The 72,089-nt window shown below is 41.5% G+C and overlaps 1 protein-coding gene across 1 annotated transcript; it reads left to right on the plus strand.

The window, feature by feature from the left end:
- Nucleotides 1–683: 683 nt before the first annotated feature.
- golt1a (golgi transport 1A) lies at nucleotides 684–22,888 on the plus strand. The gene is made up of 5 exons (XM_041961198.1): nucleotides 684–708; nucleotides 1,920–2,011; nucleotides 22,327–22,505; nucleotides 22,677–22,740; nucleotides 22,859–22,888. The coding sequence occupies exons 1-5, from the start codon at nucleotides 684–686 to the stop codon at nucleotides 22,886–22,888; spliced, it is 390 nt and encodes a 129-aa protein (XP_041817132.1).
- The last annotated feature ends 49,201 nt before the right edge of the window (nucleotides 22,889–72,089 follow it).

Raw genomic sequence — 72,089 nt, forward strand, 5'->3', positions numbered from 1 at the left:
GAGGATTTCTGGGGTGACCATGTTGAAAGTCTTCAAACAGGATCCTTGCATATGTCCCTGGGTGGTTAAGGTGCTACAGGAAATAGTTCAGTCCCATGTTGACTGCATCCTCCACTGACCTGTTTGCCCAGTAGGCAAATTGCAGGGGGTGCAGCAGGGGGCCTGTGATATCTTTCAGCTGGATCAACACCAGCCTCTTAAAACATTTAATGACCACAGACATCAGGGTAACAGGTCTGTACTCATTTAATCCTGAGGAATTTTTAGCACCAGAGTTATTATGAAGTATTTGAAGCATGGGAGTGTCAGCTCATCAGCACAAAATTTCAGAGAGGAGGGGGACATGCCATCTGAAGCTGATGTTATCTGTGTCTTGAAGAGGTGACACTCATCCTATTCACAGATCCACAGATCACAACTCAGTAAACCCAGCAGTCAGACAGTCGGACGTGTTTAAGGAGCCCAAACACAAGATAAGGGATACATTAACTATCTTTGTATAGCTGGTGACGTCACTTTGTACCTTAACCTGTGCCTGGAGCTCCTGCTCTGGTTAATGTCCACCTCACACACTGACAACATCCATGCACAAAGGTCACAGTTGAGAAAAGGAAAGGACTCATTTGACAGTCAGAGAAACAAAGCCAGGGAGTAACAGTGAAGGGAAGACGTTTGGGATTACCATGGTGGCTATCACAGAGTTCCAGAGTAAGTGTTGCTTAGTTGCTCTCTTCTTAAGAGTTCGGGTGAAATTGTAATACTTTGAGTGAGACATGCAGTACAAAACAGTGGCCTGATTCCAGAATGCAAAGATGTTGTTGTGGAAATATCATATCTCAAGTTTAAGGACTACAGGATAATTAGAGAGTAAAGTATTTGATACGTTTATCACTGAGGTGAAATCGCTTTGAGTTTAACGACTTAAGGCTATGGGCATCACAGAACTGATTTGTGGAATTATGTTGAATACATGAACAATGTTGTTTAAAACTTCTAAAAAATGGTCATAAGGGCTCTGATCTTTTCCGAATCAGTAAAAAGAAAATCACAGAAAAGTCTGAGTGTAGAGCTTTGTATAAAGAAACTTAAATGACCTTCAGCGCTAACTGCAATAACTCCTAGCTGTCATAAAATAAGGACTTCAAATATGTCTACCCACAATGCCTTCCTCAAGCACTGAATCAGCTCATAGCAGGTCTCCAAAGATGACATGTCAGAGCTGTATCACATCAGTCATCACTGCTTCATGCACACCCTGTCATGATTCAAATTAGCCACTATTCATTGTGTCCAAAATGCATCAATTAGTTAAAACATCAAGCAAGCTTTTTAAAATGTGTATATTTGTAGTTTATGTTGACATTAGGAAGAATCAGACAAACGTGTGGTCTCGTCATACAGTTTGATCTGCTTGTGACTCCTAACTTGGTTATGAGGCCTCAGATGTACTTATTGTAACAGGGCTTAGGCAGGTTAGGAAGGACAGACGAACTAACATGTTTTTGGTTTTTTCATGAAATTTGTTGTTGACAATAACAAGGAACACATGGAATTATGGAAAGTTTATCCTTTAAATCACAGTCTACATTCTACTGTGTATGTAACATCTTGTACTGGGTTGGGACAGCTCTACAGCTCTCCTTGAAATCTCTGACAAGACGGGTTGACTTTTGTTGATTCAGAAATTTTTAACCCATATGGTTGCAAAAACGTTTTTGAACATTTTTGCCCATCCAAGACTGATTTGATACTCTATTTAAAAATCTTTCCCCAAATGCAATACCTTCAAATTACTGCACTCTTGGTTTTAGTGTATAGGCAACTAATTTTTATCTTTTGTTTTGACCTAATGAGCTGACCACAGTCTTGCTGTTATTATCATAACACCCCCCCCCCCCCCCCCCATGTATGTTTTACAGAAATTGGCTTTGGTCTGATGGGATTCAGTTTATTTTTCCTGCTCTTTGGTGTGCTGTTGTACTTTGACTCTGTCTTGATGGCCTTTGGGAATGTGAGTAATCTTTCATGAAACCCATAAATCTGCTCAGTGTCAACATTACAACATCACTCGCTCACATCAACATTCAGAAACACTAGTTTATAACCTTTGGGGACAATTTCGTGGTCACTATGAATGACCCCTTTCACCTTTTTGCATATTAATTTAATCAATTCTTCATGTAAAGTATGTAATTATTATCTATATTATAAGTTTAGTTTTAATCTGCAAAGTAATGATTAACTTTAGCTGTCAAATGAATGTACTGCAAAAAAAAGTACAATACAGTATTTTCCTTTGAAATGTAGTGAAGTATAAATAACATAAAGATGATGTACTGTTTTCAACTACTCTACTACATACTCACTTATGTCCTCTTTGGGGGTGCACATCAAAACACCCTACTTTCGGGAACACCACTTTCTGAATGGTTTAGAGAGATGCCAGCAAGTGGGATGTATCACCGGGAAAAGCCGGATTATGAAAATCACCTCAGATTTTAGTTTAAAACTTTTGTCCAACTAGAATTTTTACCTTGAGATTGAGGACAAATAATTTAATGTCGATTTTGGGGACTTCAACTGTACACAGATTCACAAACTCATAAAAGTCACTTTTAGGTGCCTCAAATTCCTTTGGGGACAAAAGTCTATAAAAGTCTATAAAAGTAATTTTAGCATGTACTTTTGCTATGTTTGAGTTATGAGAATATTCAACCCTCAAATTCAGTCTCAAAACTGCTCCTGAGTAGCTCTTGACATCTATAGAAATGCACTAACTTATTGTTATTTAACTTATTCAATGTAAACCAAAACAACTGAAGGACGATTACTTAACTAATGGCCAATCCTTGCCATATTAACAAGTTTTATGTTGGCAGGACTATAAACAACAGTTGGGATTCAATAAATTCTTTCAGAAACACTTTGTTCTAAATAAGCTTTAGGCTGAATATGTTAGCCACATTGGCACCAGACTCAAATCTGCATGAAAATAAACATCACCCAACAAACTAAGATATGCTGTCAAAAAAACAACAGAGGAAAATCCTCTAAAATTACAGATTTTGTACAGGAGTGAAGAATTTGGCTAGGTGGTCAGTGCTGTCTACAAAGCTCAGAGAACCAATTTCTGTGGCTAGAAAACATACAAATTGCTCCATAATTTGCCATTTAGGTAATAGGAGGGGCCAGCCTCAAAGTGCCACTATTTTGTATACAACAGAAGAGTTCAAGATTTTGTCTGTTGGCTAAGTAACAAGCTGAGTCTATTTCTTCCAAAAGAGAAATATTAAATGAACAATGATCTGAAAAGCAACAAAAACCATTATTATTGTTTAGCACAAGCCTTTCTCTTCAAGGCAGTGATTCGTTTTCTGACGTAATTTTTTACACCAGTCCAGTTGCGGTCTGTCGGGCTCTGCATTGATACACCGCAGACAGTCGATCTTTTGTGGTACCTTGCAAGCGTGTATGAAGTCCATCATTTGTCTTTCCGCAGCACTTACCTCACTGTCATCCCACTTACGTTTAGAATTGTCTCTGTTAAGAAGTGTCTGTGAAATCTCGAGAAAGAAAAGAAAAAAGGTGTCAAGTTACCCTTCTGTCAGTACCAATGTTAAATGTGAAGGGACAATAGCGGTCAAGTGACGAATAATGGAAGACCATATGTAGCAGGTTTTACGACACTGGTTTTTAATTAAAAGGCGGCATAGTTTGTGATTTTAAATTACATGTAAATAAATTTGAACTTATCTGAATATAATGTGGAAAAGGTATTTTAACTACTTTTACTAATTATCCACAAAGGTGGCAAAAGTACTCACACTCTGTACTTAAGTAGAAGTACAGATACTAATGTAAAAAGTAGAAAAGGTAAAAGTTAAAAAAAAGTGATTAAACTCCTACACTCAGGGTAAAGTACACACTCTGAAATTTACTTAAGTACAAAAGTAAAAATGATTTCTTATTATGTTAATTATACACAGTACTTGTTTGATAACTTGGTAAAATGAAAAAACTAAAAATTAGTGCTGTCAATCGATTGAAAACGTATCTGATAAATCACAGTTTTAGGCTGACAACCCGTGCAGCTGCAACAGCAGCCGGAGGTGATGGAGCTGTTTCATCCCAGTGAAGGTAACGTGACACTACTGGAGATAGAAGTTACTGAATAGACTGAAGGCTGATGAAGACTGACTGGACCACAGCTTAATGTCTGTCTGATGCTGTCAGTCACTGTGGAGTTGTAATGTAATGTCAGGTGACAAGTCTGTATGTCTCTGGTACTGTCTTTTTTACGTTCCGTTGTCATGTCTGTAGAAGTTGAATAAAAATAACGATTATTTTTAACAATGTAAGGAGTGGAAAGTACAGATTTTTGTTTTCACATGTAGGGAGTAAAAGTAAAAAGTTGTCAAAAAATAAACAATCAAGTAAAGTACAGATACCTATCTACTGAAGTACAGTGAAGTATTTGTACTTTGTACGACAACCTGCTATAGGACTGCTACAGCAGCTGACTACACTGCAGATTCTCTCATCATTGTCAGGGAAGGTGGGAATTTAGAGGAACTATGTGTGGCAGCAGAGGGGGTCGGGGTGAATGATGGATCTAATCTAGTAACTATTACGCAAATTTTGATTAGGCCAATCACACCCAAACAGTTAGAGAGATTGATAGTCAAATTGACAATAGTAACCGACAACGCCACCCCAGGAATTTCACCTGGAGAATTATGCTAACCCTTTCCACAGTAGATATAGCACACAAGTTTGTGTTACTGATGAAGGCTTGAGACTGGGTCCAGTATAAATAATACGTTCTTTTATTTAACAATATATTATAAGTTCAACACAATTCATCAATAAAATTGTTACGCACACACACACATTCACGCACTCCCAACCCAACAAAATAAACACAAAGGCAAATAACTAAATTGGGCTTAACTCATAGTTAAGCTAAAAAAACCACACAAATTAACAAAACCCCACAAAATACACAAAAAACAAACAAAAGGACAAATAATTAAATTGGGTTAAATCAGGGTTGAATTAATGGAGCACACAAATTAACAGAACCAAACCCATGCAAACAAAAGAAAACGTGCAAAGCAACCAAAGAAAGATGACAATAAAGAAGAAGTAAAGCAAACAAACATGCAAAGCAATCCAAACGCAAGGCAAAGGACTAAGATAATAACTGACTAAACCCCAATATACATGCGACACAATTAAAAGAGAAACTATTATTAATAAAAATCAGTCAAGGTGTGCACAGCCCAGGGTAAGGACAGCAACCACCCTAATGAGTGCCAGCAACAGCAACGCTGGAGGTGCAGGGTTGGATGAATGGAAACAAATAATTGTTCAGCCGGTACACAAAACAGCAACACAGCAGGTAACACAGATCGGCAAAACAGCAGGTGACACAGACCAGCGAAACAGCAGCCGGCTGACGCGGCGTGCAGAGGGGCGGAGTTAGAGCCGGTAGAGCGGATTGCACACACGTGTACCCTGCCATTGAAAGACACCTTTTAAGAAACTAAACTATTAACTATGCTGGTAACTTTCGCATGACGACGTCTACATACGTCAGGAGGACGACCATCACGAGGTGAGGAAGAGGAGAGCCCCGCACCGCAGCGGCGCGGCCACAAATGCGGCAGAGGACCGCGGACCACCCACCTCCACGCTACAGCACATGAGACGAGGCGCAGAGGGAAAGACACTCAATGGGCCGCGATTGTCTCCGACCATGGAGAGGGGACACCTAAGTGCAGGAACTGCATGAGGGACAAGAAACTAACTTTGATGATGTCCGCAAAACTTTAACGCACACAGAACCACGCAGCAATGTACATACCCGAGGACCGGCGAGCCGAGCGATCCGGCATGCGGCGACCAGGTGAAGCAACTGGTGGAGAGCTCCCAGGGCACAACCACCCACCTTTATAGACCGCGCCCCAAGCAGAGACAAGCTGAGACCGCAGCACCAATTAAGGCAGCACACAGCTACAGCCCTACAGCTACATTCGGGTTGAACCCAGATGCAGACACAAGGGGCGTAGATATTAACAAATGTATTTAACACAAAGAAAACCAGAGTAAACCAAAACTCAGGGAACTGTGAATAAAGACACACTAGGGTAAATGGATTCACACAGAGAACGAAGACAACACTGGGAAACAATGAATAAACACAAAACACGCAAAGTCAACGGAGCAGGGGAAAAGACTAAGACAACATAAGAAACTCATGAACACAAAACGTGGCAGGACTGTAGACAAAGACAGGACTAGAAACTCACACAAGACGTGGCAGGACTATAGACAAAGACAAGACTAAGAACAACTATCAATGTATAAAATAAAGAACAGAAAACGCTCCCGAAGGAGGAAGAAACAAACGGCCTTAAGAACTTAAAAAAAAACACCAAAAACAAAAATCACTCCTGAAAACTGGGAGGAAAATAACACTACTAAGAAATAAAAACAAAACCAAAGAACAATCTAACAAAGAACTGAAAATCGGTTATAACTAGCGGTAACCGAAACAACAAAACTACACTATAGAAATTACAATAAAAGGAAAACTCACAGGAAACACTCCACAGACATGAACACAGACAAACCAAGGGGTAACACAGACATGAACAGAGAGACGGACATGAACAAAGATAACGCAACAAAGAACACGCACTATAGGGCTTTGGCTATGACGATGGCTATGGCAAGGGAAACACAGACAGCAAGGTGACGAAGACAACGACCTGACAAAGACTGGGGGGGGGGGGGCACGGACTTATATACACAGGGCAGGAACACTAATGACCCACAGATGAAACACATTGGACAATCACAAGGGCGGGAAAACACAGGAAGTAAGGTAAAGAAAGAAACATAACATAAACCTTCAAAATAAAACAGGATGTGACACAAACCAGACAAAGACTACACACAAGGGGAAACTTAACAAAAAGCCGGCGTGCACAGCACGGTTGACAATCATAACCAACTTTGGGGTTTTACTGGATACATTAATGTCACTTAATCACTTAATCACGGTCGTCTTCAGCTGTGGTCTCTGTGGCTGAGGTGACATTGGCAGGCTCATCCTCATCACTTGATACATCTGGTTCTTGTGAACAGTCAACTTTTTCTGAAGTGGCAATGTAAGAAAAGTACAAAAAAAGAAACCTTAGGAGTAGTAGCCTTAAGACAAAAACTAATTATGGACTTCCCGCATTACTTAAGTTACACATTTACACAAAGTAATTTTATATATATTAATACTGTACATAACATGATTATACACATTGCCTATGAGGAAAAATATGTCAACAATACTTGACAGACTACATTTGCATTCCTCCAATGTGAAACAAATTGTTACGATTCTTCATCATTATACTTAAATAACCAAATACAGTATTAAGAGTATGTTACAGGTAAAGAGCAGTGATGATGCATTTATCATGAGACAATAGCCATGGCGTACATCTAACCTTAATTGTACTAATATACACACATCCATACCTTCAGGGTCAATCTCAATGTCGTCAAGGGCTTGGCCTTTATACTGTGAGAGGGTCCCCTTCTCCACTGCCAAAAGCACTTTGCTCATTTTGGCAAGCTGTAGTGTTCCCTGTGGCAGGCGGTAATACTGCCTGTCCACACGAATGTCATGACCCAAAAAGTCTGCAAGTTGGTCTGATTCATTTTCTTGAAGGTTGAGTACCTGAGATATTGTAGCTATGTGCTTTCGCAGCCTTGTTGATGTGAAGGCCTCTGGATTTTTAGCACCACTCTCCCTTGCAAACTTTAGGATGCACTCTCCCCCTCTGTAAGCAAGGCACCTGGTCTAGCGAACATGTAAATGTTCTCTTTGAGGACTCCACACACGAGTTTCAGCTAGGAGCTCCATGGCTGAGAGCATTGATGGCTTTAGCAGCACAGGGACATTTGACATCTTCAGGGAAAGGAAAAATTGGTGGTGCATTCCACTTCAGCTCTTTCATAGTGGTTGTTGCGCCTCTGGTCATCAGTGCCTTCCATCTAAAATTTTTAATGGTCTTGAATTGACGAGCATATTCCACCAGGCTGTAGTCCCTGTCAACTGTGGACAGATTATCAGTCTCTACCAGCTCACAAAGTACGCCCAGACTTTTAGGGCTAAGGATGGTGTGCGGAATGTGTTGTTCTCTGTGTTGTACCCAGCCAACTCTTTCACTGCAGATATCACACTGTTGAAGTTGGAAAGACAGATGAGTTCCTCAGCTTTCCATATAATAGGGTTTTCTTCTGAGCAACTACTAATAGTCGCCCAAGTTCTCGAAGTCTTTGTTTTATCAAGTCATGTCTGTTCTTTCTTGACCCATTTAGATCAAAGAGTTGAAACTGCAACAGAAGTTTGTCATTTTGGATCGTCCGAGTGACCTCATCATAGCTCATGCAGGAAATCACACTCTTCAAGCCCTCACTAATCTCTTGAACAACAGCCGTTTTAGAGGGCACATTTGGATCAAACTCGCTGCTTCCCAGTCCTGGATTCATCATCGGTTTCTTCTCGTGCTGGACAGATTTTCATGTGCTTCCACAAAGTCTTCTTGGCATAGAGTCCTGGAGCTCTCCTGATTCCTTACTTACAACATGAGCATTATAGGCAAAGTTTCCACGCCGTCTCAGAATATTTAATGCATTGCATCTCTCTTTTGAGTTCTTTGGATATAGAACTGCTCTGGCAACCTCTTCTACACTTCCGTGCACAGCTTCCAGGTGTGGTACAAGAAGGCTTGAGGCAATAGAGACAGTAGTTTCTTTTGTTATACACTCGACAACTTCCAGACTTTGAGGGAGGGCATACTTTGATTGAGTCAGAAAGGTGTTGGACTCTGCTTTTCTTTGGAGTGCTTGACTTGCTCTTCTCCATATGATGAGATGAGCTCTTTCTCTTCCTTGGAGTGTTGGAGTTCCGTTTCTTAGAGTTGTCTCTGGTTGGGTTTTTCACAGGAGTTCCAGAATCAATGGCTTGGGTTGCTGAAGATAAAATGGGATCTCGCAGAGATAGCAAATGGTTTTTTGCAACTGGATGGAGTTTTGTGTCCTCATCAGGCTCAGAGTAACTTCCTCCAGCATCTGGAACATAGTCTGAATCATTGTAGTCTGTGTGATCAGATTCATCGGGGGATTTTTCCTTTTATGCAGTGGCCTTGAGGAAAAAAAATGCAAAGTTTATTGCGCTGTGTCGATGGACTGCACTTTTATTACATAAACTTTCTCTCTTTTAGCTATATGTGAGAAAACAAGGTACATTTACCAAATTTTATTTAAATAAAAGAGATAATTCACACACCAAATTGTACACTACTGTTATGACTCAGGGTGCAACAGTACAGGCGTTTATCCTGCACCGAGTGAATATAGACATCGTGGTCTGGTGCACACATTCCTATGATGAATACACTTGGCTGTCAAATGGCACTAAAAAAAACACTAACTGCATTACTGTCAGTTAAACATTAATGAACCAAACTCATTCTAAACAGTGATCCCTATGTTAAGGTAAAAAACTGTGACTTCTGTACACTGTTGTGAAGATTGTGAAGTCAGCTGAAGAAAAGAGAGAAAATTAACTAAAGCAAACAAGATATTCAAGTACAATAACGAAACTTTCAGTGATATTAAACCAATTGTTATTAAAATCAAAATTTTGATAATGCCTTACTCTTACTAATGTGTAAAAGTCAGCAAGTCATAAAAGAAGGAACGGTATCCTGTCTCTTTTATTCTGTATTTCTATTGCTGACATAGCTATAAACATGCATTGCATGAAGTGAGGAAGCTGCATTGCATTTCCAGCCTTGATTTGCAAAAACCATGCATCTGCTGGCGAATGGAAGAAAAGTGCACTAGAAACAAATACATTAAGAAACATAAAATATTCATCTCAACATTCCACAAATCTTGTGCTGGTTATTTCTTTACATAGTTGTCCGAATTTCAATATTTTGTGCCAGAGGTATTTCACCAGATTGGAATTGGGGCCTGAACATAAAAATGTCACCAGTTCACAGACTAAAGTCTTTTAATTTCAAATGTTTTTTCTATCAATGCTTATGCATGTTCACAGGTGCAATTCATGAGTACAATTTGGACTTATTAAGGCTGCTGTAAGTGATATATTCTTATCAAAAGTATTGACTAGTTCGAATTGTTATGTGCCCAAAAAATGTAAATGGCATGCCCTAAAGAAAAAGTAATCAGATTAATGAAACAGTGCCAACATACACCGGCACTCAATGTTGTCTTTATTTTAACAGTCCAGCTGAAATTGTGTGCGCGTGGATCAGCCTTATATTTTGCCCTCTACACACACAAATTCAGTTGGTCAAAACATTCAAATACTCCAGTGTCGATGCCAGGAGAAGCTAATCTGCGGTTCCATACCAACTGACCTGGTATAAGGTAGACCCCCCAACTTCAGAACACTGGCTTAGTATTGTGGAAGAGATTTATGGCATGGAAAAGTTATCACACATTTTGAAAATGCGGGAGGAACAATTTGAAAAGAAATGGGAGAAATGGTTTTGGTACAAGGAGGAAGATGATACCACTGACTGAATGATAATTTGACAGACTTGATTGTTTGCATTTATGAAAGAGTGAATGAAAGGACCCATAAGCTGTTTTATTTTATTATTATATATATTTTTTGTTTTATAATTACTATAACTATACTTCACTGTTGTTGGTTTCTGTTTTTATGCATGGATGACATTGATTAAAAAATCTAATAAAAACCAAAGTTAAAAAAAAAGAAAACAGAACTGACCAACTGAAAGCTAGATATGAAAACTAACAACTCAAAATACACTCCTAAAAACGGAGGAACATGAATCTAAATAACAAAAGTAATCAAACAGAAAATCACTCTTTAATGAGGAGAACAAATCAGCTAAGCTATAAGCTATGAAAAGAAAACAGAAACTAGGTTATTAAAGTTACAAACAAAAAACACCCACGAAGAGGAAACAATGGCTTACGAACAAGGCTGTGGCTCTGGCAAGGACAAGGGAGTAGACAGGCTCGGGTTAATCGACTGACGGACAAAGACACACTGGCACAGGACAAGGGAGAAGCAGACTATTTAACACGTGGAGGGTAATCAGGAACAGGTGGAGACAAGAGGTGATCGGGGCGGACACATGGGTGACATGAGGAAGGGCAAGTGCTCTGAAACGAGAGGAGAATTAGACCTTCAAAATAAAACAGGAAATGACAAGACAAAACCCCAAGATGAGACAGACCTCACCACGGTGTGACAGACTGCTGAAATGCTTCTGAAACACTTGCGGTGAGAACTGCAGTAGCGCACAAAAAGGAACCAAATCGTGGAGCAGCTGCGAAACAAACGTGTGGCCTCATATATTTGGATGGATTTAAAAGGACCTGTAAAACTTGATTTTTTATTTTTTTTTTATAAACTGACAGCCCTATTAGAAACACGTGTAGTGGAATAATCAAAAGTCTGTGTAACCCAGTTAAAAAAACAAACTTTCATTTTCAAATTTCATTTTCAAATATGAAGCCATTTCGTGGCCTTTTCTGGGAACATTTCAGCTGCTCAGTGTTAACAGATGTTCAACCAAGTTAAACTTAGTTTAGTTGGTCAGTCTAGCCATACGTTTGGGGTCGTTCAAAACACACACACATGCTACCCAAACCTAATTGGGGACGTCTGTTAGATGAAACCTTCAGAGACCAGTTTATCAGTCCAGCCAAACTTGTAGTGTGGTAACTAACAGAGTCCATCCCAACAACAGACATAAGAAGTACTTATAGACACAGACTACTTGGGCTGCTTTAAGACTGTGCTGGGAGGCCATTCATACTCACTGACCCACTATATACAACGCAGATAACCACTACTGCCTAATCTCTGAGAGATTAAGTAGTGTGTTATAATCTGGCTCCTACCTGAGATCTGTCACTCTCATCCACAGTCTGCTCGCTGACTTCAGGTGATGATTTCTGCTGGAAACAGAAACAGGTTACAATTTAAGAAATCAACAAGACTTAAAGTTTGAACTTAAGTGTGTGAGGATGAAGGTGGCTCAATTTATGTCAAGTCTAGGAACATTTTATCTGCTCAGTCTTAACAGATATTCAACCAAGTTAAATTTAGTTTAGTTGGTCAGTCTAGCCATACTTTTGGGGTCATTCAAAACACACATACACACATGCAACCCAAACCTAATTGGGGTTTGTTAGATGAAACCTTCAGACACCAGTTTGTCAGTCGAGCCAAACTTTGGGGTCGTTCAAAAACACACATACTTGACGTTCAACCAAGTTAAATTCATGCAAGGCTTAAATGCATCAAAAACTGAATACCACCCATCTCCAGGACACGTCATGGAAAAGCATGTTACATTCATACTCATTAACCAAAACAAATTTTATCACAATTTAACCTTGTGTAATATTTTCATCATTTGAAAGGAAAAGTCGAACATTTGTTTAATTGGTCCTCATCCAATTATCCATGGTTGGTGTACCTGTTTGGGCCAGTCTGCTTTCCCATAGGCCAGATGAGCGTCTGAATGTCTCCTTTTTGGTCCTGTGTCAACCATATCAAATAAAAAAAAAATACTGTATGTTGTCTCTCTGTTGGTGTTGGCGACCTCACTCTCCTATAGCTAACTTCCCTCATCTACTCTACCCCGCCACCCCCCCTTCATGTGCATGCATGCAAACCCCCAGTCCCTCTTGTCAGTGATTGGCTGGTTGGTGCAGCCTGGGCTGTTCACACAGACTGAATTTTTTCAGAGCATATTCAGAGGACAGTCAGCCAGCAGATCGAGAGGAGATGTTTGCTGTACGTGACTACCTTAGAAACTGCGTAACAGGACTTAGACTACCTTAAATATTGGGGAGGTTATACTGTACATTAGGTAGGTCCTGGTTCATGATGGAGGGGTAATGCAAATAAACAAGATGGTGTATCTGTCAGGACACAATGAAGGGGAGATGAAGATGGTGCACTGAATTCTGTATTGTTCCAGCTTGGCATTCAGTATTGTTACACACTGATAATAGTAGTCTGAAATAATAAAGAAATAAAAACCACAGTAAGTGTCTAATACTTTAACGGCAGTAGATCCACATCACTGTCAAACAACAAAAATAGCTTTACTTGCATAGTCAAAATTTCCTGAACAAATTCATATGTAAATGCATTACTATTATTATTTTATTAAAGCAAGATAAACCAGCTGGATACACATTCATGAATGACACACAATGATGCACTTCAGAGACCTGCAGTCAGCATTGTTCTTACTTTCAAAAACATTTCTTTATTCCTTTAATCTGTTATCATTTTCTCAATTGTGGTATCAAAAATGGAATCAAGTATCATATCTTCCTGAGTATTGATATTGAATTTGAACACTAATGCTGGCATGCATTAGTGTTCATTAGTGCCTGTGACTGCTTGGTAGGTGTAGATCATTTGGCTTAATGATGATACTGTTTGACTGTCATGAGCCACAGTGCTGTGTAGTTCTGTATCGCACTTGCCAGTTACTGAAGACACAGATTATATGCAGTCATGTACATTCGGTGTGATCATTGACTCACGTTGACAGCAGTTAACTTCTACAATGGGGTTTGGAGAAGCAGGCTCAGTAGAATAAGTAAAGACATCTGAGGCACAAAAAGGAGCCTGTTTATATTTCAGAGAAAAAACTGTTGTGCACAAGTTAATTTACCAAATGAATGATGCACATAAAAGGTTTACAGTTTACACAGAAATTTGTTCTTGAATTTGTTTTTTTAATTTTTTGTTGAGATGTCACACTTAAGTGGCAGTTCTGTGTTGGTGAGACAAAGTTTACGGGGGGAACCCACACACACACAAAATATCTGAAAAAAGCCATTTTTGGGGACAATGGACATTTTAAGACAGAAACTGTTACAAATCTGGTTCAGAGGTTCAAGTGCAGACAACGACATGGCAGGAAGAGCGTACAACAAAAGTGTTTATTTAACAACAAATGAGTCTTCCAGGTACAACAGATTAAGTCAGGGGTGAGCTGGGAAACTATAATTCTAAGGTGCCCACGAGAGGACAGACAGAAACTAACACAAGGTAGAAAATACTAACCTGACTAACAGAACTTACAACAAAACACAAGACTAACTAACCTGGGTTTCTTTAAATAACAAAAGCACTACTTCGGGTCAGGCAAGAGACTGAGGCTTACAGAATTTGTGAGAATACAGAAGGAAGAAGGTGGGTGGTGAGGCAGCATTGCAGGTCTGAGAGATGGAGGTGAGTATGTCCGGGCAGGTGCAGCAGAAGGAGGGAGATGAATGCCAAGGGTCATTTCCAGGAGGGGTGAGCAGCTGGGACGATGCAGGTCCAGAGTGGCAACAGGCAGCGGAGAGTGTCGAAGCTGAGCAGAGCAGAGAAAAACAATTAGCCAGGCAGAATGAGCAACAACAGCTTTAAACCGAGTAAGCCAGGGTCAACTAACTGCTGATATTCTACGATCCAGCGCTGAGTAGTGGTCTGCTGTCATCTTTTATGGGAGACTGGATGAATACTGGAGGACAACTCCCTGCTCCCGCTGGAGAGAGTTGGGTTGATTGTAGATCAGCTGCACCTGCCCGTAACTTGCTCACATGCCTCACTCACCAGCACCTGTGGAGAAAAGAAAGAAAAGAGGGGAGGGAGAGGAACTGTCACTAGGCGGAGCCAGAGGGCATGACAGAAACCCATTTTAGAGCATGCTGAATGCAACTGCAATGAAATCTAATTGGGGACCGTGGTTTTGGTCCCCAAAGGCAATGGTGTCCCCAATCAACTGGTGTGTGAGCTGATGAAAATCCCCAATTTGGACATAAGTAAAGACACACACATACACACAGATACACACAAGCCTGCTGCAGTTGTTTTATTGCAACGGCGACATGTAGTGCCAAACACGCCTTCAGTACAACAGATAATCTCAGCAAAAACAACATGTCACAGTCCTTTAACAGGTCTACATGGGCCTACCTTATTTGAATAGAATTTCACATCGACAGCCTTTCTGAGATGCAAACAGGTTAATCATGTCTTTGAAGTCTGGTAATTTTTTGGATGACTCATGAGTGATATGATCTGTGATCTGTTTTCTGTTTTCCTGATCAATCACAACCTGTTCATTAGAACTGTGACAATGGCTGGACTTCACTTTGCTACCCTTCTCCGCGTTTTTCTTCTACTTTCCCTACTCTTTGTAACTGGGAACCTTGCCGACGGCAGCAGTGGGAGCATTGTTTACATGCGCGAACAGCTGATTGCGCTGTCTAAACCCGTGCTGCTGCCCGGAGACAGACCTGCGGTCCCGCAGGAGTTACAGAAGAGAAGCCAGGGCTGCAGGTGCGGAGCGAAAAGGAGGGAAAAAAGGAGAAGACACAAACCAGCAGTCCCGACAATTATAATTTATAAATTTTTTTAAATTTTTAAATTTTATTCACTTTATTGATCCCAAACTGGGAAATTATTCTCTGCATTTCAACCATCACTGTACTTGAAACACACACATGCACATGCAACATGCAGTGAACATATAACGGGAAACAGGAGGTCTTTGGGGAATAAAACGGACGAGCTGGCAGCACTGGTGAAGACCCAGAGGGAATACCGTGAGTGTAGCTTAATTTGCTTTAGTGAAAAATGGCTGCACTCGCACATCCTGGACAGCAGCGTTGAGATCCCAGGATACAGTTTGGTACTTTATGCACTTTATTGCACTTCATGTCAGTGAGAGGTGGTGCAACCCCTGACATGTTAACGTGAAGGAGCGTCTCTGCACCAACGACATTGAACTGCTGGCTGTCGGAATGCGCCCGTATTATTTACCGAGGGAGTTCATGTCCACCATTGTTATCACTGTTTACATCCCCCCATCAGCTGATGCAGCGGTACCCTGTGACGTCATCAGCTCTACCGCTGCTAAACTACTGACTGAACACCCGGATGCATTCATGGTTATTACAGGTGATTTTAATCATGCTTCACTGAACAAAACCTTAAATAGCTGCCCCACCAGAGATAATAAAACCCTGGATCTTCTTTATGCCAACGCCATTGACGCATATGGCGCCACTGCCCCCCCCCCCCCTTTGCAGGTCAGACCACAACTTGGCCAGGATGACTCCCTCTGGCGAAAAGACAACCCAAGCACACCAGGACAGTAAGGAGGTGGACACATGATGTCTGAAGCACTGCAGGACTGCTTTGAGTTGACAGACTGGGATTTACTCTGTGAGCCACATGGGGAGGACATCGATGACATGACTGACTGCATCACAGAGTACATCCGATTCTGTGAGGACACCACCATATGCATCTTGATGGTGGAGGAGACACTGTGAGGATCACATTCTTTGATTTCTCCAGTGCTTTCAATACCATTCAACCTCTGCTATAGGGTGAGAAGCTGCGGGGATGGACGTTAATGACGCAGTGATCTCCTGGATTACTGACTACTTGACAGGCCGGCCACAGTTTGTCCGTCTGGGCAGCGGGCTGTCTGATGTGGTGGTCAGTGATACAGGAGCTCCACAGGGGTCTGTGCTTTCTCCCTTCCTCTTCACCTTATACACCACTGACTTTAAGTACAACTCTGAGTCATGTCACCTGCAGAAGTTCTTGACGACTCAGCTGTTGTCTGGTGTATACGAGAGGGAGAGGAGGGGGAGTACAGGACACTGATAGACCACTTTGTTGATTGGTCCGAACAGAACCACCTGAGGCTTAACATGAGCAAGACCAGAGAGATGGTCAGCCACTACGGATCAGAGGGGAGGTGGTGGAGGAGGCCGAGGACTACAAATACCTTGGAGTGGTGATCAACAACGGACTGGACTGGAAATCCAACGCAGAGACTGTGTACAAGAAGGGGATGAGCAGACTCTACTTCCTGAGGAAGCTGAGATCCTTCAATGTGTGCAGCAAAATGTTGGAGATCTTCTACCAGTCTGTGGTTGCCAGCGCCATCTTCTTTGCTGTTGTATGTTGGGGCAGCAGCATCAGAGCCAGCGACACCAACAGACTTGATAAGATCATCAAGAAGGCTGGCTCTGTACTTGGACTCAGACTTAAGTCTTTTGAGACAATGTTGGAGATGAGGATGCTGAATAAACTGTTATCCATCATGGACAATGATCAGCACCCTCTCCATCACACAGTGGACAGACAGCGGAGCACCTTCTCCCACAGGCTGCTACAGCTCCGCTGTCGAAGGGACAGATACAGGAAATCTTTCCTGCCACATGCCATTACACTGTGCAATAAAAAACACACCTTCAGTACAACAACAAAAAAATAAAAATAAAAAAATAAAAAAATCTCAGGTGATAACTTACAGTCACGGTACACTTTATTTTCTACACACTGCCATTTGCTGTATATACTCTTTTTGTACAATACATTTTATTACTACTGTTTGCTATTTTTGCTATTTTATTATGTATAGTTTCTTCTTTATTGTCCTATTTCACACATTTTCACTTATTTCACTGTGTGCAATGCTGCTGCTGCACTGCAATTTCCCATCTTGGGATAGATAAAGTATATCTATCTATCTATGAAGTCCCTCTCGATAGAAAGCTGGAGATGGACGCTGAGGAGCTATCTCCGTTCCCAAGTCGCCATCTTCCGGCGGGGAGGAGCCGATGCAGATAGGATGGGCCAAATTGGATCTCGAGGAAAGAAGGCATCGCATCCGAGAAAAAGCATGCTTCTCCTTGCACCTTAACCCAGGTAGCCTTGTAGATTAACAGCAGAAAAGTTAATCTAGAATCTTTGATAAACTCTGGGGCTGATGGCAGCTTTATGGACTGGCAATTTGCCAGGGACAATCAATTAGGGGTTAAAAACCTTACTCAACCCATAAACGCTAGCGCACTTAATGGACAATTTATTTTTCAAGTAACCCACCGTACTGAACCATGTGAAATCTCTTTTGAAGGGCAACACACAGAGACCATGGTTTTCCATCTGTTTGATTCAGCACAGCATACCCTCATTGTAGGGTACCCCTGGCTCTAGAAGAATAATCCGCACGTTAACTGGAAGACAGGAAAGATTCTGGGATGGGGAAAGGATTGCTTAACGCACTGTCTGTCTGAAAATGTCCACAGCTCGAAGAATCCAGATCCAGAAACCACATCGCTACCAAAGGCGGACCAGACTTGGCACGAGTACCTCAATGCTACTGGGATTTAAAGGAGGTATTTAACAAAGACAAAGCCACATCCTTACCTCCCCACAGAGCTTCACACTGTACCATTGAGTTATTGCTGGGGACTCCTATACCGAAAGGTAGACTGCACTCTCTCTCAGCTCCAGAACAAGGAATGGATGAATACATTCAGTCCTTATTAAAAGCGAAACCAGGCACAAGTTAAGGCAGCGGCCGATCGCCATCGCAGGGCGGCCCCTCAGTAGGACCCGGGTCAAAAAGTCTGGTTGTCCACACGGGACCTTCCCCTCCACGTACATTCAAGAAAGCTGGCACCCAGGTTTGTGGGACCCTTACCAATATCAAAAAATTATTAACCCAGTGTCTGTAAGGCTTAAACTTCCCATATCCATGAAGGTCCACCCAACGTTCAATGTATCCAAGCTGAAACCAGTTCAGGAAAGCCCGCTAGTTCCTGCATCCAAACCACCTCCGCCCCCACGCCTGGTGGATGGAGGACGAGTGTACACCGTTAAGAAACTCCTCACTGCACAACAACGAGGTCGGGGGTTCCAATACCTAGTGAACTGGGAGGGGTACGGACCGGAGGAACGGTCATGGGTTCCAGCAGGCCATATCATTGACAAGACTCTGATTAAGGACTTCCAGAAGCAGCACCCTGCGGATCCTGGGCTGTCAGGAGCCGGCCCTAGAGGGGGGTTGTTTGTTTTTTGAGAACAGTGTGCATTTTGTTCATCACCTTTGTAAAGAAACCTTTTTTTGCCATTAAAACCAGCCTTGAGCATGTTTACCCCGGTCTGCCTGAGTCATGGATTTGAGTCCTGTTCCTCTTGCCTGAGCGCTTGTGTCATTACCCGGAAATTTAATGGATGGAATGTTCAAATTGAATACACAGTTTTTTCATGCTTTTTAACCCTTTTCTACTCATTCATACTCCCAGCTAGAAACTCTATTTATGTTCCATGTCTTTCCTACATTTTTGGGTATTGTTCAACTTCAAATCCCATGAAATCCAGATTAACTTTCTTTGAAGCTTAGTTAGAAAGGATTAATTGAAAAACCCCACAAACCTACTCATCTTCTTCCTCTTCACAGTCATTCATACATTTACTTAACCACTCAAACTTTCATTGAGAAAAAAAATCCTGTATTTGTCTCTTTTTCTATATGTCTTGTTTTTAGTCTTGCTGTCTGTAAGAAGTAAATTTCCCTGGTGTGGGATCAATAAAGTTTATCTTTCTTGTAACTTCATGACACTCAGGACGTGGGACATTTCTTAAAAAAAAATGAAATTGCAGTCTTAATTTTTATGTTTAGCCCTTCCCTTTGGTCAGCTGTTCTAGAGTGGGTGACATAGGTGGAGAGGAGGGGACAGCAGCGCCTTTTCTTCTCACTTTTTTGACACGACACACAGACTCTTTTAACACCATGTGCCCAACAGGGTCTTCTATTTCTTACATATCATAATTTGAGCAATCAGAGTTACTGTCTTTTTGGTATAAACATGTGTATGATGTGTATGAGACATACTTTAGCTAAAATCCCTTTGAAATAAAGCCAGGAGTCAAACAGGAGTTAGCATCACCATGGCAACCTTTGACTTCAGCCAGGAACATGCAGCTAGAGTTAGTTAGTGCAGTTAGTAACACACATACACATACGTACAGTCAGTCATCTTCACACTTTTTTTCAAGCATTTTCAAGTCTTACCTGCTCATTCATACTTTCAGATAGAAATCCAAGGAGAGTTGAGTCAAGGGAAACTCGACTTGATTCGAGAAACTTGAAAATGTGTCGCCTCTCATCAGTTGTAACTGAAGATACCCCTTGGAGGCAAGTCCCATGGACCTCTGTGAGGTTAATTATGGCTGTTTGTGTGTGACAGGCTTTGTAAATGACAGTCGTTAAGGTTGTCACATGAGACAGCATTCTGTTTCTGTCCTGCATTGAGGCAGCCTGAGGTAGAATCAGGTATAGGTAGACTGCTGAGTCTTGACCTTAGGAGTTGTCCCTCCTGTGTAGAGCCAAATGTTTGTTTAGTGGTTGCTTAGATTTCATGATACACAACTCTCTGCATTCCTCACTGCATTGGACTGCATACACAAGATTGCTTTTCCTGTTTTTGGTTTTGGTGTGTGGTCTTTCATGTGAAACAGTTTTTGTCTAAGTGTGTTCGGTTTGAAAAACACAGGAATGCGATGTTTGTTGAAAATCCTCCTTTCATTATTGTTATTAGTGTGAGACTAATGTTGTTCTAAGATTTATTATTACAATCATAATTGTTACGTACATTTTTGCTTAGCTTCTTCTGCATACTAAAGCCATTCAATTATCAAAATGCTAAACTCTTTAAGGACACGTATGCTATTAAGTTTCTTCAATTCAATCTCACAATTCAAGCCTACAACTATCCAATTATCGGTCTCTAACACAGACAGACAGACACACATAAATGAAGACAGCAATGTTTGCATTTATTCTTTCATGTTATTTAAAGGGTTAGGCTGTTTTCAAAATGTGTCTCTCATTCACTGTCTCACCTCTCTGTGACTATGTGTGTTTCTCTGCCTTTGTTGTAATTAGTGGATTGATGGTGGATAAAGTGTTTTTGGCAGATGGACCTTTTCCCCCTTTCAACTGTTAACTGCTACAACCTACAGTTCTTGAATCTTGAATTGTCTTCTTTGAGTGGAACTTACACAAGTTTCTCTGTTTCTCTCTCAATGACTGAGCACATGTTACAGTTACACACTGTGAATGTTGGACATTTAGGGTTCTATTCAACTTTTTCAACCTTTTCTACTTTCTAAAGTATTAAGCACCATATCCATAATTAAAAAAAAAAAAAAACAGAATGAAACACTTTGATATTACAGTTTGGCTTCCAGCTTTTTTACCCATGCCTTTCAGCTCATAGCCTTTGTAGAATCCATTTTGCTTCCAATTGTAGCAATTAATTTCACATTTCTGCATTACTTTGCTCAGCAATGCTTCACAACTCTCAGCTCTTTAGACCAATGCCTTTCCTTTTCCAAAGTGCAGTTCATTTTAGTTAATTTGTAGTTTCATTGTTCACTGATACTGGAATGCTGAAATTGTAATCAACAGGATACTAAGGGCCTTTATCAAGAACTCAATGAGGCTGTGGAAAACAACTCTGGAGGCCAACCCAAAGCCAATTGCACCAAGTCACCATCAAGTGCAGCAAAAACCAAGGCGAAACACTATCACCACTGTTGTTAGCCAATGGTATCAAAGAGAGTGAAGAAGATCAGAACGAAAGGGGTTGAACTATCAGAAAGCAGCATTGAAAATGTTCAGGACAGCTACATGAGGAGGCCAGAGGAAGTCAGCCACAACCAAATACCGACAACTAGTAAGACAGATCCTGAAGAGTCAGCTGAATGGAAAGAACAAGGTCTGGGCTATCAACACATATGCACTGCCAGTCATCAGATACCCAGCTGGTATAATCAGCTGGCCAAAGAAGGTGATAGAAGCTACTGATATCAAGACAAGGAAGCTCCCAAGCTTGGGTTTCATCCCAAGTCCAGCACCTTGAGACTCTACGCTAAGTGGACAGAGGGAGACAGAGGACTGGTGAGCATCAGAGCCACTGTCCAGGATGAAACAACTAAGATCCAGGAATACATCCTGAAGATGGCCAAAAAATGATGTTTTTGTTTTGTTTTGTTTTTTTGTTTGTTTGTCTGAGAGGACACAGTTTTTCCTAGAATTAATTCTCAATGATTTGACGGATGGTATTATATCCATTTAAACAAACACAGACATCTATATCAGAGACAGGAATATCTGCACATGTTCCTCCAGTTCAGCAAGAAAGTAAAACAAGCCAAATATGAATACACCAGCTACATCTGCAAGACAACAAAATCTAAGCTTTAGTTTTGCAAAATTAGGCACTCAAGGTCTTTTGATTCAGTAGGAAGAATTGGTTAAAAGGTAGGTGTGGAGAAAGAGGGCAAACAGCAAAATGAGATGAGAATGAAAGAATGTATTTAACTGTTGACTCTTATTTGTAGTTTTATTGCTCTCCTTATAGATCTTGTTTTTGAGTAGCTTGACATTCATCATCGGCTTCAGGAGGACAGCTCACTTCTTCTTCCAAAGACACAAGTTTCGAGGTTCGTTCTTCTTCCTGGGAGGTGTGTCTCTGGTGCTGTGCCGTTGGCCAATCGTTGGAATTCTGTTGGAGAGTTATGGCTTTGTGCTTTTATTTAGGTAAATCCAGTTTTGGTGTTCCTGAGAAAGAAAAACATGGCTTCAAGCAAATGTTGTCTCATAATAATAAATAGGTTCCTTTAAAAAAAAATGTAATTGTTTCAAAAATATATTCAAAACCAGAAACACCACAAAGGCTTTCCCATCACACACTTTTGTTCCCCTCTTAAGGTCTTTCTTCCCCATGGCCTTGGGATTTGTGCTGTCAGCTGTGAATATTCCTGTCCTCAATACAGTATGTTTGGTTTTTGGCTCAGTAGATTAACACTCAATAAAATAATTAAATTGAAAAAAATCCTTACAAGGATTTGACAGACTGTTCCTTTTAATGAGATCTTTTGTCTTTCTGTTAGTTCTTCTCCAGCAGCTCCTCCATGGTCTGAGCATAAGAACATGTTGCAACAGTGAAGGAAAGTGGATGCCCTTAGACTGACTGTGGTAATCAGATACTGGTTGGACAGAGGGGGAGAACGGATGAGTAACTGCTCGATAACTATTGTTTTCATATATTTCGCTGATGACCAGTGATAATCATTTATTTTTTTTAACAATGTACTATTTTTTGTTCAACACCCTGCACATTAGTGCACACAGACCTCCTCCCTGTGAGGTTTTGCGGTGGTAAAACAATGTCACATGACTTCCTCCTTTGCCTCTGAGAGTTGACATTCATTATCCACAGGACACCACGTGTGTGTCAGAAAACTGTAAAAACACGTTATTTTACATGTTTAAAGAACTGACCAATGCTGACAGTCTGGATTATCTTTTCTTGTTTGAATGACTTACATCTTAGGACATAAATTTAATTATGCAATTATTCTATCATGTACTTATTTATTAATACATTGTGTTGGATATTTATATTGATATAATTTGTAGGTAATTTAGTGCCTTTTATGTCAGAATTTTGTCATCATGTTCAAGACAATTAGTCAAATTAAACAGGACACAACTTGAATTTTGTCAGTGTCATCTATCATTACCTTCATAACAAAGTAACAAAAATAAATCTGCTTTCATTCAGTCGTGATTCTTTTTAAAAAAAATATACAATCTGTATGTAAGTGTATGTATTGTACACAACAATGGCAAGTATTTCAACATCTCTATTCCACCAGTTGGACAAGCGGCAATATATGTTGCTTCAACATTTGATGTGACACAAATTGCAGTGCAATATGAGTTTGTCTTTTTTACATTTCCTATCACATGCAAACTTTGAGAGTGACTCAGTCTATCCTAGGCTATACGTAATAATCCAACCTCAACTAGAGAAAAGTTGGGACACTATGTAAAACATAAAAGAGTGTGATAATTATCCTTTATTGAAAACAGTACAGAGGCAGTGTATTTTATGTTTGACATCAACTTTTCAAAGTTGTGAAATTGTGTTTTTGCCTGCACTGCAAAAAAAAAAAAAAAAAAAAAAACAAGCAAAAAAAAACATACAATTAAAAGAATGTTATTAATATCTTAACATAAATAACTCTGCCTAGTGGTAGTGTAATATCTGGGACAGGTGGCATTTTTCCCTGACATTGATGGCAAATGCAGCTGCATGTGTGCCAAGACTCTAACTTAATGCACCAGCTCCTTCCTGTAGACATGTTAAGTTGATATGAGTTAAGACTAGTTCATGTCAAGTGTTACACTCAGTCTTTTGTCAAACAAATGGCAGTAGTAAAATAAAAATCTGGCCACTATTTGAGGTAATATGGTAGCTGTCTAATGATATCTTGCAAGATACTCATCATTAAATCTTACCTGATGATCAGGACATTGAATCTGGATATCCTCAAGCTCCTGCTGCAACTCTTTATTTTTACCCAGTTGTATATGTGGCGAGGGAGACAGGATTGGGTGAAGTAGAAGTATAAGAGTTTCTGGTCAGATTGTACCCTAAACCGACAACGCCACCTGGGGAATTTCACCTCAGGAAGTAAGTTTCAACAAAGTTCACCTTTGAGGCACACAGTTCATTTTACTCGAAACAGTAGACACGTTTCCAATCAAACAAACATGTTCTTTATTTTAACAAATCAATTTAAAACACTTAAAACACCACTCACACGGGGACAAATCAACAGGGGGAACTAATTTAAAGCTGAGGCTTACCGGGGTGCGTGGGCTACTGACTGATGCAGAGAATCCCCAACCAAAAATATAAACACCCAGGCACATGTGACAGTCACACACAGCACACACTCAGTGAGGAGACCCAGAACCCAAGGAAGCACAGCACACGAGAAGGGGGGACCCCGCCACCAGGTTACCACCACCACTACCGGACCTCAGCAACTAAAGAGGAAAACAAAAGGAAATTAGTGGGGTCACAGCAAAATTCAATAAACAGAAATATCCAAAACTTATATACAAACCAGCAACTAAACAATACAAACTACGAACCACAAATGAAAGAAATAAAGACAAATACTGAAAGAATAGCCCTTTGCCCAACCAAAATATCAAACCCAAAGAAATTAAGTAACCAAGTAAGCAAACAGACAGAGAAACTAAATAAAGTAACCAATGAGAACAAAAATGAAAGAAACAAATGTGGAGAGGATCTAACTCCACTATTCAGTCACTTCATTAAAATAGGTGCATTACATGCCAATTAAAACCTTGGTGCAAAGCAAAAGCAGGGAAAGCAAAACAAAGCATAGCACCAAAAGCAGCACATAAAACAAGGAAACCAGCAACAGTGGTACAAAAATAGCGGTAAGACAAAGCAGCAGTACGACAAAGCAGCAGTAGCCCCCTGTAGCTGTGGCGATGTGTCCCTTTAAACCTGCCGCACAAGATCAGCTGATGCCGACGTCACTCGCGCATGGTTCGGCAAACGACGCTCATACACTCTTGGGTGGCTGGGATCGTTAGCAGGGTTGGCTGGATATGACACACCAAAGGAAGAGGGAGAGAATCACGCAGCTACTGGCGTTCACCACAGCAGGCCATCTAGGTGACACACACACACACAGGAGTCTCTGGAAGCCCCAAGTCAGCCGCTCTGTCCACACGCAAAGGTCCGACCTGGACGTGACGTCACCCTCAAGAGCAGCGAGAGAGAACTGGCCGGGAGGGATCGACCCCTTTTATAGAAGGGTGCACCTCTAGCGGTTGGCTGTGGTGTTGCCAATTAGGCAGGCTCACCCACAGGTCTCTATCCTGCCACATTCACACAGAGCATGTGTACATCTGATATGGTCATAGAAGGAGTTGAATACTCTGTTTTCTTCAGTACAACCTGTCAAGGTTCACAGAGGAAGTGGACTTACTAAGCAGTCTCAACACAAATGAAAAGTTAAGAGGATTTAATGTCTCTTCAGACAAAAACAGTACATCCGACAAACAAAGGCATCCAAGGGCAAAAGCAGTAAAAGTAGTCAAAATCCAAAAAGGGTCATACACAAAAAACACTAGAATCACTGGGTTACAACACACATATAATGAAGATTATCCAGCAAGAGAAAGGGGAAAGACAAACGGCGTATATATAGGGAAGAGCAGGTGAACAACAGGGCACATGTGCAACACATCAGACTAATTAGGAAGAGTGGGAAACTTGGCAGGAACTTGAGGAATGAACAGAAACCTACCAAAATAAATCAGGAAGTGGACCACATAACACACAAACTTGACAGATCATAACAAAACCATCAATTCCACATACTAAAAAATCTGCATTGCAACTGTGTGCTGTGTTAATATGGCTCAAGAGAGACTTCAGTGGCAAGGCAACAAAATAAAGCAAAAAAAGACTAAATGACTTGAATAGTTTGTTGATTTTATATTTATTAATTTTACAGGAATTTTCTTTAGGCTGTGCCTTCATGTTCTCCCATCAGTTATCTTAGGGTGAGTTGGGTGCTTTTAGAGTCATGGAGAAAAAGACACTCAGTATTGTCAGGTGGCACCTGTCACCTGGCTGAGACAGGCTCAAAATCTGTCAGTATTTCGTTTCGTATTGTGATTAATATCGAGTGACTTCATGATGATGTAACCCATATTAAAATATGACATAAATAAGAATAAATAGTTGAATAAAAGCTGCATAAATAAGTTTGAAATTTAAAAGTGATTAATTTAATGTCAATTAATCATCAGAGTTAATTAAAAATGTTAATTCAGCAATCATTTAGTGTTTAAGATTAAAAGTCTGTTGACAGAAAATAATGTCGCTGCCCCTTTAAGAGACCAGCGACATAGACACAGCACCTCAGTGCTGCAGCAGAGACCTGAGGAAGAGAACAGAGGAGGAATCGGAGGAAACGAGCGGTGATTAATTCACAGAAAAAGCAGTGAAAAAAGTCGATAAAACAGTCGGGAAACATAACTTACCTGGTCGGGAACTGACGGGGATTTTATGAGAACTAAGCCACATCGGTTTTGGTGAGTTTTGTGTTTATTTTCATGCGTTTTCTTCCTTCTTTTTTTTTCCTTCCCTGGCGGAGAGCTGACGCTAAAAACGTAGCTGTTTATAAAGAAATGCTCCGTCATAAACTGTTTACCAGTTAATATTTTGGGTTTATGAAGACTGTGAATAATTTATTTGTGTGATTTGCACATCCACAGACGGGATTCAAGATGGCGAGCCAGACCCAGACCTTGAACTCATCTCCTCCATCGCATCATTGAGGAAATCCTCTGCGTGTGGTAACTCACTGCCAGAGTGGTAGGAGTATCAGGAACTAGTTTGAACTGAACTGAACAGAACTGAGAACTGATTGAACTATTATTTTTTTGGACTGAATCGAACTGAAACTTTTCAGCTGAACATTTGAACTCACATTTGAATTTGAACTTAAATTTAAAGTGTCAAACTTTTATTTTCATATGTTCATATTTTTGAATGTGATTTGAATAACTGTGGTCCACTTTGATTTACTTGGGTTTTGAAAGTATTTTCCTACCTGTAAAAGAGAGGAAAAAAGAGTTAACTCAGGAAGAAAAATAGGAATCCTAAGATAGGTACAACCTAGAAAAAAGAGACTGGTCTAATTTAATTAGATTAGCTTTACTAAAATAAACTAGGTGAACTAAAGAACAAAAAGAGTGAAATACTTTTTTCAATTATACTTACCTTATTATTGGGAACCTGCAGGGTATTTTTGGTTTTATGTATTGTGTTTTATATGTGTGTCTTACATTAAGTAAATTGCTTTTCGATTTAAAGCACTTTTCGACTTAAAGCAACGGTATCTGGTGTAATTATTCTTGCTCCCCACTCCTTAGAGCCTAGAAATGGTCCAGTGGCGCAGTTAGTGGTGTGATACTGGTGCTACAATGACCTTTTGTAGTGATGCTGAGTTGGAGGATGAGTGTGTGTGCAACCTAGAAGGTTGCTGTGTTGTACTGTGTAATTCCATTGATGTGAACAGGCATTAGGATGCCTTGGCTTTGTTACATGTAATCTGAAGAAATGCTGCAATACGGAAGTATGTATTGTGTTGCAATCTAAAAATGAACCGCTAGAAAACATGTCTATCTTCTTTTAGCAACTTGTACTGAACTCCAGTTCAGTACAAGCTTATTTTGCTTCAGCCTCTGTACTTCACGTCTCTCTTACTCTCCTTAAAGTAACAGTGCTCGCTTTCTAAAGGGTGACTGCAGCAATTTTTCTCTCTCCACAATCAGGTTTACAGGTGAGTAATGTCTCTAAAGATAAACACATTACATGAATGAAGCACTTGTTTAAAGTAAATTATTGTGCACAACGATATACAACAAGAAATATATAAATGAAAATGACATGAAATAGTACGTTTCAGTGCACTACAATTGTAGTATCTACAGTATACGGGGCGAAGCATGCTTAAATTGGTATGGTTAAAGATGCATTTTATGTACGATTTTTACTGACTAATTTTGTTTTAAACATAGCACAAATAGTAAGGAAATTTGTGTTTGGTAGGAGACTCAGTCGCGTGTGGAAGGACCATGCACAGCCAGCATTTGTCACAAGTCAGCCAACGTCGTTGTGTTGGTTACTCTGGCATGGTCAGGACTGTTGGCAGGCCATTCCTATCCACTCCCAAATTCTGGACGTAGTCTCTGGTAAACCCTGCTCTGTGGGTGCGAGCATTGTCATCTTGAAGGATAGAGTTTGGTCCCAGACTGTGGAGATGTGGACTTGCCACTAGGGCTGCACGATATTGGAAAAATAGGCGATACACGATAACTTGACTGAATACCTCGATATCGATATTACTCACGATATTTGTGTTACAAATAAAACAAATGATTATTCCCTTCAGTTTTTAGAAATACTGAAATGTAAATAAGACTCACAAAGTCCCTCACTGTGCAATGCTGGTGATAAGCCAGTATGTGCCCTTTGCTCATACTGTACCTATCCCAATGGCCAGTAAGCCAAATACAGGTGTAAAAAATGTGGACTGGGTCTGTGTGCTCTGCTAGACCTTGCTGTGAGAGGCTTCCACATATTGACAAATTACACACTGTGTATAAAAACAACTGAAAGCAATGTTTTATTTCCAACATTTTTTTATTAGGAATAAACATGGCTACACCTGCTTTGTGTCCATCAATCATTGGTAACAAAACCAAAGCTGAAATAATCAAATACTCTACTACCTGAAACATTCAAATGGTAATGAATTTAGACAAAAGCCTTTGGCTGCAATATGTCAACTTAAACGGTCAGCTTTTTTAATAACAGTAAATTTGGTGAACCAAGAAAGATTTTGCAAAAATGAGTTCTGACTCTGAACGTAAAAGTGCTTCAATAAATACATGGGGAAAATAAATAAAATATAAAATAAAAAAATAAAAAAATGGCACACATTTATGGCTCCTTGCCAAAATGGCTAGTGCAATTAACTATCAGCCACAACACAGGTAAACTAAAGTACACATGTTGGAGAACAAACATTGAGATGACCACAGTTCAGTGCAATAAAATTGTGTGTTTGTGCGTGTATGTGTTTTAAGTGTGCTGAAATGATTATATGGGGGGAAAAAAAATGCACCTTCATTGTTCCTGGCCAAACTATCTGACATAACACAGGTACTATGTGTTGGTGTTCTCACAAAATGCATTGGCAATGCAATGCAGTGCAATAAAAGTGTGTGTGAGTGTGTGTGTGTGTGTGTGTGTGTGTGTGTGTGTGTGTGTGTGTGTACATGCCTGTGTGGATGCTTTTAGGACAGATTTTTGGATAAGAAAACAAGCATGTTCACTTTGCTTGGTTTTAAGCATGTGCGTTGGCACGTCACTATATTCCCTGATGTGCTAAAAAGCCGCTCTGAAGGTGAACTGCTTGCAGGAATACATAGATACTTTCTGGCTAGTTTACTCAGCTGTGGGTAATTGACAGTGTGCAGTCTCCACCAGGCCAGAGGGTCTGCTTCACCGTCAATGGTAGGAGACAGCAAGTAGCTGTTTAGCTCAGCCTCCATGGCTTGCTGCAGTTGTGCAGCAGATGAAACTGGGATTGGGGCCATCTTGAAGAAGCTGCCGAGGGTTTTTCTGGCCGTCTTTGCAGGGGTGCAAGCCGGCTGATCTTCACACTGGGCCCCAGACAGATGTCTCTCCTACAGTACAAAAAATGATAGAAAAAAAATGAAAACACACATTTCCCCCTGCCCACATTTATACTAGTCCCACATCATATTTTACATCATCTAAGATATAAAAAAAGAATATAACAATCACCTTGGATGCTGTTTCCTTCGTCTCTGACAGAACTCTTGCCTTGATGCCTGCAACCTTGTCGCCCTGGATGTAAGTGGCTTTGAATCGGGGGTCCATAAAGGATGCCATATCCAGTAGCTCCTGTGTTGCAGGGTCATCATATTTACAGTTCATGTAGTTCAGGATTTTGAGTTTGATTGATCTTGTGAGCTCTGAGTCTTCTTGCTTCTCAGCCAGCACTGAGGTCTTCATCAAATTAAGGACTGGTTTTACACATGACACGCTTACATAACTCTCTCCAGACAGGGCATCGGTAAATTCTTGAAGCGGCTGTAAGGCTTGGTTAACAGACTCAAGGGCATCCAGGTCCTGCCAGGTGGGGATCAAATTCCTGGACTTTCTCTCTCCTGCAAGGACGTCAGATAAAGCCCGCTGCTGCTCCAGGACTCTCTCAATCATCTTTTGTCTCGACCCCCATCTTGTTGGGCATTCAGTGACAAGTTGGTGTTCTGGGAGGTTATGCTCCTGCTGAGCCTTTTGCAGGGCGGTTTTCTCCTTCCAGCTATGTGAGAAGTGCCCCACCAACTTCTTGCACACTCCAATGGCCCTTGCAATGCGGCTCTCATCTTTTAGTGCGTTCTCTAAAAAGTAAACAGAAGAAAAAACACAGGGGACATGAAAAATTTTATCAGAAACAATGCCCTACAATACATTATTCTCTACAATGTAAAATCGCTGAGGGTTAACATAACAGTGCAAAAAACTCAATACTGTTTTTTTTGTTTGTTTTTTTTAGCTGTTCCTATTTAAATAATAAAGTTCTTATCACCGCACCTTATGTGCGTTTTTTAACCACTACACGGGAGTTAATTATTATAGCATTGTGTCACGTCAATACCGTTGATTTGCCACTAGGTAGCAGTCGGTTCGCTCAGAGGGCAAAGCTGTATATAAAAATCTTAATCAAAGGCACTGTCAGAGGAAAGTCGTTTACGGCTCTGGTCTGACATGCACTCTGAGCTCTGGGCGTGCAAAGCAAATAGTGATAGGCTCAAACAGCGCATATTTCATTTAAAAACGGCACGTCTCAATTTCTTTTTTTTTTTGTTAAAACTACCAACAGTTTGACTTCGGGTTTCCCAAGTACAGGGCCATGTAGAAAATAAACGTTTCAGACCCACGCAGACGTATCGCATTTTAAATGCGGTAGGCCTACTACTCGTCAACATTGCGTGCACTTCGTATCAAATTAAACTTCTATAAACTATACTCCAAAACGCGAGGCAGAATTAGACCTAGTATTTAAACTGATAACGATTATACAACTGACAACATGCAATTCATACACTTAATTTAATCCTTACGGGGAAATAATGGATCATAACTCCCCTTACAAAATAATTATCAAAATAATACAGTTGCAATAATGCTGCTGAGGCTAGGCTACTTACCGATAGCGAGATGAAGCCTATGGCCAAAACACTGCAGTCTGACCCAGTTGTTCAGCTGGGTGGCCTTAACAATGTTGGCTCCATTGTCGGTTGTGATACACACTTGACGTTCTTCTTGTAGCTTCCATCCCGCTAGTACTTCACGCAGTCCATGCGCAATGTTTTCCCCCGTGTGGGACTCCGGGAAGTACACTGTCTCGAGGCATCGCGTCTTCAGCTCGAAGTCAGAACTCAAAAAATGAACGGTGAAACTCAAGTACGGTTCAGTGGTTCGACTTGACCATAAGTCCGTGGTACTCGCAAAGTATTCCACTCCACTTAACTCCAATGTAACTGATTGCCGACAGGTCTTGTACATGTCTGGAATTGCGGTTTGAGAAAAATAATTCCGTGAGGGAATTTTGTACCGTCCATCCAGTATTCTAGCCATGTCCACAAACCCACTGCCGCTAACAGCACTCATTGGCATCATGTCTTTGGCCAAGAATCTTGCTATTCCTGCCGTTATGGCTTTGTGGCGTTTCGACTGTGTTTCATATGGCGTTATACTAGCAAAGCTCTGCTGAATTGTAGTCACATTCGTAATTTTGGATGTTGAAGGACTTTTCTCCACATTGCTAACTTTGCTGCTGGCGCTAGCTTGAGCCTCTTCGTGTAGCTGTTTGTGGTGGTGCTGAAGGTGCCTGAAGAGGTTAGTGGTGTTGCCACCGGTAGTTGCAACAGCGACTTTGCATGCCTTACACCGTACCTCGGTTTGCTTCACGTCTTCCCTTCTGAAACCAAAGTACCTCCAAATTACGGAGGCACATCTTTTTTTTTTAATCAGTTCACACTCCGTTTGCTCCGACTCCGAACACTCACCGCCACCTTCAGCCATCACGCCTACGCTCTCTCTCTCTCCGCAACAAAGGGGTGGGCTTCTCCCCGCCAGAGGGGTTCAGCCTCTGTTCCACGCAACAAGTTGACGTTAATACGATTGGACGCCAGTCGAGCCACACAAAATGTGAAATTAACGTTTTTTTTTTAATATCGAATTTTACGATTTTTTTTCGGTACATGTATCGTAAGCCATGATATCGCGAGAGACGAGACTTTTTCGATGTATCGTGCAGCCTTACTTGCCACTGGTTCCTGAATCACATCTCGATATCTCTCTGCATTGAGATTTGGCCTCAGCCAAACAATGTTACTCTATCGATGCAGCAATCAGCATAGAGTTCTCAGCATTGGCAGAGAAGATTTAGACATTTTTTTCATGGGCATAACCCACATACTCAGCTCTGCTGCTCATCCCACAAATGCATGTTCCTTTCAAATGTGGCACAATCTAAAAGGGAAATAAACAGGCTTTGGTATAAGATTTATTGCCAAGAAGCATTGTTACAGCAAAGAAATAATCTACCAAACACAAATTAATTTTTTTCTGTTTTGCTATGTTTATATTTGTTGATTGTAGTTACTAATCATTTCTTTTTTTTGTTTGTTTTTGGAACTTAGTTTTTATTGAACACATAATACAAAGCATATAGGAAAAAAACACAAGCTAATTATGCAAATACTTAAAAAGGAAGGGGAAAAGAAAAAAGAGAAAATATATTAACTATTGATCTTTTCATAAATACACTGTAAAAATTGACTCTTTGGATCAAATTAAAAAATCTGCGTCAACTTGTCACGTCATTTTTTTAGTTTCTCTCAAATTAAAAAAAATGTCTGAACAAAGTGAATAATGTAGTAATATTAACTTCAAAATATAATTTGAACCAAGGAAAGTTTTCGAATACAATAAAATCATAATTTCAACTTGTAATATGCAGTTTATGCTTTGCCATCCATCCATCCATCCATTATCTTCCGCTTATCCGAGGCCGGGTCGCGGGGGCAGCAGTCTAAGCAGGGATGCCCAGACTTCCCTCTCCCCAGACACGTCCTCCAGCTCTTCCGGGAGGACCCCGAGGCGTTCCCAGGCCAGCCGAGTGACATAGTCCCTCCAGCGTGTCCTGGGTCTTCCCCGGGGCCTCATCCCGGTATGCTTTGCATTAACTTATATTGTCAACCTGGCTTGAGCCAAAATCTTATATAACTTCAAAGTAATATCTTCTATGAATACAATGCATTTTTTCACTTTGAGAAAAACTAATGAAATTGCATGTTGTCTTATCACAAGTAATCAAATTACTTAACGCCAACATAAAATTATGAAGAGAAAAATTTCCAACTTCCCATTTCTTTTATTATTGGCATAGTCTTTAGAGTACAACTGCATATAAATGAAATAAAAATATATATCAAAATAAATACTTTTACATTCTCAACTTTAGTTGGCACAAGAAACCGTTCAAAATGGTGAGGTAGGCCATATATAAAAATAAAAGTAGGCAGTATATAAAAAAACATTGTATGAAAAAAATATATATATAAAAATAAATTCTGACAGTGCATTTAGCACAGAATCACGCGCGCACACACACACACACACACGCTTGCACAAGTGCACTGCCCTCCACTAATCAACAAATCACGGCCTTCCGATAATCGACTATGACAGCAACAGCCTCAATAAAACAAGTGCACTGCCCTCCACTAATCAACAAATCACGGCCTTCCGATAATCGACTATGACAGCAACAGCCTCAATAAAACAAGTGCCATTTGAACTGAAACATGTTTGTTTTAAAATGGAACATGAACAAAATCACTGAATGACTGTCAATGAACATTGGCCTTGTTATCGATGGTGTTCGATGGAGGTACTCAACAACTTTTTATCCATTGCATCGGCTTGTGCAACAGCAACAAGCAATCTGATTAATACCAAGGCTCAGACTAGTTACAAGTTTTCAGTCCTGCAGCTTAGCAGAGAGGTTCTGAATCCTTCTTGACATTTGCCTACTTTCAATATCCATGATGATTCTTTGAAAGGTCTCAAAAGTATATTTGAGTTCCAATGGGTAACTCAGGTTGACTGCATAAGTCAGGCCAAATAGCATGGCACAAGCCGATGCAATGGAGAACAAGTTGTTAAGTACCTCAACACCATCGATAACAAGGCCAATGTCCTTTGGAGGGGCGAGATCATCACCATCGCGGAGGACAATGATGGCCATGGTGGCATTTTCAAGTTCTGCCTCTGCCTCTTCCTTTTGGACAACCTAAAATCAGATAATTCCCCATGGAGGGGGAGAGGGGGGTTACTCATTCATTAAATGATTATACTTGTTTACACTTATAATAAAAATGAAATTAAGTCCGCTACAACCAGTATTTTTTGCTCCCACTTAGTTTTTTATTTTTCCCGTGGTGTGTCAGGGTTGCCACACTTCAGACGTGAAGAAAAAAAAAAAAAAACACACCACACCGGCCACTGTATTATTAGGTACACCTTGCTAGTGCTGGGTTGGACCCCCTTTTGCTTTCAGAACTGCCTTAACTGACTGAAACATCATTCAGGTAGGCTGTGCCATTCCAGCAAAGTTCAGTTGGTACTAAGGGGCCAAAATGGGGCCAAGAAAATATCCCTACGCCATTGCACTACCAGCCGAAACCGTTCATTCAAGGCGAGGTGGATCCATGCTTTCATGTTGTTGACACCAAATTCTGGCCATACCACCAGAGCATTGCAGTAAAAATCACTCATCAGACCAGGCAACATTATTCCAATCCTCTATTGTCTAATTTTACCCTCTTGTTGCCCTGGTTCTCCTCCCCTCTACTCGCCCTCTCCAACGCCTACTCTCCTGTCAGAAAAAACCCTGATCTCAGAGCAGTCACTTACCAGGTACTCTTTGATCAGGTGCCTTACGTCTTCACCCAGGTAGATCAAGTGACTTCAGGATGCACTCTCTTCTTATATTCAAGTCCACACCCTGTAGCAACAAAGCCATATCAAAAGATAAAATACAGCTTTCAACTCACTAGAGAGAACTGAACTGATAAAAGAGGAGCTCAAATGCTTTACATCTGCATTTCATACCTGATCCAAAGGCTTAAGGGCGTCCCTGATTTTCTCCCCGACAGCTCCACCTTTTTCCCTCATGACCCGAAGAAGCTGACTGCTCTGCTTATCCAAACCAGCAAAGAATCGTGCTTGTAGTGGTACTGTTGTGATCCGTAGAAATTCAGCATTGATCTGAAATGCACAGATTAGACAACACATTTCATGTTAAGGGATATGATTGGCAAAGTGAAAATGATCAGGAAAATAGTGTTTGCCTGACTTGACTCTGGAATAGAGTTTTAACAGATTTTGACAGTGAGCCTACCTCATCTTGAAACATCGCTGGCCACCGCTCCTGGAGTTCTTCTACCCTGGGCTGTTTTTCCACAATTTCTTGTCGACGGAGGGCAAATGTCTTGGCCATTTTTTCACGGATGATCTTCCCGTTGTTCCGTTTCTTCACCTCCTTCAAAAGTACCTGTCGCTCCATCTCAAGATTATCTGCCGTCTCACCAACTGGATAGGACGGCACATGGGCGTCAGCTGTAGCTTTGGTCTCTAGAGAATTGACTGCTAGCTCAGGGCATCCAAGTCCCTTCAGGTGGGTACGAAGGTTTCCCATCTTGGTTTTAAGTCTCTGTGTCCACCCATAGCAGCCATTCCAAGATCCTGGCTCTGCCAAGCAGGGATGCTTCTTGATCAGTGCCTCTGAAACCTCACAAAAGTCTACGTTTTTTGGGTAAGCTTTATACTTATAGATCTGATCAGACAACTTTTCCAGAATGTCTGACTTCATCCTCGTACCGGCTGTCAATCTTGTTCCGTTTGCCTTAAAGGCAGCATTTCCTCTCTCTAATTGGACTTCAGTGTCATATGAAAAGCTTGGAATGGGAAACTCCTTTGGCCATTGCTCTGCCCTTGAAGAATGACCAGAGGAGGGTGAAGAGAGAATGAACGTGTCATCAGTATCACCGGAAATGGAAACGGCATCATCACTGCAGAGGCTAACATTGACAACTGTCTGTGCAGGAGGTGCATCATCATCAGGCAAAGGGATTACTTTGATGGTACACAGATCCTCAAGTTCAGCAGTAGATGTTAAATTAACAAATATATCACCAAAGTCTTTGTCCTGGTACTGGATCCTGAAGTTTCCCCTTAATCCACAAGCTCCCCTCACATCATCAACAAGCTGGTCCATGGACTCTGGAATCCCATTTGGCAGCAACAATTTTCTTTTGTCATCTTCACTCAGAAAAACCAGCAGCTTTGCAGCTCCAAGCCATGCTCAAGAGTCTGAAAGACAGGGAGAGAGAGAGCAAGATTAATTCATGTCAAGCTGACTTTGAATGTTAACAGTGTACACATCATTTAAGCAGTTTTCATGGCGCTATGAATAAAATTTCCCCCCTCCTCCTTCTCTGAGGACACTGCCCCCCCCAAACATTCCTTCCCTCCCCTCTACCTACCTCCCCCCTCCCCTCTCCTGTGCCTCTCCCCCCATCTCCTCCTTTCCCACCTCCCCCACCTTCCTCTCTTTCTCCTCCCTCCTCACCCCCCCAGAGTTTCATAATGCACAGAAATTAAATGAACGGTTCAGACAGTAATATCCACAGCATAATCATACACATTTTAAAACATAAGCCATAATGTCACCTTAAACGTGGATACATCTTTTTGGAACCACCAGACGCCTCCCCTGAATTGTGTAGTCAGCCAGTGGGTATGGGTCATTAAGACTGTGGTGTTCCAGAAGAAGAATTTCTCTAGCCGACGTGGTCAGTATAAAAGCTCTGTAATGTTCTTTGTACCACACATCAAGCTGTCTGACAACATCAATGGGAATGGAAGAAACATTTCGAACTTTCAGAGTTGATGTCGGTAAGCTGCACAGGTGCAGCTGATGGGCCATATGAAACTGATGCCGCTGTGACAATGATAGGAACACATTTTTGAAGCAGTTTGTGTGACGCACAACCCTTTTAAAGAAGCCGTGTTTAGATTCAAAGCGCATCGTCCATAGCTCAACCAGGGGACCAAACTGCTCAATAAGCTGGGGGTAATGCTCCAGATAGTGGTGCTTGGGCAGAATTTTTTGGTCAGGGAAAACTTCTTGAAATCTCAGTCTGTGTTCAGATGTTTTACTATCCAAATAAGCTACAGATTCTTTGGTGTGAAAAGGTGCAACTACAAGGTCCGCAATATCCTTCAAATGAGTAAGGACCTGCCAGGCAGATTCATTAGCAGGGACCTTGTCTCCAATCAACAGGGGTAGAAATCTCACTAGGCTCCAGTTCTCATGTGCATTCCCCCCGATCCTTTTCTTTGTTGAAAATGCAAGAGGCACAGGATGGGGACGATTATTTTTACCACTCCACTTGAAGGGAAATGTTTGGATTGCTTAATTCAGGTTGTTCAATGTAAAATATTTTTTTACCTACAAAGACAGCCAAACACAATGCTACTTCAACAGGGATAATACCTTCAAAGAGGCCATGTGCTATGTCGGGGGGAAAACCTGTAGTCACATTAAAGTATGATAGTCAATTTGATAACACACAATCCCTTTTCACACCAAAATGAGGCACTTCCTCTTCTCTCACAGCCTCAAGATGAGCAGCGTGAACCCCCTTGGTTCTCAGACAAAATGCTCCTGAATTAACTTCTATGGTCTGACATTCTTCACTCTGTGCTGTACAGAATCTACACACATATGTCCCTGAGAAATTCTCCACGAATCCTGCGATGCTATGTGCACCGAGGTTGTCAGCAACAATGCACTGAACAGTGCCCTTTATAGTCTTTCCCAGCTTAGAGACAAAAAATCCATGTTGCTCCAATGTGACAAGATCATCTACCAGAGGCTCAAGCACTTTTTCATACCCATACTGCTTAACATCATTACTATTTATCAAAGCAGCTAAATGTAGTATTGACTGGCAACTAAGAATCTGCTGCAATGCCTTGAGTATTGGGACATACTGGAATGACCTTTTACTCTTTCGGGTTAGCACATACTCCACCGGTTCTACAACACTGAAATGGTTTTTGTAGTATACCTTTCTTTTCCAAGGTGTAGAGAGAGGACCTGTATCTCCAATAGCGGTTTGAATGGGACTTGACTCACACAGGACAGAGGCTAACTCCTGTACCACTGCAATGTCAACTTGACAGTTATATTCCTGCAGTAGCTGGGTTATGGTGTCATAGGTGACAGGGACTGAAACTACTCTTATCAAATAGTACAGCTCCTGCAAAAGATAATCAATGGCCACACTAGGGACCAGGAAAACATGCTCTAGTTTCAAAAGCACTGAAGCAATTTTGTGTTCTATAGCACTGGACAAGTCTTCAGTATCTTGTCTGTCAAAGGCAGAACTAGCTACTTCATCCTCATGTAAATCATCAGCATTAATGTCTTCAGAGGAATGGTGGATTGGCTGTACGCCCACAGCAATTTCAGCTTTGAAATCGCTTACAGAGGCTAACCTGTGATTTCTGTACCGATGAGTCCTGAATGAACCATAAACATTTGTTTTGTACGAGCAACTTTGAAAAATGCAATTTAAAGTCTCGTGATTTTTCAAATGCTGCCCTAAGTGCTGTAAATACTTGTTGAGAGTAGAATTTTGCTTGTATTCACACAAAAGGCATCTCAAAGTTGTCTGCTTGTCCTTTTGTGGATTCAGTCTAGGGTGGCTTCTTGACACATGGCTCTTAAGGGAACTCCAGGTGGTAAAGGAACAAGGGCAGCTTGAATATGGGCAAGAATAGCCACGGCGGCGTCCAAAATGGCTATGCTGAAGTTTGTAATGTTTCAGAAGTTCAGATTGGCGTAATTTGGTGACACCACAGTCTTTACACGTCCACATTCAGCAGATGACTGAAAAGGGGAGGATGGGGTGATTGGAGCAGAAGAAAGACCCAAATTGTTGGCATTGTTGGTAGAAGTGGAAGTGATAGTGAAAACTCAATTTATGTAATAAAACTCCCCATCATGGGTGTTGAACAAAAATAATGTTTCTCAGCTGCAGAACTCAAATGGCATTCAAATATGAACACTTACCCATTAAACGTTGCTGCTTTTATCCACTTGATTTCAGGCTTAGAAGAAAGGACACACTTGTTAATGAGAGCAAAGCGACAAACAAGACCGTTTTTTTCCATTGGAACACACAGAAACGCTGTTTTTCACCTTTCGTTTAAACGAAACATAAGTTTAAAGTCACTGAAAACTATCATTGGAGAAACGTTCAGGCAAAGTGCAAGTAAGACCTCCATTTTCACTTTTGTATACATCCCTTTCCTCCTAACATTACCGACATGTAACATTTGACCAGGGTGGCAAAAAGGCCTGTATGTATGTGTACATGTATGTGCAGGCGGGGGCTGGTGAATACACCCCTTTCTACCTGTCTACACTAGCGACATCTAACATTAGACCACGGTAGCAGAAAGGCCTGTGTTTATACGTGGACGTGGGGGTATACCAACTTGAGCACTATGTTAGGGCTCCTCACAAACATTTGTTAACTTACTGCGTATGTATACGTGAAAACGCGACAAAAATCCACGGTGACCTTTGCTGTAAAACCGTGAGAAAAGTGCGCCGGGGGCGGGGGTGCTGGCTGGCTGGTCAAGATTTTCAACCGACGATGGTAACTCTACTGTCGGGAGGAGGGGGTGGGTGGCTGGCTACGACATGTAATGGGAATTCAACATAAATGCAACGGACATTCCAGACGCTTTTGAAATTCCTCCCGGTCATAAAGTCTCAAAAGGAAAAAGTGTCCGGGAGAAAGATGATGTCTGGTCACCCTACACATTACACATGTACGACGAGTTCAAAGCTTAGCAGACTCATCTCAAAGTGGAGTCTGCTAAGCTAACATCACCCGAAACGAGCAAGCTAATGTTAGCTCAGCGTGAACGACGACATATGCATAACAGTCATGGCTTATCATCGGCATCGTGTGGTAAAAGATAGCGGAAAGTCGCCTTGTATAAGAGTGGTGTATAAATGTATGCACATATTCAACAGTCATGAACATTTCTTACCGATTTCTTTCTCTGGTCTTCCCGTCGGTGTGGAGCTATGGGTTTCGTGCGGTCAAAGAAAATGGCGGATACAAAATTCAGTTCAAGTCTGGTTGTGGTGGCGTGACGTCAGTACGTACGCACATCACGTGACATACTACGTTTTCACTTGAATGGAAAATTGATATTTGATTTTAAGTCTGCCAATTACTTTGAACCAATGAGGCCTTGATTTACATTGAATGAAAGTAATATAATACATTAAACCAGACAAACGACAGAAACATAGCGATAATAGGTCAGTTCAAATAGATATCTTTCCTTACATCAATGGTTGCCCATGTTCACTTTTTACAGTGTATGTCTGTACTCAGCTGTAATTCCGACTGCTGAAGGCCTGTGCGAGGGAGCTGACACACCCTTCAGTGCATATTCTACCTGAGCCTGGGACAGGGGAGGGTTCCCCAGCTGTGGAAGACATACTGCATCATTCCAGTCCTGAAGAAACCACATCCTGGATAGCTGAACGACTTCAGGCAGGTCACCCTGACGTTACACGTGATGAAGGCGATGGAACGGCTGCTGCTCCGCCACCTGAGGCCACAGATCCACCGCGCTCTTGACCCTCTGCAGTTTGCTTACCGGGAGAAGACAGGAGTGGAGGATACCATCATCTTCCTGCTCCACCGATCTCTCTCTCACCTGGACAGAGGCAGTGGTGCTGTGAGGATTACATTCTTGGACTTCTCCAGTGCCTTCAACACCATCCAGCCACTGCTCCTCAGGGACAAACTGACAGAGATGGGAGTTGAAACACACCTTGTGGCATGGATTACTGACGACTGACTGGCAGACCTCAGAATGTGAAGCTAGGGGACTGCAGGTCCAACACTGTGGCCAGCAGCACAGGAACACCGCAGGGAACTCTGGTCTCTCCGGTCCTGTTAACCCTGTACACATCCAACTTTCAGTACAACTTGGAGCTCTGTCATGGACAGAGGTTCGCGGACGACACAGCCATAGTGGGCTGTATCAGGGGTGGACAAGAGGATGAGTACAGGAAACTGATTCAGGACTTCATCGCATGGTGTGACTCCAACCACCTGCTCCTCAACACCACCAAGACCAGGGAGATGGTGGTGGACTTTAGGAGACCCAGACCATGTCCAGAACTGGTCATCATTAAAGGGGACTGCATGGAGGTGGTTCACACCTACAAATACCTGGGAGTGCAGCTGGACGAGAAACACTGCCAACACTGACGCTCTGTGCAGGAAAGGACAGAGCCGCCTGTACTTCCTCAGATGGCTGGCGTCCTTCAACATCTGCAAAAAGCTGCTGCAGATTTTCTACCAGTCTGTGGTGGCGAGTGCCCTCCTGTACGCAGTAGTGTGCTGGGGAAGCAGCTTAAAGAAAAAGGACGCAGCACGCCTGGACAAACTGGTGAGGAAGGCAGGCTCCGTCGTTGGCACAGAGCTGGACAGTCTAACATCTGTGGCAGAGCGACGGACACTGAGCAAGCTCCTGTACTTAATAGACAATCCTGATCACCCACTGCACAGCACCATCTCCAGGCAGAGGAGCAGCTTCAGTGACAGACTGCTGTCATTGTCCTGCTCTACGGACAGACTGAAAAGATTGTTCCTCCCCCACGCCGTACAGCTCTTCAACACCTCTCGGGGAGGGCGACAAAAACAATAATCAACACAACAACTCCGAACCCACTACACACTTACACCACACACCATGGACACACACACTTTATCACACACACATCCATATGCTGGACTCCATCACACACACACATCTAAATGCTGGACTTTATCACACACACATCTATATGCAGGGACCCAAGTGTGGACAAACCGACTATTGCACACTGTTATTTTGCACAACTGCACTACTGTGCACATATTTAACTGCTTGAATGTTTATCCTGTATTACAGATGTTTACCCTGTATAGCCAGATCTTCAGATGTTTATCCCGTATAGCCAGATGTTAAGATGTTTATCCTGGATAGCTTAGTTCTTTATTTTTATTTCACTATTTTTTCTTATATTGTTATGTGGTATTGTATTTTTACCTCTTACTTGAAAGTATCTATCTATCTATCTATCTACGAAGAAATCATGCAGCCCTCACTTACAAACCATATTCAGAAATTGTAAACCATTTTATTCACCACAGGAGTTCTCCTTGTTTATTCTCATTGGTGTTTACATTCCACCGTGTTAGTCAGGCTTTACAACACCTAGCTGACCAGATTACTAACATGGAACATCTTCACCTCTAGCACCTGGACCATCAGAACTGGGGCCCCTCAGCAATGTGTTCTCTCCCCCCTGTAGAAAAAATATATAACACAGTGGAAGTAATATATTTGCACAGAAAAAATAAGTAATATTGCATAGGATATTTGCACAGATGTAATGTACTTTAGTCAATTCACTTGGGGGACAAAGAGGAGCAGAAGACAGTCCAGCACAAGCTGCAATGGAGGATCAGGTGGGCCAAGAAGGATTGTGGGAAGAAGCTGGAGGAGAAGCTGGCCCAGAACAATGCACGTAAAGTGTGGAGAGGACTGAAGAACATCTCTTGATTTGGACAGAGTGCAAAGTCCCCCCCCCCATCACATCAGACCAGGTATAGAGAGTTGAGATGACTGAAGCAGAGAAAATCTGCAGGACCAGATGGCATCAGCCCCAGTCTGCTGAGGACCTGTATAGACCAGCTCTGTGAGGCCGTCTGCCACCTCTACAACCTGAGCCTCAGCATAGAGAAGGTCCTCACCTTTCCTCTTCACCATCTACACATTGGACTTTAACTACAACACGGACAGCTGCCATCTTCTGAAGTTCTGATGACTCCGCCATTGTGGGCTGTGTGTTAGAGGGGAACGAGCTGGAGCACCGGGTGGTCATCCTTAATTTTTATTGCAATCACGGGCTTTTATTGCAAAGCAATAAATTCATTGTACATAAGATACTTTATTCAAATTCTTTTTATTTTGACCTACTTGCACAATTACATTGTTGTTATTTGCACCTTCCAGTACCTTGTGTGTTCTAAAGAGCTTCTGTAACAGTGAATTTCTCCATTGTGAAATCAATAAAGTCTTATCTAAATGCTAAACAAACAGGGCAAGTGCTCTGCAATGAGAGGAGAGTTAGACCTTCAAAATAAAACAGGAAATGACAAGCCAAAAACCCCATGACAAGACAGACCTCACCGCGATGTGACACATTTATTTGTACATGTATTTTTGCTTTCTTTTTCTTTTTTTTCCTTTTTCTCTTTCTATTTTAACTTAAAAAAAGCCTCTGGTGTTTGTGGTTGTTGGTGCAGCCCCAATGGTATTATCATGTCAAATGAAATAAACTTCCGGTTCCACAGCAGAGAAACAGCTGAATAAATGTCAGGAACAAACTTGCCGAAGGCCAGCAGATGAAGATCAGCTCGAACAAATAAAAATGTCACACAAATGTCATAGTTCGGCAAACATTTTCAGCTTGGTTTCCATCCAAATATATTGCAAATATCAACTACATTTCAAAAAACTCTGCAAAAGAAAGTGTGAGTGGGGCAGCTGTGGCCTAGAAGCAGCTTGTGATCGGAAGGTCGCTGGTTCGATTCCCTCACCGGACATGCACAAAAAATTTGTGTGTGGTGGAGTATCCTCTCCCCCTCTATTAGCCAGCTGATGAGCAAAGCACTTAACCACCCAATGCTCCTGTGTGCTCCATGTGTGTGTTTCAGTGAATCAGTGATGGGTTAAATGCAGAGAGTAATTTCCCAGTTTGGGATTATTAAAGTAAATAGATTAAAAAATGCTTGTTTCACCCAGGAAGCTCGACTGGTAGAGCAGCGGCCCCAACTCCCTAAAGAAATAGATTCTTGATACTAATGTAGCTGTAAAATATACTATCCATCCATCTATTGGTGATAAATTTCAGTACTGGATAATAGAAATGTATTATGGTGTATGTATGCATGTATATGTGAAATTCAGTCTTTTCAAAGATTTTTGGTAAAATCGAAATCAGTTACCCTCTACTGTACGGAAGAGACAAAGAGTTTCACCACACAGCTGTTCATTTTCTTATGTAATGAAATCCAGTGAGAGCAGTGTTTTGGAGATTTTGCTCTGTCAGTCTTCTCTGTTTACTTGTAACACTGTTGTTGTTGTGTAAAAATGTAGTTAGTTCAAAAAGAATCTTTTTTCTTATGTATTTGAACAACGATATGTATTTGGATGTATCGCTTTGTTCACATGTGAATTGCTATTTATTATTTAATTACCAAAATAAAACAGTACTTTTGTGAACCACATATCGCACACTCTTTTTGAACTTTGTAGAATCCTAGTTCATATGTGGTTGATTCTACTTCTAGAGTGTACAATTTGCTTCTCGATTTTTTCTGTATAGGGCCACACAAAAGAGACAGCTCCATTAATAATCTTTGACTGAAATTTTTATTGACCCTTTAACAGTGACAGTGACCACTCTGAATGTACAAATTAAATTAAAATTTTGTCAGTGACAATATCAGATCTACTACAGGATAACAACAGACATAAAGTTACATGTCATTTTCCATAACGTAGACCAAAGGAGTTGAGGTTGTATGAGGACGCATCTTGACGCTTCTTGATAGTCTGAGGGTGGACCAGCTCTGAGATCCACCATTCTGTCCTGGGAAACTTTTCATTTGCTGAATGGATGTTGTCAGCAGGTAAATTCCCAGTATCTTTTGATGAAGTTGGAATTGATGCATGGCTTGAATCTCTCAGGGCTTTGAGTATTACCTGATCTGTAGCACAAACAAGGCAAATCTCTGACTTCCACCTTTTAGACTTTATCAGCTTATTCATAAACATTACATGACTAGGATTGTAGATTAGGCGATTTTGAATTGAATTGAAGATAAGTTAAAATAAGATCAAATTTATTAACCCCCAGCTGGGGAAATCTGGTGTCACAGGCAACAGCAATAAAACTAGCACATAGCAAAGACAGTAAAAAGAAAAAAACAAAAAACAAAATAAGAAATAAACTATGTATATGCACATTTTATGCAAAACACTATAGAAAATTTTGTTTTGTTTCTTAAATGCTACCATTTTTCTCTTGATTTTTATGTTGCATTGCAGCTTGATCCCATTGAACATGATCACACACTAAAATTTATGCAATTTTTTTGTCCAAAAATTGTGAACTGTGTGGAACAACACCTTAAACAAAATATTAAACACTCAGTTTTTTATTGCCTCCCAACTACAATTTATAAATCCCCAAATTTCCTCCCTGCTCACTATTGATGGGTCAACACAAACATAAATAACACTAATTAAATGTAAAGGGTTATTTTATGAAAATAGAATATTGGAGTAAATTATGAAAAAGTGTAGTGTTTCTGTGGTTTTCTTAGAGGACGTTTGAACCAAAGTTAATGATCATGAGAATGAGAACAGGAGGGAGTCAAATTCAGAGATAATGGATGATACACATGGTGGTAAACAAACATCTCATGAAAACACTGTCTAATCCCTAGTCTGTACTAAATGCAATTTGGTATTGCACATAGTCAGCAATCCACTCACGCCTGTCTGACAATCAGTTAAGGGTCCAACTTGCTGTCTTTTTTCATTTGTTATCATTCAGTCATTTGTTATTGATTTCTGTCTATTCCACATGTACAGCTGAGTGCAGTACTACAAATACCTTCAAGGAGAGACTGCCTGAATATGTGCTCCGTTCAAAATACTTGAATTATATTTCATTTCCCATCTCTCTATGACGGACAGCTTTTCACCTCACCTTTAAGTGTAGCCAACTATAAACACTTTTCATTTCTGATGTAGAGAACACATCCTACCAACTTGAACCTTACACTTTACATTTTACCTCAGCAGTTGTTTACACTGGCTGTGTAACAACTGAAGGGTCTTTTTTAAGCTTCAAATTTTCTTCCTATTGACATGCAGAAGTACATTGATTGTATTGGGCTATGAGCTCTAACAAAACATCTGTGAGTGCCCAGCAGTTAAACACATTTAGTGTAGACACTGTTAAATGACTGCAGATGCTGTTGTTGTGCTAGAATTCAGACAGAGTGTGATCCAAAGTCATGAACTGAGAACTCTAACTGTACCTTCACTGTAGTGGGTGGATTTCAAAATGCTGGGGGTGTAGACCTCTGTTGACAAAGCAGCCATCATCAAAGCAACAATGAGTCGAGGCATCATGACATTCGGTGTGTTATAGCTGCTGAAGTTCCTCTGCAAGCACACAGAAATGATTAAAATATCAATCTCTTAATCTCAGTAGGGGTGAAGTTGTAGAGTTGAGTGTGGCAAAGATTTTAACAGTTAAGGACCTGTAAACATTTACTGCAGACGGATTCATCAAAGTAGAACGTTTAATAGTTGAGACCAAATTACTCATAAACTGAATTAACAATTAGGAAAACAAACAAGCAAACAAACAAACAAACACTCATTTCACTTCCTGTCACTCTTTCACGATAAAGCTTTGACAAGCCAAGGATAGTTTTGTTTTTCTAGAACAGTTACAGCTTTTTGCAGCTGCAACTGAGGTATATGATCAGATGAACCAAATATCACACATATGTTAGATTAAGCATGATAAGAGGTAAACTGATGTTTAAACTGCAAGCCACTCTCAGTGGTGGTATGTGAAACCACACAGGACAGGCCAGCAAGAGGGAGTCCTAATGTGGAAATGCATACAAAGGGGACTGTTTAGAGGTGAATCCCCAACAGAGGTGGACATATATGGGTGAGAGTGGAGGAATGCACTCCTCAGTAAGACAATGTACAGAACATGGCCTTTTTTGTGAGTTAGGTAAGATATGGGTGGAGTAGGACAGACCATTATGCTATATATTGTATTGTCTTTATGATAACGGCAGAGTTTTTCTGATCTGACCTTGAAACTCTCTCAGATGGCCGGCATCTGATCTGATACTGCTTGTTAATAAAGTTCTCTTCAACTCAAGCTTGTATCAGCAGAGTCCTTTCTACATCATCATCACACCACTGCTCAGCAGGACCTGGCTGATAAACATCACAACAATTGCAAACTCCTTGGTCGGTAAATAAAGGTCCAAATAAAGATACGGACAGAGGATCGATTTTCAGTTTTTCAGCATGAAATTATAAGGGAAACATCTGGACAGCTCAAGAGAGGTCTACACAACAGGCTGTACCAGCAGCCTGGGCAAACATGAAACCTGCAATACATCACAAAGATTACCAGCATCAAGGGTTGGAGGGAGCAAGCCACCACAATACTAGAGCAGCACTCCACAAATTAAAGGTAGGACTTACCCCATATTCCTCAGTAACTAACCCTTTGCTCATTAGCATTTCTTATTCTCTTTCTCTCTCTCTGTTTCACCACTATACTCTTACTTAAAGGCAAAGCACCTGTGAAAACCTTTTTCCAAGAGAAGGGTGTTGGTGGTTATGGGAATGTTGATGACTGTGTAATAAGTATTATTACTTTGTTTACAATTTGTCACTTTAATCTCACAATTATTGTGAGAGTGCCATAGTCGACTCCTCTGACCATTTCCTCACATGCCATACAGGGAGCAGATGAACTAGGTTGTTTGCGGAGGGGGGTGGTTTGGGGTTGAAGAACTGTAAGCGGCCTTAGTGTTTGCAAATAAGAGACCAGTTTCTGTTGTCTTCAGTTGGCATTTAACATAGCAGGTGAAGGTGGGGGTAGCTGAAGACAGGGAAGCGTGATTGAAGTCTCCAGAGAGGAGGAGGATGGCCTGGGGGTGTGATGTCTGTCTGTCTGTCCACAGGGTGCAGGAGTTCACATGCTGCTACAGCATTGGCCGACAAGGGGATGTACATTGTTTTCGCAATTACGTGTGAGAACTCCCTTGGGAGGTAATATGGTTGAATGCTAACAGCTAGCAGCCCTATGTCTCTCATGCAGCGCTGCTCCTTTACACTGATGTGTCCTGAGTTACACCTTCTGTTGTTCACAAACATCACTATGGCTCCACCCGTCCTCGACCCGCAATCTGTCACTCTCCTGTCTACTCAGCAGCTGAAAACTGTCCAAAGGAACAAGCACATCCTGAGTGAGGTCATTCAGCCACATCTATGTAAAGCACATGATGCTGCACTCCCTCTGCTGGCTGATTAGCGCTGTTAGCTCTTCCATCTTATTCGGAAGAAAGCTCACATTTCAGACTGACATGGCTGAATGGATCTCCCGATGTTGTTTTAAATAGTCCAAGAAAGAGTGAAAAGCAAATCACTATTCTCACCCATTGTACATCCGTAAGTATGCATGATCGGCCGAGACTAGTGATGGAAGATGGAAGAAAAACACAAAAACACACTGAAACAAAGAAAAAACTAGCTGCAACTCTTGCGGCGCCATAAATTGCAGAAATTATTTGAAATAATTCACTGTTGTGAATTTAGGTGTTTTTTTTTTTATCCTAAATTTTCAAAAGGTCACTCTTCTCTAAAATTAGATCTTTTGATCTTCTGCTCAATTAGGTGTACCTGTTGCTTGTGTTGGGAACTAGTGTAATTAATTATGCCATCACAGATCTCCATCAAGAAAACAGAAATGCATTCACAGTCCGACCACAATGTCTCATATCAGACCACAATCAAATGAAAAATAGAGATCCAGAGCTAGACAACTTCATGTGGCAGATTGTGATTGGTCAAGTGAGGTGTCATTTGAACCCTGAGACTCCAGAGAGTAACTGGAGAAAAGATAGTGTCCATCTGTATACAGCTGTATTGGGGAAAACTCAGAAGACAAGCAGAAGACAAGCACATCACCTAATATTTTTTAAGGAGAAAACATCTTTCTGTGGATTATTACCATATTAGACTAAATACTTTTACTGCAGATTGTGTTGACCTTTTGTTGATGTTACTGGACCATTTTTGTCAGAGTGTTATCGATCTGTGGATCTCTGAGAGATATAATCAGTGAGTTGCCTCAATGTTGCATGAATTTTGACAGCTGTCTGCCAGCTTTTGTTGTTTATTGTGCCTCCTGTTGTGATTTTATCTTGAAATGATTTGCATCAATCAATTCATTCAAGTCTTCGCTCTCTAACAGTGCATAATATAAGTGTAAATGTGAAAGTAGAGTTTGTGTCAATAGACAGGAAGAAAAATAAACAAAACTGACATGACTGAATGAAACATGACACACACAAGGCAATGATTTTATAACCTGTAGATGGTGACATTTCCGTAAGGAGCAAAACTTTGCTACATTGATTTGCCTGTTGAGTCAGACAGCCTGAGTAGAAATTACACAAATTCGAAGATATTTTAGAAACCTAAAAGATTCAGGGCTTTTGAGAAAACCTTGGCCATTTATCCATACCCAGACACATTCACCTGGTGACAACCTGTTACCCCTCCAAAACACTGCAAATGAAAGGAACTAGTGATAACTTTCTCTGTGACCAATACCTGATAAAAAAGTAGTACAAATCTGGCCACAAAATATTTTGATTTATTATTGTTATTAAATATTATTATATTAGTATTATGAAATTGGCAAAAGTCCACTTTGTAACAGTGAATGTTCTTTTTACAGAAAGCACCTAAAAAAATTGTCAAACAAGAAGCACAACAAGATTGAACCTAAGAGAGTTTATTAATTTAGAACATGCTTTCACAGATCGGTCCTGGCACCAGCCTACAGCTGAATTCTTTCAAATTCCATCTCTCCTGTACACCCAACCACCTGCCTGCCAATTCAAGCTGATGTCAGATTGTCAGACAGGAAATTAAAGCTGATATAGACCTGTTGAAAGATATAAATGTGGGAGTTGCGAGCACTTCCATGTAGGGTGTAGAGGATACATTAGACAGCCAAGTGCAATGAGAACGAGAGGGACCCCTTCAAATGAGGAGTGGTTACGCCTGAGGGACGGGGAGTCACCGGATCATGATCATGAGAATGTCCCAAAAATGCACCAGCTGTGGAGAAAAGGAGAAATGTCAGAAGTTTCAACAATACATTCCCTGTATTTTTCCAGGGAATGCCAGGTTCATCGCTCGCCAAAAAAACACAAAAGAAACTGTAAACCATCCACACACAGTGAGTCAGAAACATCGAAAAGACATTCATACTACTCTACAACTGAGAAAAGAAGAATCATAGTGACAAAGGAACATTCCATAGTGATGGATCCAAAAAATGTCTCATCCCCTGCTAAAAAGATAATAATAAATAGTGTTACTACTATTGCACGGAAGAGTAAAATACACAAAACAGTAAAAAAAATATGTAATATTGCACAATATGTAAGGATATGAAAGTATCTTAGCATAAATGATAAGAAAACAACAGATTATTTAGCAAACAACATCAACACAGTCTTATGTTATACTGGAGTTGAATAATCTGACAGCTGATGGAATGAAGGACCTGCGGTAGCGTTCCTTCTTACAGGGTGGATGCAGCAGTCTGTTACTAAAGGAGCTGCTAAGGGCCCCCACTGTGTCATGCAGGGGGTGGGAGGGGTTGTCCATGATTGATGTCAGCTTGGCTAACATCCGCCTCCCACCTACATCCTCAGTGGTGTCCAGAGGACAGTACAGGACAGAGCCAGCTCTCCTGACCAGTTTATTGAGTTTCTTTCTGTCCCTCTCAGAGCTTCCGCAGCCCCAGCAGACCACTGCATGAAAGACTGGAGATGCAACCACAGAGTCATAGGAAGTCCTCAGTAATATCCTACATACTCCAAAGGACCTCAGTCTTCTCAGAAGATGGAGATGACTTTAGCCCTTCGTGGACCAGTCCAGTTTATGGTTGAGGTGGACACCCAGGTATTTGTACTCCTCCACGGTCTCAGTGTCAAATCCCAGAATGCACACCAGTGTAGTCTGTGGTGCTTTCCTGCGGTATTCTATCACCATCTCTGTCAAGTCTTGGTTTGGAAGAAGGTCCCTGTGCTTATCCTGACTAAAGGATTTGACTGCAGCTCAGAGATGACTGGATCCACTCAAATGATGACTAGTTTTTCCTTTTCTTTCCTTTTATTTATCCATGTCATTAGCAGGCACTTTAGACAGAAAAAGAAATATTTCACATAATATAATGGCAAACCATATAACATTAAAAAAAAAAGTGCAACCAAAAATAACCAAATTAATAAACACAGATTTCCCAGCCCCTTTAAAAGAAAAATAAAGCAAACTTTAGTGCTTCACATTTTTATGAACTGTATTTTTTTACTTTTTAAATATGCAATCATCAACAACAAGCACCATAAATTTAAATATGAATATTTTTAAATATACAAAAATACATTTACCTTTTAACATTTTGACCTCTCTGATTATCAACTTGCAATATCACTTTCAATCAATTTGCAATCACAGTGAAGCATTTTAAAACTCTTAATACCACCTCTTAACACCATTACAAGAAACCCAATTCCTACAGACAACATTTTAACACACTTTCAAACATTTGCAAAAGCGAGTAGCTTCGCCACATAGCATTCATTCAAAGTTTATGGCTGCGACACGTTTTGCCGAGCGACTGACCAACAGACTGACTGACAGTCTGTGGCTTAAAGTCTTGCTGCTTACCGGCTGCCTCTCTGGGTTCGCTGTGGTCTCCAGTCGCACAGGGTCTTGATGTAGGTTTCAAACAGGCCGCCACAGTCTCTCTCTTCAGTGGTGTATCAATGGTTCTGCACATGGTAATCGCATCATTGTTCCTGCCTGAATTTTGCGTCTTCGACTTTTTTTCTTTTTCTTCCTCTTAGTTTGACTTCACACCTCCCACTCGATCTTCCCATGGAGCCACTGGGGAGATTGCTGGCTTTAAGGCACACTTGGTGGTTGAGGTGTACGACTGACTTGATCCTCTGGTTGCTCCTCTATTGGGAGCAAGACGACGAGCCGCCTAACGTCCCTGTGAAGGATGGTGGCATGGCACTTCTCTTTCACCGAATGGCCTGGCTTTCCCTTCGGATGTTTTGTGGGGATGCAGTAGCTCGGGGAGATCCTGCTGTTAACATCCCTCATGATGCCTCTACTGTCAGGATTGGTGCTGACGACTCTGCCAAGCTTGAACTGCCCTCTTAGTGCATTTTGGTCACAAAGCCAGACAACGTCCCCTACAGCAACATTTCTTTGAGCAGTGTGCCACTTGCTTCTGATGAATATGTTTGAAGCAGCGAGTTGGCTCCAGCTCCTCCAGAACTTTGTAACCTCTGCCTGCATTACTTGGAGTCTCTTGGAGGGGTAGTTGGAAAAGTCAAAGGTTCTGACATCTCCACTCTCAGAAGCTCGACCAAGTAGGAGAGTATTTGGTGTTACATAATGGATGCAGTCCTCCCGGCTCTGTACCCTGGCGTCGACTGGGCGCTCATTTGCAAGGTTGGCCGCTAGTTGAAGAGCTGTCTGTAACTCACTGTAGCTGAGTGAAGACTCTCTCCCAAGACTCTGGAGTGCTCTCTTTACAATGCGTACAGCAGCTTCTGCAGCACCGTTTCTGTGCAGAGAGTCAGCTGGATGAATTTTCCACGTCCACTCTGTTCCATTTCTTGCAGCGGTCTCCTCCAGTTCTGCTTTGTTTTGGCTGTCCAAGAATGTGTACATCTCCTTTAAAACTGGTGAAACCGATGAAATTGGTGCCTGGGTCTGACCAGATTTTTCTTGGATGCCCACTGACTGCCGTGAACCTTTGATAGGCCATCAGGAAGCCTTCTCTTGATGGAGAGTTTACTAGTTCGGTGTTGACGGCTCTGCTGGCCATACAGGAGAAGACAACTCCCCAGACCTTCAGTGTCACTCTCTTCTTGATGTCATCTCTCACTTGGAAGGATCCAAAAAGGTCAACAGATGTAAACTCAAATGGTGCAGCAGGCTCAGTTCTTTCTGGCGGCAAGTGTTGTTTTGAGTCTCTCCAATCCTATTGGCAAAGAATGTCTGGTAGCCATAGCTCTCCCGCTGGATTACACCCAGTACTGTCTGGCTGTGGATGAGGTGATACCACTTCTGGACTTGGATCCGGCTGTGCTGGTTGAAGTATTTTTTCAGGCGTGATGCAAACACTGCTACGCACGTCTCTGCTTTGACGGCATCACCTTTTTGATCCAAAGGAGTTAATTTAGCTTTGGATTCCACCAGCCTGGTGATCAGGCCCTGGGCAGAGTCCCATCTCAAGTACATCACCGCTCCATAGGCATGTTCGCTCTCATCAGAGAAGGTGATTGCTGAGTTTCCATCAGTGAAGCATGAGGGCGTCAGTGCTCTGGTAAACTTAACCTTGCCAAGTTGCGCATACTCTTGAAAGAGCTTTATTGCATCTTCCCTCAGGTCACAAGAGAGTGCTGTGTCCCATGTGTCTTTTACCGGGCTGGTCCCGCCTTTTACTTCCTGGAATGCTCTACGTACCAGGATGGTTCCCTTCTGCTTAGCAGGAGTTACCAGGCCGACTGGATCATATAGTCCTGATACTTGGCTGAGCAGCTCTCGACATGTCAGGGGGTTTGGCGTTTGGGTTCTGATTTGGTCTTGAAGCAGGTCTTGACCAAGTCTCATTTTTTTCTTCCTCTTCGAGAAGTTGATGGCGACCATGACATGAAGTTTGTCCTCTTCCACGATGTAGCCTAGGCAGAGCGCCTTATTGTCTTCATCCCGCATCTGGTTTAGTAGGACCATGATCTTTGTTGTATCCTCGAGCTTGTCGCAGCCCTTCCTCCTACCACTTTGCCCAGAAAAGACCCAGGGTTTGAGCTTGAACCCGCCAGCTTCCAGGATCTGCTCCACATTTGCTGTGATGGCTTTCAGCTGGTCAAAGTTGTTGTGGGATGTGAGGATGTCATCGACATAACTGTCTTGTTGGAGAACCTGCCACACAAGTCTTACAGGGGTTGTGACAGAGTATTGATTTGGAGCAATGAGGTGACTTCTGTCAACCATGTCATGCACTTGAGCAGTGTAAGCAGCTCTCCATTCTGGTTCTTTGGCTAGCTTTGGCTGGAGGAATGTAGCCTCGACTGCCTTCTTATTATTCGGTAGGGAAGCTGGGTCTTGTAGCCATGGATATTTGGCATGCCAATGTGGTTCTTTGCTATGGCTGTCCTCTGTGACGTAGGTGAGGCCTTCTCTTACCACATCTAGCTCCCTTTCCTCTGCAAGAGTCATTTCTTTGCCTTTCGGCTGGTAGTTTTCACAGCAGCATTTTGGCTCACATGCTGCGCCAATGCTGTCCTATCTCCACCACTGTAGGAAGTCGCGACTGATTGCTGCAGTGCTTGACTCCTGAAGCTGGATGGCGGCTTGACTGCTTGGACGAGGTTGCTCCGGGACCCTGCTGGTGAGCTCCTCATACTTTACAGCAGCTGCTCTCATTGACCGTGCAAAGTGTGTCTTGGACATGTGGGCTGACACTGTTAGTTCTTCAAAGAGCTCTGCATGCGTTCCTCCTTCTGTCTTCCCCAGAGGTCCGACTTCACAATCTCCTCGCTCTTGTCGGCATTGATGTGCCGGTGGTTTAGTCCAAACCAGTCGACAAAACTAGGATGACTTCCTTGTATTCCAAATTGCTCCCCTGCGATACACATCCAATGATGGCTGTATCGTCAGAGAACTTCTGGAGGTGGCAGCTGGTTGTGTTGTGTCTGAAGTCCGATGTGTAGAGGGTGAAGAGGAAAGGAGAGCACAGTACCCTGCGGAGCCCCGGTGCTGCAAACTGCCACATCCGACACACAGTCACAAAGCCTCACATACTGTGGACTGTTGGTGAGGTAGTCGATAGTCCATGCAGCCAGGTGACAGTCCACTCCGTCTCCTTCCAGCTTTCCCCTCAGCAGTGATGGCTGGATCGTGTTGAAAGCACTGGAGAAGTCAAAAAACATGATCCTCACTGTGCTACCAGTGCTCTCTAGGTGGGAAAGAGAGTAATGGAGCAGGTAAAAGATAGCGTCTTCCACACCAATGTCTGGTCGACATGCAAACTGTAGGGCGTCCAGCTTGCTGCTCACCAGGTGACGAAGATGGTAAAGTATAATCCTCTATCCATGTTAAGTACACAGAAGGTGCAGGTGGAGGTGTAGGTGTAAAAGTACGGTGTGCAGTGGTTCACAGTTCTCACAGTCTCTCACTCCAGTGAGGGGCTGCTGGGGGTGATAGCTCTGACAGCTCTGGGGAAGAAGCTGTCCCTCAGTCTGTTAGTGGTGGTGCAAATGTTCCTGTACCACTTCCTGATGGAAGCGGTACAAAGTATATCCTCTCCAGTGTCTTCATCAGGTGGGAAGTTAAGGCAGAGCCTATCTGCACAATCCCGGAGCAGTCTGGAGCTGATGCCATCAGGGCCAGGGCCTTCATCCTCCTGAGCTCCTTCCTCACCTGATCTGCTGTTATGTAGAGGCCAGATGGGGGACAGGGGGGTGGCTCCTTTTGGGTGAGGAGGGGGGCTGGGTCAGTAGTCTGTGAAGTGGACTGGAGGGGTGTGAAGTCTTGCGAGGACGGAGCTGCTGGTGTCAGGGATGCACTGGGGGGGAAGGGAGGGGATGCTGAGAGGTAACACCATCTGGTCTGGGCTCTGGTGGATGGGGGACGGAACGGGGGTAGAATCAAACCTGTTAAAAAACAGGTTCAGCTCATTTGCCCATTCCCAGTCTCCAGATTCTGCCGTTGTTGCTGCTGTGGCCTGAGATGGTTTTCATGCCCCCTTCCATGACCTCTCTGGCATTGTTTCCCTGCAGGCGCTCCTCCAGCTTCCTCCTATAGCTCTCCTTGCCTTTCCTGATCGTTCTTTTTGGCTCCCTCTGCACCCTCTTCAACTCAGTTCCATCCCCAGACTTAAAAACCCTTTTCTTCTCATTCAGTAGGGTTTTCAGTTCAGGGGACACCCAGGGTTTGTTATCTGGGAAACACGGTACCTTTCTGGTCAGCACAGTGTTGTCCACAGAAAAGTTAATGCATCTGAGACACACGTTGTCAAACTGTCAGTGTCCTCCCCGTGAGGACTGCACAACACTTCCCAGTCAGTGGTGTCAAAACAGTCCCTCAGTGCCATACTGGACTCATCTGACCATGTCTTCACATACCTAATGGTTGGGCGTTGTTTCCTCACCAAGGGTATGTCAGTAGGTAGCAGATGAAATCTTGAATCTTGAACCAGGTTGTCATCAGATCTGTCCAGTGGGGGGAGGGGTGAAGAGCTGAAAGTATCCTTTGTGTTTGCATACAGTAAGTCCAGTGTTTTATTGTCTCTGGTGTGACATTTGACAAACTGGGTAAAGGTGGGGAGAGTTGAAGACAGGGAAGTGTGGTTGAAATCTCCAGAGATGAGGAGGAAGGCCTGGGGGTGCAGGCCATGTCTGCAGCTGTGAGACCACAGTGTGTAAGAGCTTGCATGCTGCTGCCACGTCGGCCGAGAGGGGTGTACACAGTTATCGCAATGACATGCGAGAACTCCCCTGGCAGGTAATACGGTCGGATGCTAACAGCTAGCAGGTCAATGTCTTTTGTGCATCGCTGCTCTTTTTCACTCCACCAGCTCTGTATCCCCCTCTCCCCCTCCGTATCTCCGCGGGGATCTCCGGTCTCTCCGCTGGGAGTATGCTGGTGTTGCACCAGAAAGTGTATCCAAATTTATACTTTTTCTACTGTGCAGCACTAAATAAGACGGTATTTTATGACCCATATCCTACCATGTGCAATCCAAATGGCCATCCTTCCAAAGGCAACATTTTGTCATGCACATATATATACATATACACACACATTTAAAAAGAATACAATTTTTTTTGTTTAATGGCCCATAATAGGATTGCGGGGTTGTGGTTTATCAGGCTAAATGTTTCAGGTAAATTGAATGATAATGTAGCCCTTATTTCCGATGGTCATCAGCCTGTCTTCACTCTGCCAGTGATGTTGTGATGTATCCGATCAGTCCAATCAGCTCCAGCATCTATGGGGGTGTGTTTACAAGTAAAAGGCTACTCTTATCTATGTTCGCTCATGGCGCATCACAGAAATCTCTCCTCAGAGCAGAATAATGAGCTTTGGGACCAGCTGCAAGATGGAGGACTAGAATAACTTCTGGTTCAGGCAAGGAGCGAGTGAGGAAACATCAAATAAGAAATGTAGGATATACCGTGTTTTCGTTGATCTTGGTTAATGTGAGTCTTGTCTGCCTTCATTACCCCCCAACCATTTCTTCCTCCAAGACCAATAACCTGCAACTATTTTGAATTACCAATCAATCAGAACAAGCCAGTCAGGAGTTCTGTCGAAATTCATATCCCGTAGTGTAGAAAGTGTGTGTCTGCTGAAGCAGCAGCAAAATCTCAAATGTTTTTATTGATACATTTTGTATTCAACAGCAGTAGCACCAGACTATCAGGTACTTAATAACAACTTCACCCAAAGCATTCATGTTAATATACCTTTCTTGTCAAAATCACTATCTCAGCATCAGAAGCTCAAAATGAACATTTACTGTGTGCAGAAAATATTTGCAAAGTATTCAAATAAAAGTATGTTATTCTTCAAAAATGGCCACATTTTGGTATTTTGTGTTTTAATCTACAACCTGTTTTGTTATTTCATAAATCTCACGAACAGCACCCTTGGAGCATGTGTAGAACATATTTGATCATATCGACGACAGCACTCTGTTATTTATCAAAATTTACTTGTTGGAAACTTTTGACGGGGATCTCCTACTGCCTCACCAAGGACCAGATACTGACTGGATCAGGGTCAAATTATAATTCTTTGCCTAATTCTTAACTCTTAATATTATCACTTATAATCTTAAAAATTCTAAGTCTTAGGAGAGATCAGCTTTTCTTCAAAAAATGCACAGAGTCTGGAAAAAGAGTCCAGAAGAGTTGAGTCCAGGGAGCTTTATTCTCTTCACAGATCAAAAAGCCCAGGCAAGTCCTGCCAAAAATGCCCGAATTCTGTTCTGCGCATCACCTTTTATACATCTGTCAGGGGCCTTGGCCATACAGTTTGGCCACATCCTTTTTATCAAGTTACATCTTTCCACTGATTTTATTGGTGTTTACATAGAGGGGGGGTCTTCCCCTTTAATGCATAATTAATAATCTCTTACCTAATTTCTACTGGTAATTTTCCACTGTAGCCTTTAGGGATTTTCCACTGAGATCCCTCTGGCCTCAGTATCTATTGGGATCTTAGGAACTTTCCAGATTACTGCTTTGTACTAAGTTTAGCAAGTTATCTCTATTCTAGTGTTTTTATTGGTGTCCAGCCAACTCTTAGGACATTTTTTAAAAAGATTTATATAACAGAACATAGGCCAAGCAAAACAGAAATAGTACTAACTAAACAGACATATGACTCACTAAGTAAACAGAGATTTCACTAAATAAACATAGATGTGATTTCTTAAGTATGCAGAGTTAAGAGTAAAGATAACATATTCAGAAATCCTCTTCATGTGCCTGTCTCCCCCATGCCCCTGAGCACAGAGTGAGCACAGAGTGAGCACAGAGTGAGCACAGGGAGGACAGAGTGGAGTGGCACAATCTTGTCATGTAACCCTCAGATCTGACACTACACTTTGACGTTACAATTACAGGCCTTCACGTGGCCAAGTTATGTTTACATGGCCAAGTAATGTTTACACGTGGCCAAGTTATGTCACTGATGTATAAACCAAACACATCAGCTTCTCGTCACTTGTTCTACAACTTCTCTGAGTGAAATAATCGATTTCATGGGTTGTAGGTTTGCCTTCACTGACCGCTCTGAAATGTGTCTCATTGAACAGGGAAAGAAGCCACACAATGAACTCATTCATTCTCATGTGCGTTATTAAGAGTGTTACATACTTATTTGCTAGTGCTGGAGACTCTTTTCTAATAATGTAAATATATATGAATGTGTCAAAACAGAGTATTGAGGGCGGGGGTGGGGGTGTGAATATAACAGTCAATGCAGCAGATCCAGCTGTGTCGCGTGATCAGAAACAGACATCGCTTATGTGACGCTTCAGAAGAAAGGATGTCTAAATTCTTTTAAACATCTCAAGCAAATGGTGGCCTTATTTCTTTCATCCGTTTATCAACTTATCTCCTTGAGCTTTTTAATCTGCTGAGAAAGGTAGGTCCCTTTTCTCCATGTACAATGCTGTTGGGATCATATGCCATCTTAGCGTTATCTACACACACCTTGTGGGTACGATGCAGGACTTTAGGATCTGTCTTGTCACATCCTGTTTTATTTTGAAGGTTTATGTTATGTTTCTTGGTTTACTTCTTGTGTTTTCCCGTCCTTGTGATTGTCTGATTGTTTCCACCTGTGTGCCATTAGTGATCCCTCCTTGTGTATATCAGTCTGTGTCTTTCCCCCTGTCTTTGTCGGGTTGTTGTCTGCGCTACCGTGCTGTCTTTGTCACCTTGCTGTCTGTCTTTCCTTACCATAGCCATAGCCATAGCCCCCATAGTGAGTGTTTGTCGTTGTGAAGTCTTTGTCATGTCCGTGTCGTGTTACATGGAAGTGTTTCTAGTCTCGTATTTATAGTTAATTTATTTGCATCCAACAATTGAAACCATTGTTGGAACAAAGGAGCAGTGTCCAGAACAGAAGAGCCCAACGTGCAGACGCAGCGGCTCGTAGCTCCGTGTTTACGTTTTTGTTTGTTTGTTTTTACTCGTTTCCATGTTCACCAGTCTTCTGGAAGCTCTTACAGCAGGCATGTCAAACTCATTCCATAAAGGGCCGTGTGGCTGCAGGTTTTTGTTCCAACCAAGGAGGAGCACACCAGGCTGGAATCAATTAATCAGTTGGTCTCAGTCTTCAGCTGATAACTAAGTGAACCCTTGATGTAGATTGGTTGGCCTGGTGTGCTCCTCCTTGGTTGGAACAAAAACCTGCAGCCACACGGCCCTTTATGGAATGAGTTTGACATGCCTGGCTTACAGAGTTCAGCAGGTACGAAATGTTGAACTTTGGAGTATAGTTTGGACTTCACACACCCCCTAAACTGGACTTTATTCCACCAGAGCTGTTACGGACCCCAGAGTGAAGAAAGCACAACAAAGGTTCTTCTTCCTCAGGAAACTGAAACGGGCTGGACTCTCCTCTCGGTTGCTCGTCAACTTCTACAGGGCCACAATTGAAAGCATCCTCTGCATTAGTGTGACAGTGTGGTATGGCAGCTGCACGGCACAGGAGAGGAAACAACTGGCACGGGTGGTTAAAACTGCACAGGGCATCGTGGGCTGCCCCCTTCCTGACCTAGACTCTATATGAAGGCCTGGTCAGGAAGAGGGCAAGATCCATCGCCACAGACCCCAGCCATCCGGGTCACAGACTGTTTGTACCGCTTCCATCAGGAAGTGGTACAGGAACATTTGCACCACCACTAACAGACTGAGGGACAGCTTCTTCCCCAGAGCTGTCAGAGCTATCAACCCCAGCAGCCCCTCACTGGAGTGAGAGACTGTGAGAACTGTGAACCACTGCACACCGTACTTTTACACCTACACCTCCACCTGCACCTTCTGTGTACTTAACATTTAAGTACACACACACACTTAACTAAATTAGATACATTTTAGTATATTGGCACATTTCATTCTCATTGGTATATTTCATTGTTTACTGTTTATATACATTTAGTGTATTTCAGCTGCTGAGGGTACATTTCACTGTGTATATTTTATTCTGTTTGTATATTTTATTCTGTTGGCACATTTCACTGGTTTATTTTATTGTTTGTTTAGTATATTTTTATTGCCTTCGTATATTTTCATTCTGGTATATTTTTAATTGCATTTACGAATATTTTATTGCAGTTATCTTAATTTTATTCTTGCTAATCTTTCTTATCTTTCTCATTATCTTCTTCTAACATGGGGGTTGCAATGCAAATTTCATTGACATGCCATGCTCAATGACAATAAAGAATCTTGAATCTTGAATCTTGACACGTGGGTAAAAATCCAAAGCCAAGAAGTGCAAGCCTTCACCGAGCACATAAATTCAATGGACAAAAACATCAAATTCACTCGAGAGGATGTCAAGGACATGAGTTTGCTTTTTTTGGACTGTGATGTCCACATTGGAGAGAACAGGCATCTCCATATTCACTCACACAGACCAGTACCTCCTTTTTGACTCACATCACCCACTGGAACACAAACTAGGTGTTATCAAAACTCTCCAACACAGACCTGATAATGTTCCAACTAGCCGACAGGCCAGAGACAAGGAACACAAACACCTGAGGGGGCCCTCAAAACCTGTGGTTATCCCAGCTGGTCTTTTGTGAAAAGTTGAGCTGCTTCCAGAAAGAACAGGGTGATAGAGGAAGAAAAGAGAGACACACGGCATAATGTCGTCATTCCATATGTGTCTGGTGTATCAGAGAAACTCAGGCAAATCTTTAACAAACACAACATCCCGGTACATTTCAAACCTGGTAATCACCCCAAAGACCAGACACCTCATACTCAGAACAACAATCTGGTGTATGCAGTCCAGTGCAGTGAGGAATGCACAGACTTATACACTGGGGAAACAAAACAGCCACTGAGCAGACGCATGGCACAACACAGAAGGGCAAACTCTTCAGGTCTGGACTCAGCTGTTTACCTGCACCTCAAGGAGGAAGCACACTCCTTTGAGGATAAAAATGTGCATATTCTGGACTGAGAAGACAGATGGTTTGAAAGAGGAGGAAGAGAAGCCATCTATGTCAAGGTTGAAAAACCATCTCTGAACAGAGCGGGAGGTCTGAGACACCACCTATCTCCCACATGCAATGCTGTCCTTTCATATCTCCCAAAGAGATTCAAAGATTTAGCCTCTGAAAATAAACAGCAAAGCCATTCACACATGGCTCCATGAGTCCCCCAATGACAAGAATGGGACAATAACGAGGCAGATGACTGTCGTTGAGCTGTCCTATCTAGTCTGGTGCGCATGAACTGATGAAGCCTGCTCGGATGAGAGGCGAAACGTCCTCTAAGACAAACTGACGAGGTCCAGTTGTGAACGATTGAATGCCCTAAAGCTTACAATGACCTGGATGAATGAGAATATTCACAGGCACAACTGACACAAAATATCAACTCGGAACAAATGATCATAACTAGTCTCTCTCAACTGCATTTGGGAAGTCACAAGTAAACATCTGATCCCCTGTTTTCAACACCACAAATTTCTGCTCCAACCTGTCCACTGATATCAGACAAAGTGGTGAGAAAATTCTTTCATTTACAAGTCTGATATGGGGCACAAACCCATTCCCTTGTGATAAAGGGATGCATATTTGTGTATGGACTTCTTTAAAGAGTACAGCAATTTCTGTGCGTCCATCTGAGGGAAAGCTCACAATGTTCTGAATTTCCCCATACACACCATCACTGAGCTTAGCAAAACAGTCACTCCGTCTTTTAGTGAGGCTGTAGTTTTTGCTGGTGTACACCAGTCCTTTATGCACCATCCTCTTGTGGACCACAACTTCATCAGGGGCATGTTTCTGTGCAGAATCAAAGGCACGCTTCTGATCATGGGTTGTTTCAGTCACCCTGCCAGTATCTAGCACAGTTGTATCCTGACATTTTGTGACACTCTTAACTCTTGTGGTATTTGTCAGCTCCACACAGAACTCCTTCACTTGTTCACTAACCGCATACCGTTTGGTGAAGAATGGTATTGCTCTATGCAACAGAAATTTGTTGACAATCTGCAGAGCCACACACTTGGTTCCATGAAATAGCTTTAACAAACTGCCATTACCACTTTCAAAGACAAATGCAGAGTGTGCCCACAGGGGTCCCCACAACTTCACTGACTTTGCAAGATGAGTTAGTAAGTGGACATTGAATGTCATTGAGGTTTCCCCGTATAGCATCTGAAACCTTGCCACAAACTCAAGAAGCATCTCATCTGCTTTGTTGATGTCCTCAAAAGTGATGTTCTCTTTGAGAAGTAGGAACACTGCAGAGACCAGTAGGCCTAGGTGCTTCAAATGTCGTGGCTGCAGTACACCACTGAGGACAGGCAAACAGTAAAACAACAGCCACGCACGCCACTCCGAGGCCTTCCAATACTTTGAATCGGCAAGGGGTCTGGGCAGTCTTGTAATCAAGTGGGGTGGTTTAATTTCCTTGATCCTGTTCTCTATTACCCTCATTGTACTGGGACTCCCAATGTAGTACTGTTGATCACTGTTGCTCAGGAGAAGTTCTGTGAGTTGTCTAATGACTCCGAGTAGCACAGCATGCATATAATCTGGAACAAATCCCTGCACAATATCAAAATAGGGCATGTTTATGAGTGGTGATGGACCTTTCACTCCTCTTACATTTCTATTTAGTGCCACTGCTTGCTCCATATCTGCCAACATTTCTTTTGCTTTTCTTTCAGAATATTCTGTTGCAGTCACAGTGTATTTCACCTGTTTGTCTACAAGAGTGCCAGGGTGTAAACAAAAGCCACAACCAAAGTATCCATTGAACTGTGTGGTGTTTTGCATTGCTGGTCTTGCCTTTGAATCCACACAACAACAGAGTCCAACAATCTTGCTGTTCACACAGGTTTCATTTTTTCTCCATGATACACCGTTGGATGCCAGTGTTTTGGCCTGATCAACAAAAGGTCTAAGAAAAATTGACATAACTGGCTCTTGAGAACCAAACCAAAGACCAGCAAGCACAACATTTTTGAATCTCATTTTGGGGGGGAGTTCATTTAAATGGAGTTGTATTGGCCAAATTGAAAACGTGGAGGACTTGTAAAGAGGTGACCCATCAGAATTGAAAATGTATGAGAAATTGTTTGGATGAGACAGAACTCCACCTGGTTTTGACAAGTTTTTATACATTTCACCATCATATATGTCAGAAATGACATGGTCAAATTCTGCCCTTTCTTGTCTGTAGTTAATGTTGTTTTGAATTTCAGGAGTTTCGAGTAGGATTTGAGGTGCAATTGGGATATTGATAAATAAGCTTCCACTGTTCAATGAGTTAGTTTCAATTGGAGTCTTACAGTTTACACACTCTGTGGTGTTTTTGTCCTTTATGTCCTCCTGTGTGCCAAGATATATCTTACATGTTTTGCAGTAAAAGTGGAACACCTCTTTGCCAAAAAGAGAATTTATGAGTTTTAACAAGTCATCCAGGTGGGTCCCTGCTATATTATGCCTTGCTGCATAACTCATCACCATAAGCACTGCCTCAGCCCTTGTTGTTGTTCCAGCAGATATTAATACCGAGTCCATGTCTGTGTCGAAGCCAATCTGTCCGAATGGGTCATTTTGAGGAAGATCACCGGTTTCTGATTGAACTTCGGAATCACTTCCTTCAGATGATGAAGTAGCAGTCCATACACAGTCATCAGGTGAAGACATGACCTGGAAAATTACAAAGAAGATATATTCATGAGCACATTGCAGCATCCATATGCTATGACAATAAACCCAAAAATATGTTCTGAAAAAACTTGTCATATTGCAGCAAATCGTATATACATTTACACTTGGTGCTGAAGTCAACATTCCAAAAAGCTCAGTGGCTTTGACAAGCAGGATGCTTGGGTGGACCCAGAGCCCTAGAGATGAAGAGTCGCGTCCCATAGAACTCTGTTGTACGCCTCGATCTCCCATGCTAACACAAACGTGAAACTTTCCCTCCATAACTTATAAAGGTATCTACATACTTTACAGTTGCTTTTCAGTTGTCACCTTACCACCCCGAATGTAGAGCTGACATTTACAAATATGCAATAATGCAATGATAGTCAAACAAGTACTTGGCTATGTGATTTTATTCATGTTTACCATGAAATGTCGCAATCGCCGCTGTCAGTCTCATAGAAGAACATGACAGTGTGGTGTGTGGAACTATTCAGGCTTATATGAACCACGTGACCACCCTGCGGTGAGATCATAGAGTGTCGTGACTCTTCTATCTCTAGGGCTCTGTGTGGACACAAGAAAAGCGCTATACAATAGTGAGTCCATTTACCTTTTATAGAATGGACAGAAAGTAGAAACACTTGACAATATGTTCCCATAGTGGATAGTGGTGCATGCTTTCTTTACACACAGAAGTGCGTACCTCCTGCACATCCAACTCATGTGCAAATAACTAACGTTACATTCAAGGTACAATGTGTAACTTATTTGGCTTTTTATTGGAAAAAACAAATATTGCTTTTATAAATACGTATTTACTTAAGCGTAATCACAGTCGCATACAAATGAAAGTTATATTGTAGGCTTAGAATGTGTTGTTTATAAATACACACAGCAGGAGGCCACCATATTGCATGCTATATGCCGAAAAGGGAGAAACTTTCGAGTTTTGCTGTGATAGTGAAACTGAAGGAATGACGGCGGTTGTGTTTATGAATGTGCTTGATTTAAACCTACGTATTATTGTAGTGACTCTGTTGCACTTTAAGTAGGGGACCACACATATTCAAGGAAAAGAAAAAGACTTTGTGACCAGTAATGACAGTGTTAAACTAGTGTGAATATCGACATACAGTGTTTCCCACAGACCAGGCAGCAATTTGTGGTGTCCCTCGGTGCTGGTGGGGGAATCAAGTATCACAGTGTCGTGGTGGTCGGTGGAGTTGGTCACTGGGGTGTATGCAGAGTGTATGCAGTGGGTGGTGTTCAAACACACTTTCTGAAGCTGTCTTGTTAAATATACACCTGTATGCGTATCTATTGCTCTTCAGAGTCACCTGCTGAGACAATTTTAAAGATACAAGAAGCATTTGAAATTATTCAGCTCAATCTTACTTCTTTAAAATAAATTCTTTAAGAGAAGACAACTAGAAACATCTTTACCAGAAGCCTGTCTGGTTTCATTACTCACCTCAACTCCATACATTACAGGGCAGGCCAGTACAATAAGTTCGCTCATACAAATATCTGGACTTTATGATGTGGAAAGATCTGCCTTTTAAGTTTCATGTTGAGAATTACTCACCAAAACTGAAGTTAAAGTTTAGTTTTTACTTGAAGTTTTGCCTATTTTATTTTCAATCTTTAGATTCTGAGACATTCAAGGAATGAACTGTACAAAAAAAACTATAGCTGGAGGTTTTTATTTCAAATTCTGAATTCAACAACTACATCAACTAACATCAACCTGTTCTTGTACTTAGCTTTTCCTGGTAAAATAGAATGAATAGTATAATGCAACAATATAAATATAATAAGGTGCGTCCCTGGGACACATGGATAGTGAATTTACTGCATCCTTTCAGCTTTTAATGCGTCAGGGACCCAGGACGCATACCTATCAACATCACTGTGACATTACTACAGTTGTGATCAAAACAGTTCTGACTCTTCAAAACATAATAATTTATTACTGTTTGAAATAAACACAATATTTTATAAACATGTATATTTTATTATTCTAGTGCTGTCAATCGATCAGAAAATTTAACTTTGCCATCATGATCATGATTAATCATATTTTTCAAACAACTCTTATTCATGCAAATTAGTAGTTACTTGACTAAAAAGTTACTGAATTACTTTATCAAGTACTGCATGTAAAAGTGATTATTACTAGATAAAACGAATTGTTAGATTATTTTAATATTTGCTTTAATTCTAATGGTACTTGCCACAATGATTGCATTGTATGCAGATCACCGTTGCTGTGTGTTCTAGTCTTTGTCCAGCCATTGCGCCTTCAAACTTGGCATACTCACTGGGCGAACGTCAGACGTCCAAATGTCTGTTGTAAAACTGATCTGTACGATACGATATTTTTTGCCATATCGCTCACCCCTACCCATCTCTAACCGCCAATGAATCTTTTAGTGGAGCGAGGAACCAGCCCATACTGGGTTACTTTCACCCCTGCACCCCAGAAAGTGCAATGAATAACCCTCCTGCATGGGTATTGGTGGCAAGCTTTGCTGGCAGCAGCATTGTGACTGCAGTCATGTTAAAGGAGAGATCACTGTGTAACAGCTTAGGTATAAATAGACCGCCAGTCGTGGAAGAATGGATATGATTGGTCAGTGACTAATCAGCTGCCAGTCAGCTGACTACAGCTGGGGTTTAAAGACTTCATTGTACTGAAAAAATTTCCTTGTGCAATATTTCATTAACATGAGTAATATAACTTGCAGCACCTGCCCTCACCTCAACATCTTCTGTGCTGTGTGACCCCGATTCACATACGCTGTCTTCTTCGTCTTCTTCTTGGTACTGCCAGACAGGAACACACACAAGCTCTACTTAGAAAAAAACACCTAAATGCAGCTTCGAGTATGATGGAGCGGAGGACAGTATGAGGACCTACCAGATCAGTGGTGCCAGCAGGAGGGCTGTTGTGCCGAGATGGAGACATGGTCTGTTCACAGGAAGGTGACATAAGCACAGCAAAATCAAACAGGGCCGCAACTAACAATTATTGCCATTATTGATTTTCTTGATTAATTGATTAGTTGTTGGTCTATAAAATGAGTTTATTGTTATAAAGGAGCAAAGAAGCGAGAAATATTCATATTTAAGAGACTGAAACCAGAGTATTTGTACTTTTTTGGGTGAAAAACAGGACAAAACAAAAAAATACTCAAACCGATTATCTGATTATCAAAATAGTTGACAATTAATTTAATATTCAATTAATCGCTGGAGCTCTAAAATCCAATTCTATGTCCTGTTGGCACAGGGTCAAATTTATGATGCAGCCACAAACGTGACTGGAGCTCATAGCTCTCTCACCTCAACATCATCTGCGCTGTGTGACCCCGATTCACATACGCTGTCTTCTTCGTCTTCTTCTTGGTACTACCAGACAGGAACACACACAAGCTCTACTTAGAAAAAAACACCTAAATGCAGCTTCGAGTATGAGGACCTACCAGATCAGTGGTGCCAGCAGGAGGGCTGTTGTGCCGAGATGGAGACATGGTCTGTTCACAGGATGACAGGAAGTGATATAAGCACAGTGCTATGTCTGATCAGAATTATGTCAAATTTATGATGCAACCACAAACACTCGTGGCTCTCTCACCTCAACATCATCCATGCTTTGTCCTTCCCCATTATTTGTTAAAGGCACGGTCTGAGAATGTACAAAAAATATATTTTAGTAAAGTTTTGCATTGAAGTAGCTTCAACAATAGAAAGAGGTAAGGCTCATATAATTGCACAGTCAAAGGGTGAACACAAACATTTCTCAAGAAGTTACTTACATCCAAATGCAATCTTTGCAGTTTTTTATGTGGCACCTCAGTTGAATTGTCCGGCTCCAGGTACAATTTGTACTGGCGTTTGGCCATCTTGAACTCTAAATAGGAGTTGAAAATCATTACAAGTCAGGTATAACACTGGTATTAAAAATCAGTCAATTTGATTGTTGGACACTTTGCATTACAGGCTGACAGAACCAGGGTTATTATAGTTCTGAAATTAACTATAATAATTAGTTTTTCAAGTGATTAAGTAGTTTAGTTTTATTTAATTTTAGACTTAGTTTTTCAGGTATTAGGAGGAAAGCCTTGATTAGTAGTAGAAGTAGTAGACATTGAGGTTAAATGAGCTGTGTTTATGGTGTCCCTACTGGTACAAGGCCCTTATCTCAATATGTCAAACAGAACACAATACAGTCAAAATGGAGGGAGAAAATGAATAGAAAACTAAAACTGCCTACTGTATCTGCAATTCAGTTTAGCTTTAATTATTTTTACATAGTTCATTGTACTTTCTATTTAATTTTCGTTTAAAGCAGTTTTTACAATTCAGTTAACTAAATTATTTTTTCACTGCTAGTTTTTTAGATTTAGTCAGAGTTTTAGTTAACTATAATAACTCTGGACAGCAGCAGCTGTCGGTTTTACCGCCACTGGATTAGATCCCTTGCGCTCGAGCTCAAACCATTAAGTAGTGGCGCGACCAGTGCAGGTTACCAGTGCTTTAACCGTTGGCTTTTTATCAAGCGAAATGTTTGCGTACGTTAAATATGTTAGCGACGGCTGCAAAGAGATTCTCCCGACAACGGACATTAAAGATTTCGACATTAACCTTTTCAGCAGTGAAAAGATTTACTGGGTGCGGTGGAAAGACGCTTTCTACAAAGCCCAAATAATATTCATCAAAGGTGAGTTAGCTACATCTCATTGATACCAACACCGTTGTGTCACATTACGTTTAGCTATATGACTGTCAAGCCCAAATTATATTCATCAAAGTTAGCTACAACTCATTTGATACCGACCTAGTTGTGTTAAATTACGTTTAGCTACTGTCGAGCCCAAATTATATTCATCAAAGTTAGCTACATCTCATTTGATACCAACACAGTTGTGTTACATTACGTTTAGCTATATGACTGTCGAGCCCAAATTATATTCATCAAAGTTAGCTACATCTCATTTGATGCCGACACCGTTGTGTTAAGTTACGTTTCGTTATTTGACCGTCACTAATGGAAGTCTTCCTAGTAGCTAAATGACTCGCTAGCTAGCCGTGAGCGAGTGAATAATTGTTAACAACAGACGGAGAAAGCTCTCGCGGTGTGTATTAATGTATTGGTTAATGTGAAATGTGTATGTATTAGTATATGGAAAGCACGTTTTTCACTTACCATTTGTGTTCTTTACCCGTGATCCAGACACCAGAGAGGCAGTGGAGGACGAGCTGTCTAAAGGGAAGCGAGTGAGGGTTTGGACGGTCAAGGAGTCGAGCCCCGCCTCCGTAGCTCAGCTTTCCGAACGGGAGAAAGCCAAGGCCAAAAATGTAACTGACGTATGCAATGTAAATTACGGAGCCCCTAAAGTGTCATGAAGAAAAAAAAAAAAAACTATATCGTGCACACGAGATACTAAAACGTGCGCAAGATTTTTTTTTTTCTTTATGACACTTTAGGAGCTCCATAGTAAATGGATAATAACGCAATGTAAATGATAATAAGGCAATGTAAATAGATAATAACTTTGCATTAAAAAATCCAAAAAACTTAAAGAGACACTATTATGCTCATCTCAGGAGCTTTTAATGTGATACTTGACCTTAGTGGAACACTATTGAAAGGGGAGGTGATCAGAGACTCTGTGTGTGTGTGTGTGTGTGTGCGTGTGTGTGTGTGTGTGCGTGTGTGCATGTGTGTGTTCTGAATGAGATAAAGAACATTGGACTTGAAATGACAAATAACACTACAGTTTTATCATATAAGAAAATGCATGTGTGTGTGTGTGTGAGAGAGAGAAAATATATTCACTTTTAATTTTTGTGTTTGTTTGGTCCCTTATTATGTGTTCTTTGTATTATGATTGCATTCTAAATTATGTTTCTGTCCTTGTCCACAGATAACTCACAAAAAAGCAGCAGAGGAGGCCAAAAAAACCAACCTCTTGGCCATCTTAGAGGAAAGAAAAAAAAGAAAAAAACTTTCTCCAATCTGCCCAATTCCACCAAAAAAAAAGAACATCAGTGAAATGTTAGGCAGTGTGCCCTCTGAAGAAGAGGATGACAGCAATGAGGATGATGAGGATGATGATGGCAGGGTTGTTCCTCAGAAAATGTATGAGGAGGTACTGAGAAAGTACCACCATTACCGGGACCTTTATAAAGGCCTTTGTCTTCAGCAACATGAAACCAAAAAAAAGTAAGGACCTTTTGAATAGCCTTAAAGTATATTAACATTTTGTTGGGAAGCATTTTTGAATCATGTGCTCAATATAGTCACAAATTTAAAAAACAATCAGATTATAATCCAGACTGATATTTTGTAGATTGTATGCCAAATTTGAAAGACATTCTGTCTCTCCTTGTTTAGTTTACACGATTATCACACCCTTTTTTCTCACACATTGTTTTCATTCAGTGATGTCTGAATATTGACATGTATTGACAGTACTACCTGTCTCAAACATAAGTAGACAGATTAATTTTATTATGTTCAAATTATCCTATATTCTCTCTTGCAATGTCAATTAACTATGCTGTGTTTGGTTTCTATATAGATGGGAGGAACAACAGAGCCTGTATAAAGAGGTCGAAGCAGAAAATAAAACAATCCGCAAACTAAATATTGAGTTGCAGCAGCAACTTTTGTGCACACTGAACTCGAGCTCGAGTTCAAAATGCAATGGTGAGAATATATTGTTTTCTTGACCCCTGACACTGAAATTTAAACAGAAACAGCACTTGGTATTTGTTTTTGCTTGTTTTTTAGTTCAGTCTTATTGCCACTACTTGCTTTAATGATAATTGCCAGTGCATTCTCTCTGTTCTACCCATAGTCCCTGTGCTGTAATGGTTTTGTGTTTTGTGATCATTTATCTATTTTTCACAAATGTGCTTTTGTATGATTTCACTGGCATGACTAATTTCTGCTATAGCAGGGGTGCTCAATTGTATGTGGACTTGAGTGGATATGGCTCACGCTGCAGAAAAAGTTTTTAATTTCTTTTTAAAGGTAACAGTGGGACTACACACTAAATTCGGACTTCCTCACCATGTACCAAGTGCCTTTCAC

Source organism: Chelmon rostratus, chromosome 2 (genome assembly GCF_017976325.1).
Source record: "Chelmon rostratus isolate fCheRos1 chromosome 2, fCheRos1.pri, whole genome shotgun sequence".
NCBI lineage: Eukaryota > Metazoa > Chordata > Actinopteri > Chaetodontiformes > Chaetodontidae > Chelmon > Chelmon rostratus.

What these genes read in the sequence shown, in the direction of transcription:
- golt1a (XM_041961198.1), top strand. Translation starts at nt 684, where the DNA reads ATGGTGGCTATCACAGAGTTCCAGA. An exon ending in GGCTTTGTGCTTTTATTTAG is followed by an intron (nt 22,506 to 22,676) that starts GTAAATCCAGTT and finishes TCCCCTCTTAAG; the next exon opens with GTCTTTCTTCCCCATGGCCT. An exon ending in ATATTCCTGTCCTCAATACA is followed by an intron (nt 22,741 to 22,858) that starts GTATGTTTGGTT and finishes TCTTTCTGTTAG; the next exon opens with TTCTTCTCCAGCAGCTCCTC.